General features: G+C 40.3%; 3 protein-coding genes and 1 non-coding gene across 5 annotated transcripts; 1 reads left to right on the forward strand and 3 right to left on the reverse strand.

Annotated features, from left to right (window-relative positions):
* Window positions 1-2,505: 2,505 nt before the first annotated feature.
* On the reverse strand, window positions 2,506-13,679 carry LOC116562263 (potassium/sodium hyperpolarization-activated cyclic nucleotide-gated channel 2-like). Of its 2 annotated transcripts, none has more exons than XM_032294396.1 (2): window positions 13,057-13,679; window positions 2,506-5,694 (listed from the first exon to the last, which is right to left on the reverse strand). In XM_032294396.1, exons 1-2 carry the CDS (start codon window positions 13,510-13,512, stop codon window positions 5,644-5,646), a joined length of 507 nt encoding a protein of 168 aa, XP_032150287.1. In that variant the 5' UTR covers window positions 13,513-13,679; the 3' UTR covers window positions 2,506-5,643. The 2 variants fall into 2 exon arrangements, with proteins under 2 accessions (XP_032150287.1, XP_032150286.1); XM_032294395.1 differs by having other exon boundaries at window positions 13,051-13,679.
* Window positions 13,089-33,253, forward strand: POMP (proteasome maturation protein). Its single transcript, XM_032294397.1, has 6 exons — window positions 13,089-13,268; window positions 16,538-16,635; window positions 18,331-18,391; window positions 22,467-22,568; window positions 26,321-26,414; window positions 32,444-33,253. Exons 1-6 carry the CDS (start codon window positions 13,266-13,268, stop codon window positions 32,509-32,511), a joined length of 426 nt encoding a protein of 141 aa, XP_032150288.1. The 5' UTR covers window positions 13,089-13,265; the 3' UTR covers window positions 32,512-33,253.
* A 17,300-nt stretch (window positions 33,254-50,553) lies between these two features.
* SLC46A3 (solute carrier family 46 member 3) lies at window positions 50,554-70,046 on the reverse strand. The gene is made up of 6 exons (XM_032294398.1): window positions 69,515-70,046; window positions 68,832-69,044; window positions 63,139-64,009; window positions 61,226-61,309; window positions 54,987-55,143; window positions 50,554-52,035 (listed from the first exon to the last, which is right to left on the reverse strand). Exons 2-6 carry the CDS (start codon window positions 69,018-69,020, stop codon window positions 51,951-51,953), a joined length of 1,386 nt encoding a protein of 461 aa, XP_032150289.1. The 5' UTR covers window positions 69,021-69,044; window positions 69,515-70,046; the 3' UTR covers window positions 50,554-51,950.
* LOC116562567 lies at window positions 54,745-54,850 on the reverse strand. The gene has a single exon (XR_004274019.1). It is a non-coding gene; the product is annotated as a U6 spliceosomal RNA (small nuclear RNA).
* Window positions 70,047-71,725: the final 1,679 nt, after the last annotated feature.

The following is a 71,725-nucleotide window of genomic DNA, read 5'->3' on the forward strand; positions in this document are numbered from 1 at the left end:
AACCATAAGCTGAAATGGAAAATGTAGTTGATCTGTGTTCTGAGGAGGAAAGGAAAATGTATGGATGAGCATCTAGCCAGTCTCTGCTACAGAAAATTACCACCTAAAATATTAAAGACCTTACCAAAAAACTAGTAACAGATATTATCCCAAAGAGTCAAACACTAAATATACCTCCACTGAAATCAGGAAAAAGACTGGGATATTCACCATCACCATTATTTATTCAATATTATTTTGGAGGCTGTAGCAGGCACAGTAAGATAAGGAAAGAAAATAATATAAATTTAGGAAAGAAGAGATTAAATTATCTTTTTGCTGATAATATGCTGACATATTTAGAAGCTCTAAGATATGCTTTTTAAAAGAACATATCTGTTTAATTGAGTAACATGGCTGGACACAAGATAAATATACACAAAGACACATAAATATGTGAATATACATACATGTGTGTACATTTTTCCCCATATGGTAGAATTTCTCTTCATTTGCTTCTAAATAACACTTGGAGTTTATACAAGCTCTCAGTGTCATCTGTGACACCTACAGACTATTGCTTATGGCAGAAAAAAATGCACTCACCTTGTGAGCTACTCTCTTACATAACCATGTGCTCCACTTTTACCAGATGAGTTGTTTGCTTACCAATTTCTAGTTGTGCTTGCTCCTAAATATTTTATGACAGTTTTACTGTTATTATAACTAAGCAACTTGAACAAATATTACTGAAGCCAATAAATAATAATGTGATAGGAATGAATCTTTGTTTCCATGGAAGCTAAGTTGTCTGCTTTAGAAAGATTCAATAAAGACAGGCTACAAAAAATGCTGTTGGTTTGGGCATAACAATTATAAAGCATGAGGATAAAATTATAAGATAGTTTATTTGCACTTTTCTACAAGTCTTATTAAGTTCTTGAACCATATTAGAGAAATCCAAACTGAAAACTGCATATGAAGCATTATTGATGTAGTTGTGCAAGAAAGATATCATGGTACTCCAAACCAGTAGACCCATACTTAAGTGAAGGACCTTGTCCTACAGAGCATTATGGATAAATGAATATATATATATACATACACGTTTTATGTTAAAATACTTTAAATGTCTTATTACTATAGTATAACCTAGCCTATCCTGATTAAAACGAGGCTATGTTACAGTAATGAAAAAGTAAAACCAAAAAAACCCTTAAGTCTCAGTGACTTAAAACCACAGACTCTATCTGGATGACATCCAGAGCCACTGTCTTCTATATGATGACATTCCAGCTACTTTACCCTTCTGGTACTTCTACATCAGCATATACATCTATTATCACTATGTCAGGGAAGAATCATGCTCCAACTCCTCAATGCTTCTGTGCAGGAATGAAACACACACATCACTTCTACTCACATTTTCATTGGCGAGGATTAGTCACATGGCTATATATATATATATATATATATTTTTTTTTTTTTTTGAGACAGTCTTGCTCTGTCCCCTAGGCTGGAGTGCGGTGGTGCGATCTTGGCTCACTGCAACCTCCACCTCCTGGGTTCAAGCAATTCTAATGCCTCAGCCTCCCTAGTAGCTGGGATTACAGGCACCTGCCACCATGCCCAGCTACTTTTTTTTTTTTTTGTATTTTTTAGTAGAGACAAGGTTTTGTCATGTTGGCCAGTCTGGTCTCAAAATCCTAACCTCAGGTGATACACCTGCCTCAGCCTCCCAAAATGCTGGGATTACAAATGTGAGCCACCACACCTGGCTGGCTATATCTAATTTTAAGAGACAAGAAAAAGCATTATCTTCTTGCATACTTAAAAGTAGAAAGGAACCACACATCATTGAATGAAGATAAATGTCTATTGCATAGGCATCATTTTCTAGGATTTCTCAATCTTGCAAATTTAACAACAAAATATTGTGATACACTGTATTAATGATCAAGATATTTGCTGCCCTTCCAAGTTGAAAGAGTACTGATCCTATCTCACTGGTATTTATTAGGTGTCAGGCTTGGCATTAGAAGGGCCCTTCCTTGTGGGGACTGTGTGCATCCCGGATGCTTCAATGTCAGATATGGGCACTTCTTGCTTTGCTTTATAAAGCCTGAGGGGAAGTGATGTGTGACATTTCCTGGCAGGAGCTTTAAGAACCAGTAGATGCTATACTTTGACTCCTTTCCTCTCTACTACAAGACTGGAATGTGCCTGATAGCAATGGCTTCATTAGCCTGGGCCCCACAGTGAGGGTGATGTGAAGCAAAGCTGCAGCCAGCTTGGGCTGGGCATGCGGTAGGAACAGGAAATGTTTTGTTGTTATAAGCCACTGAGATCTTCAGGTTGTTTGTTATTGCAGTGTAATTTAGACAAAGCTGACTAATATACATACCATCCTTACTGCATCTGTAAGAATAGTTACAACAATAACCATAAAGGAGTGAGAATGGAAAAACACAGTCACATGCTGCATGTTTCAGTTAACGACGGACTGCACATACGATGATGGCCCCATAGGTTATAATGCAACACTTTATTTTTACTCTTCCTTTTCCACGTTTAGATATATTTAGATAAGCAAACACCACTGTATTACAGTGGCCTACAGGGTTCCATACAGTAACATGCTATGCAGGTTTGTAGCCTAGGAGCAATAGGCTATACCATACAACCTAGGTGTTAGTTAGCAGGCTCTCTCACCTAGGTTTATGTAAGGACACAATGACATTTTTCACAATGACAAAATCACCTAATGCTGCATTTCTCGGAACGTATCCCCATCGGTAAGCAATGTATGACTGTATTCTTCCTGTAAGAGCAATAAAAGTACAGACTGCTTAAGGCTAAATTGGACAAGATAGGTTTAAGATATATGAAGAAAATTACAAAATGTTACTGAAAGATATAAAGCATGTAAATTCTCCAAAAATTAATGTAGAAATTTCATATAATTCTAATCATAATTGCAATGGTTTCTTTTTAATTTGATAAGGGCATTTTAAAGTTCATGTGGGACAGAATTTACCCACAGTGATGCTGCCAGGATTAAATAAGGTAAAGCATGTAACGCACCTAGGACAGTATTTGACGCCTGTAGTATATGCACTGAGACATGTTAGCTAGTGTTACTTAGAAAAATAAATAGATGTTTAGAATGGGGAGTACCAAAATGTATCTTAATATACATGGGGTTTTAATATAGCCATCCAGAGGAAAATAAAATTAGACCCCTATTTAATCCATATCCAAAGTTAAATTTGATATGGATTAAAAATGAAAATGTAAAAAATCAATAAATATTTTAGAATAAAATTTAAGAGAATGAATTTATACGCTACAGGTAGGGAAACATTCTCAACCAAAATAGTAAACCAGGGAGTTGCAAAGGAAAAGATAATGTTTTAAACATGTGTATGTCAAAGATACCACAAAGAAAAGAATAATGTTATTATATAGTAGACTTCAAGAAATATCTGGTATGTATAAAAAAAGATTAATATCTATAGTATAAAATGAGTGACCAAAAATTTACAGGAAAAAGAAAAAAAATTCCATAGAAAAATGAATAAGGAATGTGTGAATAGGCATTTTCAGAAAAGCAAATCTAAACAGTCAACATGAAAAAGTGCATGATCTTAATAGTCATCAGAGAGACGCAAACTAAAGTGCCCTGAGTTATCACTTCTTACCCAGCAGATCCACAAAAGTTAAATTTCTGTTGACAGAAGTGTGAATTTAAACCACTTGGAATACATTTACCATTTGGGGAAGACGTTTGAAAACAACCGTTTAATAAATATAGTGATCAAGGAGGAACTTACTTGGGATTGCAAAGCACCAAATATAACTGCACTGTTTTGAAAGTTCAGCTTTTCATGCAATGGATTCTGACTAAGGCTGCTCACTCTATCTCCTACAGTGTATGTTCCTCTTGGCTCCAAACTCAGAATTTTGCAACTATTTTTGGTCACTGGACAGCGTTTTTTTACTTCATGACCACTGTAACTCTTGACCACATGGAAGCTCCTAATGACACTGCCTGGCACACCCTACCCATGCAAGTTCTGGCACCCCTGGTTGAACTCTGGCTAACTAGATCTTTTTGGATTTGTGACTTGTATGACTGTCTACGCCTGATTCTGATTCTTTGCCTAGTTTCTCAGCTCCTGATTTCTCCACTTATTCATACTCCTTCCCCACTCCCTGTCCTTCTTGGGAATCTCTCAGCACATGGATAACTACCGTAGCAAATAAATTAGCCCAAGTGTTAGTTGTGTCCTGGAGCTAATTTCACCCAGTTCCCACCACTACACTTTTCAAACAGAGAAGCATAGTTTGATGAGCCCACTTACTGTGGAGATGGGGAAAATCACCTCAAAAACAGGTAAGAGTGGAGGCAGGCAGGCTGCTAGCTGAAATGCTATTAAGATGTTCTTAATGAAAGGTGATAGCTCCAGAAAGATGGTGAATGGAGTTTACAGTCTAACGAGGAGAAGCACATGTGAAAACAAGAGGTACAACAGTGTGTTGGTGAGATACAATTACTCATATGCATGCATAAGCAATGAGGCACAGTCTATTTTCCCCAGGTAGGGAAAGCAGGGCAGTGGAGAAGGTCAGGAAAGGTTTTGCAGAGGAAGTGATGCTTGACCTCACACGGTTTGATAGAGCATTCCAAAAAGAGGGGGGAGCAGGAAGAAATGTATAGGGGCATGAAATCAACATTAACAGGGAATTCCAAGTACTTTAATATGTCTGGAGTAAAGAATTTCAGAGTGGGGTTGGCAGATCACAGAAAGCCTGTTTTTCATTCTGAAGAGTCATAAATTAATTCTGTGGGGCAGGCAAAGAGGAACTATTGAAGGGCTTTAAGGAGGAAAGCAATTGATTTGAATTTTAGAAGACAAACAACTTTGGCAGCATGTGGAGGATGGTTTGGAATAGGCAAGGACCTCGGCTTGTGGCTTAGGTGTCAGGTAATTAATTCTGTTATCCACGATACTCCTTTTCAACCAGGCAAGTTCATCAAGGAATTTTAGAAACCATACCTTTCTTTCTCACTCATGTAAAAACACCAAACTAGAATGATAAACAAGGTCTTTTTTTTTTCTAAACTCTATTGTATGAACTTAGTTGGACACTCTCTTTTAATAAATGGAGTGAGGCCGAATAGCTTTTGGCATTCATCCCAGATACTGAAACAGTGAGAAAACAACAAAACATGGAACATGATATCTATCCATAACTCCAATTGTATGGTTGGGGTTATTGGAGAATTGTAAGAGTTATGATTTCCCTGGCAAAGTATCAAAAAAACATACCTTCACAAATTATTCCAAACAGAGATCTGGCATCTGATCATGCTGACATAATGAAAAATGTTGAACAAATTGCCTACGTGTAATTTCTCATTCCTGAAGAACTAAAGGAAGGATGTTTTCTAAGGCTCCACAATGACGGTTTTTATGAAATAATAACACGGTCATAAGAAAGCCAAAAGAAATTTTCCCAGTTCACTTAGAAAATGCAATCAATCTATTTTTTTCTAAAGATAAATGATATATTCTGTCACACAGAAGAATGTCCAAGAGGATATCCACCAACACATTCACACTGGTTATCTCTGGGTGACGCGTTCAAGTGTTCCCTATTTTATTCTTGTTGCCTTTGGTGTTGTCCTTCTATGGTGAACATGCATTGCTTCTGGAAGGAAAAACAAGAAAGTCAAATATACCAACCATACAATCAGAATGTGGCAGGCCATCTTTTTCAGCTCTCTGATTCGGCATCAACTTTCTAAGTCTGACTAAGATTAACATGAACTGCTTTTGAGGTAACCTTCTAGTGTGTTTTGAGTATGTATAAGCTAAATTCCTCTCCTCAACTATTTATCTTCGGGGAATAAATCATTGAATTTTCAAAATATGAATATTTCCACTCTTCATTATTTATGCCAATGGAGGGGAATACTGACACTAGTATCCAAAACATCAGAGAATTGAAACAATCATGTATACATGTATATTACATTAGGCTTTGTGAGACTCTGCACATGATACTTTTGGCAGATATGCTTTCTGAATTACATTTTTATTTGGCTAATATTAAAATTACTCCATGCTCCCACATGTGGGCTGGCAAATGGTGGGAGGAGGCTATGGTAAGAGAAATAGGTGTAGAATTTAAAATTCGTTGTATATAATCTATGAGCTGTACGCTGGGCAGGCAAATATATAAAGACTATGGTGAAAATACAAACCAATTTTAAGCACAGACAGACCTAAAACAGGGCTACAAAAGCCTGAAAAACGGAATGTAACTTGTGCCATGTCTGATGCAATGCAGATGTAAAGTAGTAAAATAAAACTCCTGGATTCTAAATAGTCTACTCTAGTACTTATTCTCTCAAAACCCAGCTTTTTATAATCGGAAGACACTCTTTTAAGAGCAGCTGCATCTGAAATCATAGCCAGCAAAATACTTCAGAAGAAATATGAAACACTCCTCTCTTAGGGTTAAGGAAGAGGGCCTGTCAGATGGACCTGATATCTCTCCATCTAACACATAGCAAGGGGCTTGCAAACAAGATTTGTAAATATGACTTACTGTAAACTATGCACATTGAACCTTTCCCAACACTGTAAGAATTTAGATCATTTAAAGAAGATTTGGATATATTATTCATAACTTAAAGATTCTTTTCAGGCCCTCAAAAACCTAGTAACTTTCTTATTGGTTAAGATTTGTATAATACTACTCACTGCACATGAACTACTCCCCCACCCCAGCCTTGTAGGGAAGCATATTTTTTTTTTTGAGACTGCTCTGTTGAAGCAGTCTGTTGCTCTGCTGCCCAGGCTGGAGTATACTGGCATGATCTTGGCTCACTGCAACCTCTGCCACCCAGGTTCAAGTGATTCTCCTGCCCCAGCCTCCGTAGAAGCTGAGATTACAGGCATGCACCACCATGCCTGGCTAATTTTATATTTTTAGTAGAGATTGGGTTTCACCATGTTGGCCAAGCTGGTCTCAAACTCTTGACCTCAGGTGATCTGCCTGTCTCGGCCTCCCGAAGTGCTGGGATTACAGGCGTGAGCCACTGTGCCCAGCCTGGGAAGCATAATTTCTGAACTTACACAACCACACAACATTCTGATCATCAGCTATCTTGGAGAGAGTAAGTTTTCCACACTTTTTACACCAATTATTTTCCCCTCCCATCTGTTTCTGACAATGGAGTTCTCAGGCTTCTCCTATCCTAAACTCCATCATCACCACCAGTCCCTGGTCCCGGTTCTTCTTCAAATCCTGATTCTGCTTTCAAAGGTCAAAAGAACCCATTCAGATGAGAAGAATCGTCCTCAGACTGGGAGGATAAAAGACCCAAGCAAGCCTGGACAGAACTGGGAGCTAGCAAGAGGAGGTAAAGGCTGGGCACATTCATGCATTAATACTTTTCACGTGATCACACACACATCTGTGGTTCTTGGTATTAGTGGATGCTGGAATTGTGGACTTTGTGGTAGAATGCCGATTGTTCAATCTAGCCTTGGAGGAAAGGAGATAGGTGTAGTTGGAACTAGGCAAGGAGTCAGGGCCTGGGCTTACATTGCTGACCGGCTCCAGGCCTCAGATGCTTCTGGAAACAATTCCAAATACATTCTCTTGGGTCATCAATTTCCTAACCAAGTTAGTCATTCTTGCCTATGAAGCCCAACTGTTCATCTTTTCATTCCCATACTCTTTGTTCAATAAACATTTATTGTTTTCTATTATTTCCATACAGTAATGTTAAGACATAGCCCCTGACTTCAGGAGTTTATGGGAGCGAAGAAACAGACGTGCAAATAGTGCAACCAAGGGTTAAAGGTTATGTTGAAGTAGGTATAAGCTTCTTAAGTTTCATCTGACATCTCCACTCCATGAACTCCCCTGCTCCTGTTATCACCCAGCCCCTGAACACACTACACTCACTTCTGTCTTCCTCTTCACTAACCCCTCCCACTATGCCCCTTGGAACTTGTATTTTTTTCCTTTGCCACAGCTATCTGTTCACTTCTTAGCCCACAGTGAAACCTAGCTTTCCTATAAATAACACCTTCCTTAAAAGTTTGTCCAGCGATGCCTACTTTTCCTGTCACTCTCCCTGGCTCTCTGGGCAAGGACAGTATCAACAAAGCCTCCTGTTGCCCACTACTTTGCTCAACCGTCTACATCACCATTCACTACATCTTCTCTGAAGTGGATGCCAACTGCTTTCCACTACCCTTTCTCAACTTTTGCAGGCATGAGGATTCAACCCAACCCATAGGAACTTTTCAACTCAGCATGCTTTAACATTTCTTCCAACCAACCTCAGCTCTTGCCTGGCAGTATTCATTCACCTGCTTCTCACCTGTTTCACAGAAGGGAGTTTCTGTGTTCAAAAACACGCATTCAACAAATATTTGTGCCAGGGAGTGGGCATTCAACGGTAGACAAATCATAGTCCCCACCCTCAAGGAGCCTGAAGTCCAGAGAAGTAAGCAAGTAAAAGGGCTGTCAATAGAAAGAGATGTTAGAAGACTAGAAAGCAGGTGCTGTGGTTAAGGGGCATCATTGTTCTCTTTTCTTCTCCCTTCCTCTGTTTTTCTGACCCCTTGTACCATACAGTAACCTGGAATCCCTGCCCTGCTACTCTTCATGATGTCTGCTTTGTGATCCCTCTTTGCCTGGCCTAGTGCCACTCAGAATTACTGCATAAAACTGAAACTGTGTTGATCTAGCCTGTTACAAATTGAAGTTACTCATCTTCCCTTATATCCTCATGTTTCTAAGCAGTTCTTTTCATTCTTCTCGCTCATCTGCTAATATATTCTCCGTGGTGATTTGTCAACTTTCTGCTCTTAGAAAGATACTACCAGTCCCTCTCTCCCCATCACTATTAAGAGTGGTGATCAGAATTCAGTTCCTTTCCACAACACTCCTCCTCCACAGTTCAGGACTTTTACTTCACCATGTTTTCCACCTTGTCTCATTTCTTTTATATATTTTCTTTTTCTTTTCTTTTCTTTTTTTTTGAGATGGAGTCTTGCTCTGTTGCCCAAGCTGAAATTCAGTGATTTTGGCTGACTGCAACCTCCACCTCCCAGGTTCAAGCGATTCTCCTGTCTCACTCGCCCCAAGTAGCTAGGATTACAGGCATATGCCACCATGCCCGGCTACTTTTTTGTATGTTTTAGTAGAGATGGGGTTTCACCATGTTGGCCAGCCTGGTCTTGAACTCCTGACCTCAGGTGATCTGCCTGCCTCAGCCTCTCAAAGTGCTGGCATTACAGGTGTGAGCCTCTGCACCCGACCTGTCTCCAGTTTTTAACAGCTGCATCTCTGCCCTTGATTCCCCCTCACATCTGGGCATCTGAGAAGTCATTATTTCAATCATTCCTGCTTGCTGTTTCTCTTCCCTGCTGTCTTCATTCACTTTTGCCCCTTCACCAATCCTTTCTAACATCTGCCTAACCAACTTTGTTCAGTCATGCATGTGAAACAAAAACAAAACCCAACTTTCATTCAAACCAAAATCCTATTTCTATTTTTTGAAATGGACAACTTTGTGAAAGGAATGACCTATAAAATTTAGCTGCCTTCATTTTCCTACTATAAATTCCTCATTCCTAACAATCTGTTTTAGATTGTTAAATTGCTCACCAGAAGATTTTTTGCCAAACCCCACTGATTTTCCCATAATCACATCTGACATCACTGGTCATTCCCTATCTCCACATTGTATCTTCCATAGCTCCGAGACATTTTCAGACCTCTCTTCTCTATGCCTCTTCATGCCTCTTCTAGCTTCTCCAAATTTCTAGAGACACTCACTACACGTTAGATCTTAAAGCCCTTCTGAGTACCTGCCTAAAGTATGGAAGGCACTATGCTGTGGAGACAAGGCAGCTTTTAAGAGGGGTCTAACCAAGCAGGCCAGGTAATAGGGTTTGGGTGCCCAGGGCCAAGCTTAGGCAAATAACAGAAAATAGCAAAGGGTATGTATAATTTCAGATCGTCAGAGGGCACTAAAATTTAAGTCAGAAGACCCAAATTCAAGATGACAAGATGAAGTACAGGAATAGCGCCCAAACAGAAGACAGCCGAGGTAACAAATGCGGAAAGACCTAGAGAGGGAGGAGGGTTTTTGCCAGATGTGAATGAAGCTGAACTTGTCCTCAGTTGACCTATCTAGGTCACCAGACTGACTTAAGAGTAAAATCAAAGAAGACTACAAAAAGTAAAACAAAATAGGGTGCTTGTTCTCATATATGCCTAGTGTTTTCTGTGAAATGTGCATAATGATAGTATCTGCCTCACAGGATTAATTGAAACAATATATGCAAAGAACTAAACCCTGGGCCTGACACGTAACAAATGTTAGCTATCATTATTAATATTCTATCCTCTAAGCTATTTAACATAAGGTTTAAGCAAATAGAATTAAATCATTCCAGTATCAAATCTAATTTACTTATGTATTTAGCATACTCAAAAGTACCCCGTATTAGTTAATACTGTAACAACCCATTTAAAATAGGATGTAAACTTGGGTGTAAGACTCAAAATAAGGCAATTTTCTCCTTGCTGGTCCACTAAAACAACTTACTTCACATTGATCATCAAAAGCCCATTTTCAGGGCTTTATAATCCCTTTTTCGCTACTTTTGAACTACTTTCTAACCTCTCAATACATTCTTGCCCTTTTGATTCTAAGATGGCACAGCCTTTAAAGCAGGCTCCCAGTCTACCGACTGTCTTTTGAATTCTAGTTATTTCTTAGGTTCATCCCTGCTTTTTCCTTCCTTTCAAAGCCTTTCCATTATGTGACATTACTTTAGCATACAATTAGTGGCTTAAATGGTATTCTGGTTCCTACTTTCTCCTAATCTCAGTCTATCCTTCATGCTGCTACCAGAATTTTTTTTTTTTTTAATGCCAAATGTTTGTGAAACGACCTCCATTATCTCCTATTGTCTAGAAGAAAAAGCCCCAAACCTCAGCATACCATACACGGCCCTTCATTTTGGCCCCAACCTGTCCCTCCAACCTCATCTTATTTTGCTCCACCTGCTCACCCAGAGCTCCACCACAGGGAAATCTCCATTACTCAAGATAACAACATGACTTTTTCACAAATCTCTTGTCTTTCCACGTTCCTCTTCCGTGAATGTTGTTTTCTCTTGATCCCAGCTATTTTCTGGTTCAGCTCCTTTCTCTATCAAGCATTTATCACACGGCATTTTATTATTTTATTTTATTAGTATTATTTGAGACAGAGTCTTGCTGTGTCACCCAGGCTGAAGCGCAGTGGCACCAACTCTGCTCACTACAACCTCTACCTCTCAGGTTCAAGCGATTCTCCTGCCTCAGTCTCCTGAGTAGGCGGGACTATAGGCATGCACCACAACGTCTGGCTAAATTTTTTTTTTGGTTATCTTTAGTAGAGATGGGGTTTTGCCATGTTGGCCAGGCTGGTCGTGAACTCCTGACCTCAGATGATCTGCCTGCCTTGGACTCCCAAAGTGCAGGGATTACAGGCATGAGCCACTGTACCCGGCCCACACAGCATTTTAAGTATCTGTTTACATGTCTATTCCCCCAGGAAAATATAAGCATCTCAGGTACAGGTAAATGCCCTTTTCTCATTTCCTAGCTTCAGAATCTAGTACCAAGCAAATGCTCAATACATATTCATTGAACTGTGGGCAATCAGCAAATGTTAAAATTATTTTAAAAAAAAAGATTCGCAGTTTTACAATTTCTCATTAGTTGTAATTGACTAAAAGAAAAAAGATGCAAATGAAACACTCCAACTCAAATCTCAGGATTAAACATGGCTATTTTGAAGGACCAGAAGACAACTAAAGGACGGCAGGGCAGAAAACTTACCATCCGGAACGTCGAAGTTGTATGACCATGGCAGTGGATATACAGCCTTATCGTTTCCCTCTCTCAAATCCTTCGATGGCTTTTTATAGACAAAGCCTCATCCTTAATCTTGCCTACAAAGGCTGCATAAAAAACTTGTAGCTAGCTTCCATGATACATGCCTGTAGTTGCAGCTACTCTGGAGGCTGCAGCAGAATTGCTTGGGCAACATAGCTAAGCCCCATCATTATTCAAAACAAACAAAAACAACAAAAACCACTTGCTTCCATCTACTTACAACCTCATCTCACAGTACTCTGCACTTTCTGGACTTAGGCTGACTTAGGTCTTCTTTCCAATTCCGTTTTTGCACAAGCAGATCTGCCCGTAATGTTGTTTTAAATACCCTACTACCCCAAACTAGTTTGCTCTTATCCTTTGGCTATCAGTCCAAAGATTCCTTAAGATGTCTCCATCCTGTGGTAGCAGACCATAAAGCCGTTTTACTACATTTTATTTAGACAACAATACAGTATAGCGTTATGACCATAGATTCTAGACTCAGGCTGGGTCCTTAGGCATATTTAACCCCTTCATGTCTTGGTTTCTTCACCTGTAAATTGTACTCGTAAGGTTATTGAAAAGATTAAAGGAGATAAAGCATGTAAGCACTTAGAACTGCGTTGATATGCAGTTCAAAGAGCCCAACATACGTCGGTCATGATCATATTTACTCAATCTGTAGTCACTATCCTTCCTTCCCTCCCCTCCAGCCCCCGGAGTACCTCTGCTCCTCTATCCCAGAGGCCACGCCAGCCTGGTCCTTTTTTGTATTCCTAGCCTAACCACAAAGTTGTGAACATAGCAGGCCTTCAATATTATATTTTTTAAAAAATGACAAAAGCCTTGTGTCCCACTTTTGCTTTATTAGCCGAACGATCTCAAGCAAATCACTCAAATCACCTAGGCCTCGTTTATCCTTCTGTGAGATGTAATAGCTACCTCAGAGAGGTCTGTGTTAAATAAGGCGATGTACCTACAAAAGCACATTGCACATCTTAAAATGCCGTACAACCGGTAGATGTTTATTAATAAACCGGAGTCCGTGTCTTCCCTCCCCTCAGGCACGTCTCGTCCCGACCCCGCTCTCCCCGCAGCCCACACCCTTACTGCGCCCTTGGCCCGCGGTCCCTCGGGATTGCAAGCGTGGGAGCCTTGGCCCCGGGCAGCTCCCTCCGGCTTCCCGCGCCCTCCTTCCTTCCTCGCCCGGACGGACGCACTTCCGGCGGATGTGGGGGGGCAGCCCCTGGAAACGGAAGTGAGCGGCGGGGTCGACTGACGGTAACCGGGCACAGAGGCTTTTAGCAGAGCTGCCGAAGATGGTGAGTGAGTACCCGGGCGGCCAGCGTTCCACGCGGGCTCGGGATCGTGGCTCGGCAGAAACAGGCAGTCGCCTCCCAGCCCGTCCCCGGGTGGCGGCGGCGGCGGCGGCGGCGGCGGCGGTGACCTGGGGATGAGGCCGGCCTCGGGAGCCATAATCTGTCGAGTCACGGGGTTTGGGTGGGTCATGGCTGTCGCCGGGTCCCGGCTCCGGCACTGGTCCCACGAGCAGCGGTTCGGCTTCATCCTGCTCCTCTTAGCTCGGTTTGCTCCCTTCCACCCTTTACACCCCAGCAGGCCCAGACGTCCTCCCCTTACTTGGTGCAGACGTGGAAACTACAACCCCGAAAGTGCAGCGTTCTGTGGGGTGGCGCCGCCGACCCTTTCCTTGAGGCGTAGCCTCTGGGAGTCCAGAGTGCCCAGACTCCTCATCTCCTCCAGTCCCCGCCCTTGTAACTGTCTGGTAACCAAGCCACAACTATAGGTCGCATTTGTGTAACGCAACTTTGCTCTACAAACGTTTTTGAGAGCTTGTAGTGTGCTAGGTGTTACAGGGGGATAAAGTCAGACCGTTGCTGTTCCCCGTTTGTCAGTATTGTTAGTACATCTCCTCTCTCCCTCTATCCTCACCCCCCCTCTTCCTCCCGCCCTCTCCTCTCTACCACTTTCTCTTTCTTTTTAACTTAAAAGTTGTGATATTTGAGAAGAATCCTGAGCCACCATTGCTACAGACTCTGATACAGGTACTGTTGGTAGGCCATCCATCCAAATCTAGAAAGCTTCTGTTGGTAAATACTGCTAATCATTGCTAAAAAAAAGTTTTATGGACACTCGCAAATGTTTTTGTAGATTTGCCTTTCTCGACTACTTCCTTTATTAGAAACATTAAGTTCTAATCCTGATATTTTGCAGAAGGAAATTGGAAAAAATGAGGATAACAGAATCTAGAAGTCAGAATTCACTTTTTCCTTGTGCACTGAAACCTTCCGTCACTTTACAATAAAGCCGTCCTGAAGGACGAGAATGTTGATATAGGGAAGTAATAGAAGATACATTTGGAAAGAACTATCACACAGCTCTACCAAAGGTCCCCAACCTTTAGTGATTCAACAGTTTTCTGACTTTATGTTGGTGTGAAATCCATACATAGTCAGTAGATGCCGCACTTGAGTACCCACACAGCCATCCTGTTTCCTTCAGTACAGTATTCAATAAACTACAATAAATCCAATACTTTTTAATAAAGTAGGCTTTGTATTAGATGATTTTGCCCCACTGTAGGCTAGTGTAAGTGTTCTGAGCACGTTTAAGGTAGGCTAGACTAAGACCTGTTATTTAGTAGGTTAGGTGTGTTAAATGTATTTTTGACTTTTGACATTTTCAATTAAAGATGGGTTTATTGGGAAGCAACCCCATCATAAGTCAAGGAGCATTTGTAGTCCTGGTAGGAGTTCAGCTCCTTGGTGCAGATGAGTAAACAAGGCCAGAGAGGCTGGTGCTTTGCTGGCAGTCACAAAGTAGGTTAGTGACAGTCCACGCTGAAGTCCAGATTCTTTTCCTCATCCACCATGACAACTTATATGTAGGGGAGTTGGAACCTGTTATGCAGGTTCTTTAGGTCCGGGCTAAGGACTCTGAACTTTATGCTTCAGACATTGATGAACCAACAAAGATTTTATAGCAGTTTTGTTGGAGGAGTTTCGTGCTTGAGGAAAACCTCGATATGCAGAACTGGAAAATGGGTGAGTCTAAGGCAGCAAGATCCAGTAGAATGCTGTGGAAGTTATCCATGCCTGAGAGGCTGGGCTAGGATGGTATAGTGAAGAAACCCTGGAAAGGATAAAATATCTGACCAAATCAAATATACAAACGAATTAAGAAATCAGTGAAAAAGCTGACTTCTCAGAATATTTTCTCCTGCAATATAAAATTTGATAGGAAACTACCTGTAGCTGTTTTACGTTTTTCTGCAGAATCACAGGGGTATTGGACTTGAGCAACGAGTGATTTAAAGTTAGCATCTTGGGCCATGCGGTGGCTTACACGTGTAATTCCAGCACTTTGGGGGCGCTGAGGCAGGAGGATCACTTGAGCACAAGAGTTTGAGACCAGCCTGGCCAGTGTAATTGAGACTTTATCTCCACAAAAAATTTTTAAAAATTAGCCAGGTGTGGTGTTGCACACCTGTGGTCCCAGCCACTCGAGAGACTGAGGTGGGAGGATTGCCTGAGCCCAGGAGGTTTAGGCTACAGTTAGCTGTGATTGCTCCACTGCATTCTAGCCGGGATGACAGAACAAGACCCTACCTGAAAAAGTAAATAAATAAATAAATAAATAAAGTTAGCATCTCGTTCTTTACTTGTTGAAACACAATGTTTTATTTGCTTGTTTAATATATTTTCATAAGATGAAGCCCTGGGAGATATACATGTATATTCAGTATCTAGCAGAGTACCTGACACGTAATAGATGGCTAATAAATATCTGGTGATTGCGCATTTCACAGTATAAACGTGTAGGGTAATAATACACCAATACCAAAGGCACTGTCTTTTTTGTCGTATACTATCCTGATTAAGTATACATAGTTTTTATAGGTAGTGCCATCTTCATTTAGAAACCAAACACTTTCTGAAATTCCCTTTTTATCCCAGCTCCTGTGACTATTATTTAGCCATCCTGTCTATTCTTATCCCATTTCTTTGTTGTTCTTCCTTGTACTCAAGGAATGGATTCCTGAGGATGCTGTCCTCAACTTTTTTATTCTGTGTTAAACATTCTAACCTAAGGGAAAGCTTTCTCCAGTAAAAACAAATTCAATCATGCCATAACCTTTCAGAGGCTGTCGGTTTTGGAATAAAACCCAAATTTCTTGGCAAGTAAGACGTTTCACTTTTGTATTTCTCCAGGCTTTACTTCTGCCTCACTGAAAACATGTATTTAGCCAGTCGTCTCAAACTACCTGCAGCTTGTTCATTTATCTTTTCATGCCTTTTTCATGTGATTTTTTTCCTGGAATGCCTTTCAAGCTGACAGCATTCAGATATCAGCTCAAGAATCCTTCCCACTCTCAAATTTGGTATTTTCATTGTACCATATATGTCTCTATCATATCATAATGTTTAAGGCTTGCTGTAATTGTCTTGTCTGTGGACTCTTTGAGGGGATATTATTTTCCCGTCTCCTACTTAAACAATATTTTGACATAGCTGTTTGGCGTGTGTGTTTAAATTTTTTTTCTATTTAATAATGTTTTTTATTTGTGTTGTAGAATGCCAGAGGACTTGGATCTGAGCTAAAGGACAGTATTCCAGTTACAGAACTTTCAGCAAGTGGACCTTTTGAAAGTCATGATCTTCTTCGGAAGGGGTATATGGGGGAATTATGACTTTGATTTTGTTATAATGTTTCTGTGAATTATTTTTCACAGTATTCTTTACCTAACCTTCTTTACATATTTTGATAGGCTATAAATGTATATTTAGTTTGGCAGATGGCAAGTAATATATGTTGCATGGGGTGCAGAGGGGAAGGGGCTTAAATGTTTTCTGTAGTGGAAGAGGTGTCTCATCAGAGGAGTGCAATCCCAACGTAGGGCATCCTCCTAGGCAGTGGTGTCCTTTAGCATGATTTGGTAGGATTCTTCTTATTTATTTATTTGCTACTGATAACTTAGCCATTTTCCTCCTTGTCTTAACTATTAAAGTAATTTGCTTTTCTTTGGGAGGCACTAGAACTTAGCAGTTGAGAGATTAAACTCTGGACTCAGTCAGCCTGGGTTTAGACCCTGGCTCTGTTATTTACTAGATGTGTGCCTTTGGACAAATCATATAATTAACGTCCCAGTGTCTTTATCTATAAAATAGGGCCAATAATAGTCTATATCTTACTTTGAGGTATAAACGAGTTAATACCTGAAAAATGTTTTAAATAGTACCTGACATTAGAAGCACTCAAAAAGTATGGGCTGTAGTTTTTTTTTTCTGTTCTAACTTTAACGTGCAGTTATGCCATGTTGACGATTTCTTTTATGTTTCTATGTGTTTAGGTCTCAGTTTCTGGTCCTAGACCATTCTCTTTGCAGATTACTTTTCTGCTTAGTAAAATAAAGATAATACCTTTCCCCTATAAACAAATTATTGTTTTGAATTTTTGAATTTTACATCTAATTTTAAAGTATTCTTATGATAATAGAATGGAATTTTAATGCTGAGTATAAATATAATCTCTCATTATAGACTTTCAATTTTGTAGTAAAAAAATGCAGCATTTGGCCTGTGGAATTGGAGCTATAATTTGATTTGTATAACCAAATTAATTGGCTAGGCAGTAACTAAGGTCTGAAGATGTTTTTTTCCCCTCACATGAAATGTTCCTCCTTCTTCCTGATTGGACTGGGGCAGGACAATTTTCAAAACCCACTTCTTGAATAATGTTTTGTAAAAAGACAATATTTAATAAACAATTATTGCAGGGTTTCTAAGGGTTTTTTTTAGCTTTAAAACCCTAGTTTGGATAATAAAATCATCATCTTTATACAGCTGGAGTGATAAAGACCAGTAGCCTGGTTCTAGTTGTGCCTTACCTAACGTACTTTATACATAATAAGTGTTCAATAAATGCTAAACTTATTGTTCAACGTGTTTATTAAAAAGATATATTAAATAATGAATGTGTTAGACCTGAAGGGAATAGGCTTAGATATTTTATGTAGTGCAAGAAGTACCTCATCAGAGTAATAGCAATAAACATACATTCATTCAATTTCTTCTAGAAAAGATTTTGGCAAGTTTTCCCTAGTGATTGAAGTCTTGACCACCAGCATCTGTAATAGATACATTCTTAAATTATCATGTAGTACTCTTTTTTGTTTTCCTTTTGGTGTATGAGTCCATGAATTTTTAACACATATATCAATTCCTATAACCGTCATCACAATCAAGGTACAGTAACTGTCACCCCAAAAAACACTCTCATGCCCATTATGGATATGATTTGAGCTGTAGGTATTGAGTGATATTTAATCTCATTTAAATGTTTTTTTTTTTTTTAATTTCCTTTCAGTTTTTCTTGTGTGAAAAATGAACTTTTACCTAGTCATCCTCTCGAATTATCAGAAAAAAATGTAAGTATGCTATTGTGTCCTTTTTTTTTTTGTCTTCTCATAGATAAATTTTAGTAATATTGGTTTCATTTTATTAAAACAATTTTGGTACTGAGGATTTGACCATGAGGAATACGATGCCTTATTTTCAATCTTCTTGTAGGGTAGACTTACAAATTATACTGCTCCTCTAAAGCTCCCTTTCCATGCATCCTGCCCTGCCTTTTAAATGCACATCTCCAAAGGGTGATCTACTTCTCCATCTTCTCACAAGAATGTTCTTTTCTGATAGTGCTGCTGCTTTTTTATTTTTCCTGCCATTTTTGCTGTTGACTTCCAAGTTCATATCTCTAGTTTTAACCTCCTTCTCAAGTCCTGCATCTCCAAGTTACTATAGGACCTAGTCACTAGACACAGTAGATACTTTGATGAATATGACATAATCCCCATCTTTAAATAACTTAAAATTTAATAAGGAAGACAAGTAGTGGGTAGGACGAGGCTTCATAAAGTGCTAGAGAAGACCAAGAATGGGACAGCCGTCTATGCTTTGGGCTTTTTTGAAAGGCTTTCTGGAGGAGGAGGGACCTTTGAACAGTTTTAGACGGGTATTTACCAAGTAAATAGGTGGGAAAAGTTTACTCCTAAAGAGAGGATAGCATGTATTCATGTCCAAAAGACAACTTAAAGGATTCTTAAGTAGACATTTAGAGGAAGAAGAAAAAAGTTTCTGACTACTTGAGGAAGATGATGCAGTCACTAGGTAACAGAAAACTGATCTGTGGGGTATTGTTTTTTTTTTTTTTTTTTGCTTTCTAATAAGAGGATAGATCCACCTATAAGAAAGAGTAGAAGAAATAATGTGATTATGAAATTGAAGTTCAAATAACATGAGAAAAATTAAAAAGTTCCTAGTCGATTTAAGTGAATTCAGGCTTTATGTGCAGAAGTTGACAACCCAGAGTGTACTTAAAAGCATGTGAGTATGATTATAAAAGCGTAGTTGATCATGTTGAGAACTAATGGGGGAAATGAAATTTGCTTGTAGATGGATACATATTCCACTTTTGTATAAAGAATCTAACTAAAAAATAAGATCGCTGTGGCAACATTGATCCCTGAAACCATTTCTTGGGTGGACTATTGAGTGAGCTATGAGCGTTTAATAAAGTAAGCAATGATCATCAGTATCTGAATGAACTCAGCAAATTAATTTTAGTTCACTATTGTACTAAATTGTCGAATGGGTCAGTCAAGGGATCAATTATCTGACCAGGGATGAGATTTGAGGATTATATGGTAGATTATGAACCAAGTGAAGGAAGTGTGGGGTAAAGTATATAAGGTTGATAACTGTACCCAGAGAACAGTGATTCAGGAATAGTCAATTTGGAGGGAATATTTTGATAGGGCTTTTGACCCCTATCCACATCTTAGGTCATCAGATGGACACATAGAAAGGCTGTTTTTCAAGGACTTGTGTGTAACCAAGGAAAGAATGTATATTAGGCTTTTGGAAAAAAAACATTGAGAAGGATAGTTCATTCTGGTGAATACTTGAACTTTGTCATGATGACAAAATAGACCAAAACTTTAAGAAAAACATTTATAGAGGTGAGTGTGAAGTTCTGCGTTTGGATTTGAAAAATGAATTCTACACCTTTGGGCAGGGTAAAGTGACTTGCTGTGTAAAACTTGACTGTTTTAATTGACTGCTCAATATAAGCCAGCAGATTAAGTTAGTTACTAAAAAGAAAGGTTAATGCAGTCTTGAGCTTTGTTAGATGGGGCTCAAATCAAGGGAGATTATTTTATTTTCCTATGTATTAGTCTGGCTATTAGATTTGGAATACTGCTTTAGTTCTAAGCGATATATATTAAGAGAAACTGACAAATCTCAGTGAGACTGGCTGGAACTGTGAAGAATCTAAAAACTTCAGAGATCTTTTGAGACTTGACTTAAATCTACTGTGTGTCCTCTTTAATCACTTAGTCAGCTAATGGCAGTCTCTTTCTCTGACATTTATTGTCTACTATAAATCCTTTAGCATGGATTGTGTAGTTGAACTATGTGGATACTCCACATTCCTAAGTAAACTTGGGGCATATTGTTTAATTTTCTTTAAGCCTTAGTTTTCTCATCTGGAGTTAGTAATAGCCCATCCTTGGCACATAGCAAGGATGTGACTAGATAGCTGGATAGCACTCCAGCCATATAGCAAGCCTCTTCTCTTAAAATTATATTATCATGAGGATAGGTCAATATTTAAAGCACACCCTTCCCTTCATATCATATACCCATAATAAAATACTGCAGGTTTTCCCTAAGGACCATCTGTCAAAATTTGCTGTGTCACCTCCAGTAGCTCTGCATGATTGGGAGCTTCAGTGGTGTTAGTGATGGAAGATGACCAACATCATTTGTACCGGTGGTTCTCAACTAGGGGAGGATCATCCCCCTGCCCCCTGCGAGGGAACAGTTGGCAGAGTCTGGGGATATTTTAGGTTGTCACAAGTGGTGCAGTGGAGGGTGGGAGAGATGTAATACTGGCATCTATTGGGTAGAGGCCAGGGATGCTGTTAAACATCCTACAGTTCACAGGACAGCCCACCACAGTGAGGAATTAATCTGGCCCAAGAAATCAGTAGTGCCGAGGGTTGAGAAACCCTGATCTATATGTAATGTCTTCCAAACTGGCTTATAATCTTCTCCAAGGTAGACTGTTGAGTTTTGTTGTATTGTGTATTGCCACAGTGCCTAATTTTGCACGTGGTTGCTAACGTACATGTTGATTGATAATTACAGTTTTAATATCACATTACAAGATGGCTATATTCATCAAAATGTACATAAAGTTACATTTACTTTTGGGTGTGTTGGGCACACCTGTAGTCCCAGCTGCATGGGAGGCTGAGGCAGAGGATTGCTTGAGCCCAGTAATTTGAAGCTGTAGTGCTCTATGATTGTGCCTTTGAATAACCACTGCACTCCAGCCACACAGCAAGCCTCTTCTCTTAAAATAAAATTATATTATCATGAGGATAGGTCAATATTTAAAGCACACCCTTCCCTTCAGATCATATACCTGTAATAAAATACTGCAGGTTTTCCCTAAGGACCATCTGTCAAAATTTGCTGTGTCAAGCTAAAGTAATTAAAAACCATTTTGATAGATACCTTACTTTAAAACTTCATAATCATATCCCAAGTTAGTGCTAACCAATAGATTTTTGATCAAAATAACCCTTTTTATTACTATTAGAAGACAATTTATCAAGAGAGTAGTATATAATGAAAAATGACAAGAAATGACTTTACCTCATTATAATCACCTTAGCGCAGACGAATCTTGGTTGTTTGAGTATCACATTCACTATCCTTAGGAGTCACTTTTGGAAACAGTGTTTTAGCATCCATGAGTTAAGTTGATTCATTTTGCCTAAAATACATTAAGTTATGATCAAAGTTCCTTGCATATAATATAGGTGCTTAGTAAAAGTATGATTCCAGGAAAAAAAATTGCTGATTTGTGACTAATACAAATTGAATAAAATTTTTGAGAGCTTGTTTTTCCCCTGAGGTAAGTACCAAAAGTAAGTGGAGCTTATATATTACAGTTTAATTAACAGGGTGATTTTGTGGTCGGATTATTTCTTTTGCTGAATCCTTTGAAATATATACCTTCATACTTAGAAAGTAACTATTTAATGTCAGTGTATGTGACATTTTCTGGATCTCAGATTATACCTTTTCTTTGCTAGTTTTGTGGTACTTTTAACCAAAAGCATTAAAATACAATTATGCCTTATAAATCTACTTTTGAAATAGGAGACATATTCCTTAATTTACTACTTTTGTAAATTTGGAATTTAGGTAGTAATTTTACACTGGTCAAAGTACACCTGCATACCAAATAAAATATAGACATATGTAATCTAAAATTTATCAGAAAAAATTAGAAAAGTACTTAGTTTTAATATCAGGTATGGATATTAAAATTCTTCATCTAATTGTTGTGTAACATATATGCCACTGCTAACTGTTTTGAAAGCAGAGTATTCAGTATAATGTTTAAAATTACATTTTCTTCTGTAGTTCCAGCTCAACCAAGATAAAATGAATTTTTCCACTCTGAGAAACATTCAGGGTCTGTTTGCTCCACTAAAATTACAGATGGAATTCAAGGCAGTGCAGCAGGTGAGTTGATGGATCTCTTACATATGTGTTGATATCATTTGTGAGGACTCTTCTGTCTAACACCTATTTATACCTTATTTCCCTTACATCCTGTTCTACTTCCCTCCCCCTTTTTAGGATATTACCTTGATTTCTACTTCATAGAGGGAAAAAAGAAGTCGTTAAATAGAATACTTCAGATTACAGGCTCAGTGTCTGAAAACTTACCCGCATTTGCTTTCATGTTTTTCTGTTTTTTTTTTTTTTTTTTTTTTTTTTTATGAATTACATTGAATTTGAGATCCCTCAAAGAATATCCAAGTAGCGGTGTCAAGTATACAATCTGTATATAGTCAGATATACCTGTTGCTAAGGAATAAGCACTTGAAAAATGCCCTTTCAATTATGTAGGAACTGCCCTCTTACCTATGCTTTGGATTCTATCCTGTTACACTGCTTCAGGAAAATCCCTTTATCAGTGATCCCTTCTAAAGCTGATAATTTCAACCTCTCTCTCTACTTGCTCTGTCTCAGCAGTAGCATTTACACATATCTGAACCTCCGCTGTCTTTTAAAACAAAAAAATTGTATCAATTTAAAATTCCTTTATAGTAACTTGTCTCTCATTGAGTGTGCTTTTGCGAAGGGAGCTTCCTGAAAAGTTGTCTACACTTGCTTTCTGTACTCCTTTCCCTCATATTTATTTAACCCACTATTTCTGTCTCCCATGACACCAATGAAACTGCTCCTGAACAAAGTGGACGTTTTTACCTTCATTTTACTTGATCTCCCTGTAGTGTTTGACACTAATGGCTTCTTCACTCTTCCTTTGGCTTTTATTTAATTTACTTTGTATTTATTTTTTTGAGACAGGGTATCTCATTCTGTTATCTAGGTTGGAGTGCAGTGGTATCATAGCTCACTGCAGCCTCAAACTCCTGGGCTCAAGCAGTCTTTTTGCCTCAGCCTCCTGAGTAGCAGGGACTACAGTCACATGCTACCTCTCCGGGCTAGTTTAAAAAATTTTATCATTATTATTATTTGTAGAAACAGGCTCTTGTTATGTTGTCTAGGCTGGTCTTAAACCCTGGGCCTCAAGCTATTCTCCCACCTCCTTGGCTTTTAGAACACCACACTTTCCTGATGTCCTCCTTTCTGAATCCTTATTCTCAGGTGTCTCTGTGTAGGTTCTATTTGTTTTGTCTGTTTCCTAAAATGTCAGTTTTGTTAGTGCCCCGTCTCTAGTTCTTTCCTCACCCTGTTTCCTACTTGTGACTTTAGTTACCAATTATATGTTAATGATTCCAACTGGGCATGGTGGCTCACACCTGTAGTCTCAGCACTTTGGGAGGTCAAGGCAGGTGGATCACTCGAACTCAGGAGTTCAAGACCAGTCTGGGTAACATCGCTACAAAAATATAGAATTTGCCAGCGGTGGTGGTACACACCTATAGTCTCAACTATTCAGGAGGCTGAGGTGGGAGTATCATTTGAGCCCTGGAGTCGGAGGTTGCAGTGAGCTGAGATCGTGCCATTGCACTCTAGCCTGGGTGACAGAGACCCCGTCTCAAAAATTAAAATATGTTGACTCCCAAGTTACAGTTCTCATGAGCTATAAACCTATAGGCTTTTCCAATTGGAAGTCCCACAGGCACCTCCAGTTTTACATGTACAAGTACAGAACAACTCATAATTATTCCCCACATATTCATTATCCCATATAAATAGGTTTCTGCCTAAGGCAGAAATTGGAGACTTAGCCTTGGTTATGTCACCTAGCACCCATCATAACCCCTTCTCCTGCTCCCCCAAATCATTCATTCAGTTTATTACTTGATCTCCCCACCATTGCTACCACTTTGGGTCTTGCCCTGCCAGGCTTCATCTGCATTACTGCAGTACTGATCCCTGCCACCCCTCCAATCCTTGTTAACATTCTAGTCAGAATAATCTCTGTAAAACAGATTTGATTATGTCACTCCCCTCACTTTACCCTCAAAATAAAAATAAAACCCAACTCCTTAGTGTGGCTCTGTCCATGCATTGGCTCCTTGCTTCCCACCAGTCCATATCCTCTTAAACTACTTGCAGGCTCCTAATTCATTAGATTCTTTCACTGTTTGGCATTTGCACGTTTTTCCTATTGGTGTGGATTCCTTTCGCTGACCTAACTGAATTGTGTCTTTTTCAATAAATTTGGGCCAGACGGGGTGGCTCACGCCTCTTATCCCAGCACTTTGGGAGGCCGAGGTAGGTGGATTATCTGATGAGATCAGGAGTTCGAGACCAGCCTGGCTAACATGGTGAAACCCTGTCTCTACTAATAATACAGATGAGCTGGGTGTGGTGTCACATGGCTGTAATCCCAGCTACTCAGGAGGCAGAGGCAGGAGAATCACTTGAACCCCGGAGGCGGAGGTTGCCACGAGCCAAGATCGCACCATTGCACTCCAGCCTGGGCAACGAGAATGAAACTCTGTCTCCAAAAAAATTAAAAAATTAATTCTAATGCCATCAGTTGTATTTGGCTAAATCATTCTGGAAGCTACTTTTTTTCTCCCAAAGATAAAGCTCTTAAAAAGCATGGTTTTAAGTCAGAGTAACCTAGGGCTGAATCTTGGCTCATCCATTTACTAGTCTTAAGAACTTAAGTTGGAGAACTTTCTGAACTTCAGATGTTTTATTTAATGTGAAATGGGGAGAACAGTAAGAGTAGCATAGGGTTATTCTGAAGATTAAATGAATCCCATGTTTGACACAAAATTATTACCTTCCCTATTTATTTTCCTGTTACTCAGATTTCAACTACAGAGTGCTCAAATTTTGAATTTAATTTTTTAATACTATTTAATCTAAATATCTTTCTCCAGAATTCTCTCTCTCTTTTTTTTCTTATCTCTATACTTTTGCGGTTTGGGTTTGTCAAGATGTTTAACAGCTGCCTGCTCCTCCCTGCTTTTGATGCATTCTTAGGACTATACCTCTGATCTAACTACCAGACCCCTTGCTGTCTGGTTTAATTTACGGGTTCCTATTTTTGTTTCTTCCTCTTCCTCCTCTTTTCTCCTACTTCCTATTTTTTTTTTTTTTTTTTTTTAAGATTTGACAATCTACAGAAATTTTTTCACACTGTGAAGATTTTAAATATCTCTATAGGACATTCATAATTGAAAATAGTATATTTAGTCTGGATACCTTTTGTGGGGTGGGACTTGAACATAATCCTGCCCCCTTAGATTCTAAAGGTGTGATTATTTTTAAAATGCTACTTTCATTTAGTCAAAGACCACCTATTTTGTTAGTATCTAAAATTATTTGCATTAGCTGGGCTTGATGACATGGACCTGTAATCCCAGTTTTAGCGGGAGGACTAGAGCCCAGGAGTTTGAGACCAGCCTAGGCAACCTACTGAGCTGGACTTTCTTCAGGAATTTGATCATCCCACATTTACCAGGAAGGAGGTGTGATGTTAAGCTCTGGGATTTTGCATTTCATCACATAGTATGTGCTGTAGTTTTCCTGAGCAGAAGCAAAGCCTCAAAATACATGCACACCTCTTGGGATTATTAAGTGTAAATTAAAACTGTAATTTCAGTGTCCTTACAACTTAGTTTGTGTCTAAAATATGAACTAGTGTTTTTTCCCCTGATTAAATTGATCGTTTACTTGGTTTTGTGAATTTTCAAACAAAGAGTAAAGAACATGAAATTATATATTCTGTCATTTTCCCCTGAGTTTTTTCTAATCTCGTCCCTTCATACTTTTCCCCAAAGGTTCAGCGTCTTCCATTTCTTCCGAGCTCAAATCTTTCACTGGATATTTTGAGAGGTAATGATGAGACTATTGGATTTGAGGATATTCTCAATGGTAAGTGTCATTCAGCACCTTTTTATGGAGGCATTGTAATTTAAAAGGCAAACAGCTGCAAAGAGAATAGGCAAAATTCTTGTCCTCATGGAACTTATAGCCAATTGGATTCACTTGTGTTTATTCATTACATTAAGATACATTTTTTTTTTTTTTTTTTTTTTGAGACGGAGTCTTGCTCTGTCGCCAGGCTAGAGTGCAGTGGCACAATCTCGGCTTACTGCAACCTCCGCCTCCTGAGTTCAAGTGATTCTTCCGTCTCAGCCTCCCGAGTAGCTGGGACCACAGGCGCGTGCCACCATGCCCAGCTAATTTTGTATTTTTAGTAGAGACGCGGTTTCACTGTGCTGGCCAGGATGGTCTTAATCTCTTGACCTTGTGATCTGCCCACCTCGGCCTCCCAGAGTGCTGGGATTACAGGCGTGGATAAAATTTAATGGTAGTTCTCTAACTGTTTTTAAAAGTGAGGATTGGCCCGGTGTAGTGGCTCACATGTAATCCCAGCACTTTGGGAGCCTGAGGTGGGCAGATCACCTCAGGTCAGGCGCTCAAGACCAGCCTGGCCAACACAGTAAAACCCCGTCTCTACTAAAAATATAAAAATTAGCTGGGTGTGGTGGTGGGCACCTGTAATCCCAGCTATTTGGGAGGCTTAGGCAGGAGGATCCCTTGAACCTGGGAGGTCGAGGTTGCAGCAATCATGTCATTGCTCTCTAGCCTGAGTGACAGAACAAGAATCCGTCTCAAAAAAAAAAAAAGTGAAGATTATGAAATTCTAAGAGTATATTGTCATTTTGGTCTAGTAATGGTGGTTATTCATGTCATGTCCTGAGCTTCAAGTGTAATGTTTCAGTCTGATATTCCTAGGTGACTTAAACAATGATAATTATTTCAGAATTCACAGTTTTGGGATGTGACTGGTGTTTTTGTTTGTTTAGTTTGATTTTGGGTTTTTTATGACAAGCATTGTAAACAACTGGAAGATAAATTTTTATTTAAGAAGTAGCCCCCCCAAAAGTAATTTTTGTACTTCTACAGGTGATAAATAGGAAAGAGGAATCTGTCTTTTTTCTTTTTTTTTTTTCTTGAGATGGAATCTTGCTCTGTCACCCAGGCTGGAGTGCAGCGGTGAGATCTAGGCTCACTGCAACCTTCGCTTCCTGGGTTCAAGCAATTCTCCTGCCTCAGCCTCCCGAGTAGCTGGGATTACAGGTGCCCACCACCACACACAGCTAATTTTTGTGTTTTTAGAAGAGATGGGGTTTCACCATATTGGCTAGGCTGGTCTCCAACTTCTAACCTCATGATCTGCCCGCCTCGGCTTCCTGAAGTGCTGGGATTACAGGCGTGAGCCACTGTGCCCAGCTGAATCTGTTTTTAATAAAATTCCCTGAATAATTGTATTTATTTTTGAGATAAATGAATTTAAGTGAGAACAATACATGCAGCATCCTCTATTTTTTCTGGTCCTGAGGAAGATAAACAAATACAATCCTGTCCAATGCTGCCTCTGCTCATTATGCCCCAGCAGTGCAGGAGAAACAAAAATACCCAACAGGATTAAGTTTTATTAGTTTTGCTTGGCTGCTGATGTCCGGTAAGGAAATGCGGTGGACATAACAGAAGTCTAGTGAGCCTCCTTTGAGAATCTTCCCTGAGGGAACTTTTTGGATGCAGGAAAAGCTGGGATTCTTAAGCTTTTACATTGAACTTAGACCTTGTTTAAAACTACTGAGGTGATAGTTCAGGTCTTTATGTTTTTAACTTTTAGTTATAAAAACATTCATTTAAAAATCTGCTTCTGTAATTCTGTGTAAAGAAAGGGAGAGGGGACTTAGGAGCATTGATCTAGTCAGTCACATGTCATGTATCAGGAACTGGGCCCAGCTCTGAATATACAGCCTTGAACAAAACAGATATGTCTGCTTTCAAATAGGGGGGACAAACATTAAACACATAAACACAAATATACAGTTTGGTAATTCTAGGAATAAAAAGGATGTTTTTGGGTTGGGAGGGCACGTACCTCTGGGAAAAGGACACATAAGTTGATTCCTGAAAGAAACATGAAATCATTGACCCTAAGTAGAGGGAAGAATGTTTCAGACAGAAGAGATCAGTATGTTCAGGGTCTATAACCTGAGAACAGCTGAAGAACTCTGAGCAGTTTGAGATCTTACTCTACTTTCAAGCTCACTTGTTAGCCTGCCATGAATTCATGGATGCTGGCAGAAGACAAGAGACTCCTAAAGAACAGTTTCTTACTCATAACAATAGCATAGCCAGAGTATTAGCATTTCTTTTGGTTCTGTTAGCACCACTTCCCGTGAGGCAGCTAAGAAGAGGGTAAGGTGATGCATTGTACATTCAGTGTTCATTAGAGGAGGGGAACTCCAAGTTCAGGCCACCTCAGCCTTATAACTGGCAGTAAGTCTGCCTTTCTTGTGCTTTTTTGTCTTCTGAGGCTGAAACAGTTTGGAAAGATAGCCTAGAACAAAGGCAGTTTAGTGTCTCTGCTCCCAGCTTGCAGAATGGAGAGAACTGTCTCCCAATACACATAGGAGCACTTTAAGAAGGCCCATATAGCTGGTGTGTTTTGAGCAAAGTAGGGAGTAGAATTAAGGTTGAGGTCAAAAAGCTAAGCAAGGAATAGATGAACCAGGGCCTACAGACCACAAAAAGAAGTTTGGAATTTCTTCAAAATGCAACAGAAGGCAGATGTAATGTGATGGAATTACATGTTTAAAAAGGCCACTAATTGGCCAGATGTCGTGGCTCACATCTATACTCCCAGCACTTTGGGAGGCAGAGGTGGGAGGATCACTTTAGCCTAGGAGTTTAAGACCAGCCTGGGCAAGATGAGACCCTGTCTCTGCAAACATTGTTTTAAAATTTAATTGGGCATAGTGATGTCCCAGCTGCTCGGGAGGCTGAGGCAGGAGGTTCACTTAAGCCCAGGAATTTGAGGCTGCAGTGAACAGTGATTATACCAGTGCACTCCAGCCTGGGCAACAGAGACTGTGTCTCAAAAAATAAAAAGCCACTTGCTATCTTGTGGGTATCTCTTAAAATTCATTTCTTGTGTCTCTCTAAGGTAGCTATTAGGAAAAAATCACCTGTTTAGGTATATATATATATATATATATATATTTTTTTTTTTTTTTCTGAGACAGACTCTTGCTCTGTCACCTAGGCTGTAGTGCAGTGGCACGATCTTGGCTCACTGCAACCTCTGCCTCCCAGATTCAAGCAATTCTCCTGCCTCAGCCTCCCAAGTAGATGGGATTACAGGTGCCCACCACCATGCCCAGCTAAGTTTGTATTTTAGTAGAGACGGGGTTTCATTGTGTTGGCCAGGCTGGTCTCAAACTCCTGATCTCAGGTGATCCACCCACCTCTGCCTCCATAGTGCTGGGATTACAGGCGTGATGTAATCACGTGCCTGGCCAAGTAGATGATTTTTGTCACAAGACCACTGCGTTTGGGGTAGTTTTATTCTTGTGGGAACTGTGATTTTATAATATATTGATAACTTATGGCTTCACCTTGGGGACCTGAATTAGCTGTTCTTTTCTGCTTTGAATAGTTTACCCTCGTTTTTCAGATCCCAACCTAAATGTTACTTCAGAGAGTCTTCTGTTGACTACTGTTAGTCTATTCTTGCATTGCTATAAAGAAACACCTGAAGTTGGGTAATTTATAAAGAAAATTTATTTTGGCTTATGGTTCCTCAGACTGTACAGGAAGCATGGTGCTGGTATCTGCTTCTGGTGAGGGCCTCAGGAAGCTTACAGTCCTGGCAGAAGATGAAGGGGGAGCCAGTCAGAGGGAGCAAGAGAGTGAGGGGGGAGCTGCCACACAGTTTTAACCAACCAGAACTTGTGTGAACTCAGAGCAAGAACTCACTTATCCAGGGGGGTGGTGCTAAACCATTCACGAGGTATTCAACCCCATAATCCAGTTACCTCCCCGCAGGACCCACCTTCAACACTGGGAATCACATTTCAACATGAGATTTGGAAGGGACAAACATCCAAACCATATCAACTACCTAATCTAAAGTAGTCCCCGCTCTGTCACCCTACCTTATATTAATTATTTGCATAACACTTATCTGATATTTTTCTTATTATTTGTCCAACTTAAATATACATGTCATGAGAGCTGGAGATTTTTTCTTGTTAACTATTGTGTTTCCAGTACCTGATAGGGTGCTTGATCATAGTGTTTAAAGGTCTTGTTGACCGCATTCTCACCACCTTTGACACAAAACAGTGTTAAGTCTATAATGAGAGAGTAGCTTGTTAATCTAAATGCTGTTTAAAGACTGACAGTATTGGAGATGACATTTTTGCCTGCCTGCTTATCAGCAAAGTACTTAGCCAAGTTAATTCTGTACATTTTACAAGACTAGGAAAGATGTATATGGACACTAGTAAAATCAAATAGACTTTTTCTTAATGCTGGAAGGGGACTTTCATGTTCTCTTCTCCCCTAACTGGAAGATGAGTAAATGGAAGCTCACAGAGGCTCAGTCCTCACTCAGTCTCATGGCGAGCCTGTGGTACAACAGATGCAGGACTCACAGTCTGCCACCAGTGCCTTACTTATATGATATGCTGTCTTTTGGTGCAAGTGATTTATTTAATTTATTTATTATTATTTTTTGGATACAGATTTTGCTCATCGTCCAGGCTGGAGTGCAGTGGCATGATTTCGGCTCACTGCAACCTCTGCCTCCCACGTTAAAGCAATTCTCCTTCGGCCTCCTGAATAGCTGGGATTACAGGCATGTGCCACCATGCCCAGCTGTGATTTATTTAATAAATGCATTTTATTAAAAGAAAAAAGCTTTAAAAAGCAGGATGTGGAAGAAACCTTAGGTACATAAATGAGTGTATTCTCCCATCCAAGTACTAACCAGGCCCGACCCTGTTTAGCTTCCGAGATCAGACGAGATCGGGCGCGTTCAGGGTGGTATGGCCATAGACATAAATGAATATATTCTTTGTGCAAAAATTTGCAATATTACCATTGAAACTCAAGATTTTCTGTAATGACCCTCAATCCCATTTTTCTCCTCATTCCCTAGTTACCTGCTGTTTTAGTTTAGTCTGTCCTTCTAGACTTTGTTCTACATGTCTTTCTACAAATACTAACATATGTAGTCAAAAAATATTTGGCATTGCCTCTTTTTTTTTTAAAGTTTAGGTTTTGAATGCCTTTTGTATACATAGCATTGTATTAATCTTCAATCTTTTAGGAGGTCCAGTGAGGAAATATCCACATTGGTTTTACTGAACTGTTCCTCTTGGTAGCCATCATTATGTGCAGGGTTATTCATTCCTACAAAGTGGTTTTACAATTTAGTTCATTAGGTTTTTATTCTGTTTCTCGTCCTATGTTGATGAATAGAGGACAAAGAAAAAGGCTCTGCCTTTAGGAAGCTTACTGTTGATATTAACTTTAAAAGTTCTTTTAGGTATATAATCACAGTTAAAATAAGGCTTTTATATGACTCATCTGTAAACACAAAAGTGACGATTTTTAAAAGTTTCTTTCTTTAGAATTCTGACTTATGCTTGTTGTATACAACAGGTCAGAATATGATACAGATAAGACGTTTTTGTGAATTAGGAGATTGTTTCCAGTCATGTGGGAAGCCACTAGAAAACTTAACTTTGGAAAAAGAAAACTTTTTCAATCTGTTTTTTCTTTTTAAACCCACTATTTTGAGATATTATTGACATACAATAGAGTATACATATTTTTAAGTGTACAGTTCTATGAGTTTTAATAAATATACAGAAAGGTCCCCTAAATAAAGGAGTAGAATGGTTTCATCACCTCAAAATTTCCCTTGTTCCCTTTGCAGTCAGCCACCTGCCCCAGCCCCAGGCAATAATCACTGGTTTGTTTTCTGTAGCTTTAGGTTAGTTTTAACTGTTCTGGATTTTCGTGTAAGCGGAGTCATTGAATTTATCTCTTTTTTGAGAGTCTTTAAAGTGTTTGATTTTGTTTGCTTTCAGATCCATCACAAAGCGAAGTCATGGGAGAGCCACACTTCATGGTGGAATATAAACTCGGTTTACTGTAGTAGTGTGCTGTTCATGGAAGCTGACGGCTGCATCTTGTTTAGAGTCATCTTTTTATTGTAATTTGATGTACATGACATTAAAAGTACTGACATCTGCGAAGTTCTGCTCAAGTAGTATCAGTGATTATTTAAAAGTTTGGGAGTCTTTGGTTTACAGCCATGTGACAATTAAAAGCACTAAAGGGAGATCATGTTAAAGCTCTTAATTTGTATTAAAACAATACTCTGTGTCTTCAAAAGAAATTGTTGCTTATGAAAATTATAAAATGACCTACAGGTTTCAATTCAACCTGTTTTCTGTAAACTTTTGAAAAAGCATTATAAGCATTTGAGTCTGTAAACTTTATCGTAGCATCTTTCAGAATAAACATTTTTAATTGATTTCAGTAGCAACACTTCAAATTGAGTACACTATGAGATATATCAGTATCGTCCATTAACACTCATAAGAATAATATTTACTGTATCAGTGCTATCTTAGGATTATAGTTATACTTTGATTCTTTGACGTTGAAAAGTAGAAGTTCCAAAGTTTTGATTTTGGTCTGGTCTTTAAGTGAAAAAGCAACCAGTAAATGTAAGTTAAACTTTTACTTCATAGACTTAATATGTAATTAATATATTACCAGGCAACACTGTTAAAGAAAAGTAAAATGCATTTTTTTCTTGTTCTTAATTTGTATATTATAAGATGCCATAAAGTATTCTTTATGAACTTGGTATATAAAAATTTATATTTTTAGAATATTAGTGAATGGGTCCTCTTTTACAAATAAAAGTATATTTTGATTATTTAGGAACATCTTTTATTAGATTAATTACTGATTTGAAACATTTGGCAATGTCTAGAGACATTTTTGGAGTCACAACTTTGGGAGTGGGCTGCTACTGGCATCTAGTGGGTAGAAGCCAGGAATACAGCTAAAGATCCTACAATGCATGGACCGTCGGCATCAATTTATGGTCATGTAACTGGTTGAGGACACTAAAGGGATATGAATTTGAAACTCACAATTTGTATTTGTACAGTAGCATTCTATGTCTTTAAAAAATGAATGAACATTCTAAAACTATCTACATACACAGTTGGCACCAAGAATCATTTGGTTTAAAATGTCAGTAGTTGCTAAAGTTGACAGATTAAAAAATTTTCTTTTGAGACAAGGTCTCACTGTCTCCCAGACTGGAGTACAGTAGCGAGATCATGGTTCACTGCAGCTGAGACCTCCCAGGCTCAAGCAATTTTCCCACTTCAGCCTCCCAAGTAGCTGGAAATACAGGTGTGCACCTCCACACCTGGCTAATTTTTTATTTTTTTGTAGAGACAAAGTCTTGCTATATATTGCACAGGCTGGTCTTGAACTCCTGGCTTCAAGAGATCCTTCTGCCTCGGCCTCCCCAAAGTGCTGGGACTACATGAGGCACTGTGCCCGGCCACTTACACATTTTAAAAATAGATCTCTTCCTCTTGACTAAGATTAAGTTTAGAATCGTCTTTACCAACACAGTGTTCTCCAGCCCACTTTACACTTAAATATAAGAAAATGTAGAAATAATATTTACTAATTGATTGCCTATAGATATGTTCTCGTTAATTAAGGAAGTCAGAGATTTCTGTACCTTAAATCTAGGAATAATAGATACCCTTCCTGGCCAGTAGAGGGTACTATGAAATAAATGAATGTAGTTCAGATGGAAAATCTGATGCTTTAATATGGAACTTGGTAATCATGAGTAACACTTTCTGGTGGTCTCTTTGCCTCCTCTCGCCTCTTTTAACCTTCTTTGTATTTACAGCAGTGGCCTTCAGCCCTGGATGCATATAGGAATCAGCTGGGAATCTTTTGAAGAAACTGTAGTGTCAGGATCTTAATCATAAATTTCAGTAGGACTAGTCTGAGGTGGATCCCAGGAAGTGTATATTTTTAAAGCTGTCCACGGTTGAGAACCTTTTATATGCTTTATTTCCTTTCTTTGCTTGCTTTGCCTTTGTGTTGGTGACACTCATTAGCACGGGAATTGCCAATTGCAATTCCCAGGTTGTGACTTGTGCTTCTGACCAACTGGTTGTAAATTGGTGTACCCACTGTCCCTCTCCTTGGGTTCCATAATTTGCTAAGGCAGGTCATAGAACTCGGGAATACTTTACTTATATTGACCCATTTATTATAAAAGATAGTGCAAGGGCCACAGATGAACAGCCAGATGGAAGTGATGCATAGGGCAAAGTAAGGGGGAAGGGGCTAGAAGCTTCCATGCCCTCTCCTAGCACACAGCCCTCCGGACACCTCCACGTGTTCACCAACCTGAGAGTTCAGGGGTTTTGATGGAAGCCTCATCTTGTAGGTATGATCACTTAATGAACTTATTCTCCAATCCCTCCCCTTCCTAGAGGATAAGGGTGGGTGAGTGAGGCTGCAGATTCCAAGTTTCTAGTCATGATATCATAGTCCTTGGTTAAAATTTATTAATACTAAAATGATAATAAAAGCATACCTAAGGGGGGTGCAGCCTAATTTTATATTAAGCCCTGTAATATATATGAGGACAAGGGAGTTGGTGGGTATTACCATCTGGAAGTGTTGGGGATTTGGTGTGTAATTGAATACTGTTTGGCACACCACAGGATGGCTCTTTCATTAAACACAAATTTTCACTCTACAAAATGCAAATAACTTACTACTTTTTTGTAATTTTGTCCTTTAGGTGTTATCCCTTTTTCTGGGGGAAAGGGAATACAGCGTAGTGCTTTTCTACATTTTGTTAATCCTTTGTTTATTTTACTTTTTTGAGATGAAGTCTTGCTATGTTTCCCAGGCTGGAGTGCAGTGGATATCTAGAGCTTACCAAAGCCTTGAGCTCCTGGGCTCAAGTGATCCTCTTGCCTTACCTTCCTGAGTAGTTGGGGCTATAGGCATACGTCACCATGCCCTCGATCTGAACAAGTACTTTTGAAAGATGGAACAATTATGTGAAATACAATCTTCCACTGGATTCTACAATTGGATAAATGTGTTTATTCAAACACATGAAATATAAGTTAAAATCAATTCATCTCTTCAACAGTGTGGCCAAAGTCAAAGTTAACCAAATTTTGACTTGTTATTCCAATAAAAATTAAAAATGCTGTGACACTTCATTGGGCTTACGTACCTCATGACTTCAAAATTGAAGTTCAAGTTCTTTGATATACAAGAAATACTTCATTAAGAACATATATTTAATGTGTTATAGATCCTAAAATATTCCTAAAGAATGAGAATATGCCATTAGGTTTTTTGTTTGTTTTGTTTTGTTTTGAGATGGAGTCTCTCACCAAGCTGGAGTGCGGTGGCACGATCTCTGCTCCTCATTGTAATCTCTGCCTCCCGGGTTCAAGTGATTCCCCTGCCTCAGCCTCCCAAGTAGCTGTGACCACAGGCTCACGCCACCACGCCCGGCTAATTTTTGTATTTTAGTAGAGACGGGGTTTCACCATGTTGGCCAGAATGGTGTAGATCTCCTGACCTTGTCATCCGCCTGCCTCGGCCTTCCCAAAGTGCTGGGAACACAGGTGTGAGCCACCGCGCCTGGCCTGTTGTTTTTTGAGAGGGAGTCTCGCTGTATTGCCTAAGCTGGAGTACAGTGGTGCGATCTTGGCTCACTGCAACCTCTGCCTCCCAGGTTCAAGCGGTTTTCCTGCCTCAGCCTCCCAAGTAGCTGGGGTTTGTTTTTTCTTTTTCCAGGTTGAAAAAGTGTAATGGAGATTAAAACTTTTTTTTTTCTTCTGAGACAGAGTCTCACTCTATTGCCCAGGCTGTAGTGGAGGCTCACTACAACCTCCACCTCCTGGGTTCAAGTGATTCTCCTGCCTGAGCCTCCTGAGTAGCTGGGCTTACAGGTGCCTGCCACCATGCCCAGCTAAGTTTTGTATTTTTAGTAGAGACAGGGTTTCACCATGTTGGCCAGGCTGGTCTCAAACTCCTGACCTCGTGATCCGCCCACCTTGGCCTTACAAAGCGCTGGGATTACAGGTGCGAGCCGCTGCGTCAGTGGAGGATCACACAGAATTCTGCTTTGACTTTGGCCACACTTTTGGAGAGATGAATTGATTTTAACTCAAGACTTTCACCACTTTTAAAATGTTTTCTGTTTTGTATTTTTAAAATTTCAAACTTAGAGAAAATCTGGAAGAACAATACCAAGAGCACCCATATAACCTTCATGTCTCTAATGTAATGTCTTATTTCCTCATTAGCAAATTCAGGAGAAACATTTTTGGCAAGACATCCACAGTGGTGGCGATGTGCGCTTCTTACCACAGCTCATCCACAGTGGTGGCGATGTGCGCTTCTTACCACTTCTTACAGTGTCAGGGTGTTCCACTTGCTGTGATGCCAAGTTTGATCACCTGGTTAATGTGTGATGGCTATCAGAGATCTTTATTGTAAAATACAGTTTTCTATTTGTAATCAATAAGTAGTCTGTTGAAGCAATAATTTGAGACCCTGTGTATATCCTGTTCCCCAAGAACTTTTCACTGAGGCTTTAGTATCCATGGAAAATTTTCACCGAATCATTTATAACATGGTTGTGGGGGTCAAAAGAGGGTACAAAATTGTGACATTCTTTTTCTACTTGTTTTGGCTGACAAGTTGTAAAGCAGAGATTCCTCACATTTCTCTCCTTCTCCTCAAGCGTCCTTATGTACTCATGGGCTCTTATTTAATGCTTTAGAGTCCGTTTCTACACAGTACCCTTTTGATGGCCTAAACCTAACCATTCTATTGAACAGAACTTCAATTTGAAAATGACTGATGTCAAAATGTTAAATGTAATTTTAGCATTTTTCATTACTGCTATTTCAGAGTATTGAATATAGTTTGAGATATTTTGTCGTCATCATAGACATTATGGCCAAAGAAATACCATGTTGGCCATAAGGGGAACACCTGCTGACCTTAAGACTACCAGTGTTCTGCCAGATCACTGCACGAGCAAGCTGAGAGTGAGATCGGGGTGGTTCTTGCTCCATTCTGTGCAGTAGCTTTGAAGTAGGCACTAGGGCATGAAAATTTAGGAGAAGATGGAGAAAACTGACAAGGCACAAGAGGTGGTATACATTTGTTCTTAAACTTTTTACCATGGAAAAATTTAAATATCCAGAAGTAGATAGAAAAGTACAACATAATCCCAAGTCCTCATCATCTGTCTTCAATAATAATCTTGTTTCATCTGTATTTTCTACCCATTGTTCCACTCAATATTGCCTTAAAAGAAATTCTAGATATCTCTATGTATAAATATTTCAGTGTATAACACTAGCATAACCATAAAGCTATTATATCTAAATTAATAATTCCTGACAAATACCCTCGGTTCAAATTTCTAATGATCCAATAAGTGTCATATATAAATTGTGCCAGTTGTCTAAATATATGGGTTCCACCTCCATCTCATTTTTCTTTTTCTTGCTAGTTGTTGAAAAAACCAAGTTAGCTGCTCTATAGTTTACCACAGTCTAGATGTTACTGTCTGCCTGTTTGTGATATGGTTTAGCATGTTATTGCCTTTCCTTAGTATTGCCTATAAATTGCTAGTTGAATCTACAAGCTTGATAAGGTTTAGGTTCATTATTTTTGAAATAGTCACTTCATAGGTGGTGTGTTCTTCCATAAAAAGACACCTAAGGCCTAACCATCTCCCATTTTGTGATAGTGGTGGCCATTGATACATAATACATAGATTCCTTTATTTTTTAGGCTTGCAAACTGATGATTCTACCTGTCATTTTTTCTTTATTTTTTTTTAGCCAAAATACTGTCTTATAGAGAACCTTCCTATTACCTACTATTTGGTTATCCAGCTGTAGAGTTAGTATAGGAAAGGCAGGGGGAATAAACTTTATTCTGTTACTTCTAGCAATTTAAAAAATAACAAAAATTATAATTATGCAATAATACTTATATAATAAAAATTATACAGTAGTAACACATGGGTTATTCTGTAGCAGTAACCAATTTGTTTGGTGTTAGTATCATGAAGGTGCATATTGTTTAATCATGATTTTGTTTTGTATACTTGTTTTTCACCAAGATATAAAAGGCACAAACCAAATTATTGTTTTAGGGACTGGCTTAAGACAATCTCTCTTGCCTTAATACGACAAAAACCGCATACCTCCAGGGTTTAGTTTTGGGGAAAAGATAGCCAAGGTCAGCAACCAGATTTCACTCCCTCTATTTCACCTCCTCCTTTGTAGAACTCATTTGTCTTCTGTTGGCTATCTGGCATTCACCCTTACTTCCCAATAGCAAGATTAACACCTAATCCTTTAGAGGAATCACCTTTCTTCCTTGTGCGTGGTTGTGGGGGGAAGAGCACATGCCCCTTCTCGAATTCTAAGAGGGCAAGGTTTCTTCCCTCTCTGCTTCATGGGCCTCCAGAGGACAGGCATTGGACCAAGGCCAGCCCGTTAAACTTCTCTCCTGGTACTGGGACCCCTGAGCAAGGGCATGGAGAGGACAGTAAGGTGCTACGTCACCAGGAACAGCTGCACGCCTTCATGCTGTGTCATCATTGCTGTAGCTGCTGCTGCTTCTCTGTGGATGCTGTTTTGCTTCCTGGTTGCTTTCTTAGCCTGCTTCTCAGCTTTCTACTGAATCCGTGAGTCTCTGTTATCATCCCGGTCAAGCCCCTTGTGCTTAAGATAAAAGTACATTCTGTTGCCTGCAATCGGAGTCTGTGAATAAGTGATTGACATCAGACAGTTTGCATTATAGGGCAGCAGCCCCCAACATTTTTGGCACCAGGGACCAGTTTCATGGAAGACAATTTTTCCATTGACCTGGGGAGTGAGGGGAGTGGGTTTGTGATGAAACTGTTCCTCCTCAGATCATCAGACATTAGATCCTCATAAGGAGCGTGCAACCTAGACCCCTTGCATGTGCATTCACAATAGGGTTCACACTCCTTTGAGAATCTCATGCTGCCACTGGCCTAACCGGAGACAGAGTTCAAGCATAATGCTCACCCGCTACTCACCTCCTGCCATGCCACCCATTCCTAACAGGCCACAGACCAGTAGCAGTCTGCAGCCCGGGGGTTGGGGACCCCTGTTACAGGGAACAAGTCCCCAGAGAAATGTGGGAATTGGAAACTAGTTACCTGACTGAGGGGTTAGGTAGTGAATCTAGGTAGGAAATCTAGCTGCCTCTGGCAGGCAATTGTAAAATAGCTATTCCATCTGGTCACATAAAATCACAGACCCGTTTTATAGCAAGGTTCTGAACAGTCAGAATGTCAAAAAGTCAGGATTCTGGAATGGCTGCTTCTAACATTGAGAAGTTTAAAGCAAGTGAATGGCAAGCTCAACCCCCCATACCAACCTATAGCAGCCTGAACCATCTCATTTCTTGCAGGTATAATGCTCAGCAAAAATCAAGATCGCAGTCTCCAGAATAAGCACAGCTGTTGAAGCCACTTCCCCCCAGATCTATGGTGTGAAAACTGGACCAGCAGTAACCTGAGAATGGAATTAAGTGGGAATATGACTCAGGAAGCAGGTTCTTCACCTCAGGGGAGTCAGTTTACCAGAGAAAACCCATTCCCCTCTTGCTAAATCCTTCTGTTTCCAAACCCATAGCTAGTGTTAAGAGTCCAGCATACCCCTTGGAGGCCAAATCCAAAGAAAGCTAACATGATAGAATCTGTGAACTTTGCCAATTTCTATCTATAAGAAATTCAGGGCCAGGCACACCTGTAACCTTAACACTTTGAGAGGCCAAGGCTGGAGGATCACTTGAGGCCAGGAGTTTGAGACTAGCCTGGGCAACATGTTGAGACCCTATCTCTACAAAAAAATTTTATTTTTATTTTTAAAAATATTAATTTGGGGGGTACAGGTGGTTTTTGGTTTCATGGATGAGTTCTTCAGTGGTGAATTCTGAGATTTTACTGTACTCAGCACCCAAGAAGTATACACTGTACCAAATATGTTGTCTTTTATCCCTCATCCCCCTCCCAACCTCCCCCAAGTCCCCATAGTCCATTAATTACCATATGATTTTGCACCCTCATAGCTTTGCTCCCACTTATAAATGAGAATATACAGCATTTGTTTTTCATTCCTCAGTTACTTCACTTAGAATGGACGTCTGGTTCCATCTAAATTGCTGCAAAAGACATTATTTTGTTCCTTTATACGGCTGAGTAGCATTTCATGGTGCATATATACTGTATTTTCTTCTGCTCATTGATTGATTGCATATGCTGGCAATTGTGAATTGGGCTTTTATAAACATGACCGTGCATGTGCCTTTTTCATATACTGACTTCTTTTCCTTTGGGTAGATACCCAGTAGTGGGATTGCTGAATCCAATGGTAGTTCTGCTTTTAGTTATTTAAAGAATCTCCATACTGTTTTCCATAGGGGTTGTCCTAATTTACATTCCCACCAGAAGTGTAAAAACGTTCCCTTTTCACCTCATTTATGCCAACATCTACTGTTTTTTGACTTTTTATTTATGGCCATTCTTGCAGGAGTCAGGTGGTATCTCATTGTGGTTTTAATTTGCATTTCCCTGATGACTAGTGATGAGCATTTTTTCATGTTTGTTGGCTGTTTGTACATCTTCTTTTGAGAAATGTCTATTCATGTCCTTTGCCCACTTTTTGATGGGATTATTTCTTTTTTTTTTCTTGCTGATTTGAGTTCCTTATAGATTCTGAATATTAGTCCTATTAGTCCTTTGTTGGATACATAGTTTGTAAATATTTTCTCCCACTCTGTGGGTTACCTGTGAACTCTGCTGATTATTTCTTTTGCTGTGCAGAAGTTTTTAGCTTAATTACGTTCCATTTATTTATGTTTGTTTTTGTTGCATTTGCTTTTGGGGTCTTAGTCATGAATTCATTGCCTAAGGCAATGTCCAGAAGAGATTTTCCAACGTTATCGTTTAGAATTTTTATGGTTTCAGGTCTTAGCTTTAGGTCTTTGATCCATCTTGAGTTGATTTTTGTATAAGGTGAGAGACAGGGATCGGGTTTCATTCTACCTGTGGCTTGCCAGTTATCCCAGCACCAACTATTGAATAAGGAGTCCCTTCCCCAATTTATATTTGTGTACGCTTTGTTGAAGATCAGTTGGCTGTAGGCATTTGGCTTTATTTCTCGGTTCTCTATTCTATTGCATTGGTCAAAGTGCCTATTTTTATACTAGTACCATGATGTTTAGCTAACGATAGCCTTGTAGTATTGATAGCAGCAGTGGCCCATCTGAAGCAGCTGCCCACCTGGGCTGTGGACTGGAGCATCCCTGAGCTCTCAGAGACTCAGGAAGCCCCCCTCCCACTGCAGGCTTGGAAGTGCCTCCTCCTGCTGCCTTGCTTCTCCCTGCTCCCAGCACCTACCCCAATTTCTGAGCAAAGTTGAGGCTGAGCCCGGGCACTGTCACAACTCGGCCAGGTGTGCATGCTCAGAGTGGCACTGACATGACAGCCTTGTGTCACCTAGCCCCCTTCAAGACTTTGGGTGACAATGAACATGGGAGGGAAGCCAAGGTGGTGTTGAGGGTGGCTTGGCATGGGCCTGAAGGTGGCCCTCTGCATGAATAGCCTGGACACCATGGATGACCTGATTTATGGCAGCAGGAGGCAGACAGGCTCCTGGGCAGAAAAGGGAGTGTACCCGGTGAAGCCCCACCTTCAATCCAGGGATGGCCTGAAGCGTGGGGGCTGGGCTGTCAGTTCTGGGTGGAGTCTGCACCCTGGATGGAGTAAGCACTCAATGGTGCTTTTTCTGGACCTGCCCACGGCTTCCCATGGGCCAATCAGCACACATTTCTTCCCTTCTGAAGCCCAGAAAAGCCCTGGGTTCAGCCAGACCTGCAGAGATGTAGGGACCACTTGCCTGCAGATAGGAGCTACCCACTCTGGATCTCCTCTCTGCTGAGAGCTGCACAGACATTGGGACAACCTGCCTGCAGATAGTAGCTACCCACTCGGGTCTTCTCTCCATTGAGAGCTGCACTCATCCAGACGACCTGCCTGCGAAAAGGAGCTAGCCCCTTCAGGTCTCCTGAGAGCTGTACTGTCACTCAACAAAGCATGTTTTTGCCTTGCTCACCCGCCAGTTGTCCATGTACCTCATACTTTCTGAACACGGGACAAGAACTTGGAACCTACCAAATGGCGGAATTGAAAGATCTGTAACACAAACAGGGCTGAAACACACCCCCTAACCCGCTTGCCATGTTGTGAGAAGGAGAGAAAAGAGCTGTGGCCCTTTGGGGAGCCCAGACCTAAGAGGTCCCCAGGCCAGGGCTGTGACACATTCTCTGGGACTATGTGGTTCCTGGCATCTCTGAGTGTCCAGATGCCACCACATTTCTTAGATCCTGCAGTGAAAGCCACTTGCGATACACCAAGTCCAGCCACAGCCTTACAGAACCAGTGCTTGTGTGGATGCCAGGAGCTGTCCGCCCCACCACAGCAGCTAGCGTGCCTGCCTGTGCACAGTGGCCAGACCCCGTGCTTGCTCACTCATGCACCCCTCACCACTCTGTGCCTGGCTCACCCTTGGCAGGAGTGGGATCCACGCTGATAGTGTAAGCCAAGCACAGCCTGCCAGGCCAAGTGGGCAGAATGAGCCTGTGGGCCCAAACAAAACTCAGGCAAAGGCGCCACAACCACAAAGGCTTCCTGCTGGAAAAGCGACACCCTAAGGATCCTCTAACAGTATAATTTGAAGTCCGGTAACTTTATGCTTCCAGATTTGTTCTTTTTGCCTCATATTGCTTTGGCTATGTGGGCTCTTTGTTGGTTCTGTATGAATTTTAGGATTTTTTTTCTAGTTCTGTGAAAAACGATAGTATTTTAATGAGAATTGCATTTAATTTGTAGATTGCTTTGGGCAGTATGGTCATTTTCACAATATTGATTCTTCCCTTCCAGGAGCATGGGTTGTGTTTCCATTTGTTTGTGTCATTTGTGATTTCTTTCAGCAGTGTTTTGTGGTTTTCCTTGTAGATTATACTTGGTTAAGTATAGTCTTAGGTTTTTCTTTCTTTTCTTTTTTTTTTTTTTTTTTTTAGCTTTTTTAAAAGGGACTGAGTTCTTGATTTGATCCTCAGTGTGGTCATTATTGGTGAATAGCAGTGCTACAGATTTGTGTGTGTTGATTTTGTAACCTGAGACTTTACTGAGTTTATCAGATGTAGGAGCCTTTTGAATGAGTCTTCAGGGTTTTCTAGGTATACAGTCATATCATCAGTGAATAGTGACAGTTTGACTTCCTCTTTTCTGATTTGGATGCCCTTTCTTTCTTTCTCTTGCCTGATTGCTCTGGCTGGAACTTCTAGAACTATGTTGAGGAGAAATGGTGAAACTGGGCATCCTTGTCTTATTCCAGTTCTCAGGGAGAATGTTTTCAACTTTTCCCCATTCAGAATGATGTTGGCTAGTTGGCTATGGGATTGTAATATATGACTTTATTACTTAGAGATAAGTCCCTTCTATGCCTATTTTGTTAAGGATTTTTAATCCTAAAGGGATGCTGGATTTTATCAGATGTTTTTTCTGCATCTATTGAGATGATCATGTGATTTTTATTTTTAATTCTGTTTATGTGATGTATCACATTTATTGACTGTGTATGTTAAACCATCCTTACATCCCTGGGATGAAACTCACTTGATCATGGTGTATTATCTTTTTGATATGCTGTTGGATTCACTTAGCTAGTATTTTGTTGAGGATTTTTGTATCTATGTTCATCAGGGATATTGGTTTGTAGTTTCTTTCTTTCTTTTTTTTTTTTTTTGTTATGTCCTTCCCTGCCATTGATATTATGGTGATACTGGCTTCATAGAATGATCTAGGGAGAATTCCCTCTTTTTCACCTTTTAGAATAGTTTCAGTAGGATTGGTACCAATTTGAATGTCCAGTAAAAATCAGCTATGAATCCATCTGGTCCTATACTTTTTTTGTTGGCAATTTTTAAATAAATGATTCCATTTTGCTGATTGTTGTTGGTCTGTTCAGGGTTTCTGTTTCTTTCTGATTTAATCTAAGACAGTTGTATGTTTCCGGGAATTTATCCATTTCCTCTAGATTTTCTAGTTTGTACATGTAAAGGTGTTCATAGTAGCCTTGAATGATCATATGTATTTCAGTGGTATCAGTTGTAATATTTCCATTTTCATTTCTAATTCAGCTTATTTGGACCTCTCTCTTCTTAATCTCACTAATGGTCTATAATTTTATGTATCTTTTCAAAGAATCAGCTTTTTGTTTCACCTATCTTTTGTAATTTTTGTTTGTTTCAATTTCATTTAGTTTTGCCCTGACCTTTGTTATTTCTTGTCTTCTGTTGGCTTTGGGTTTAGTTTGTTCTTGTTTCCCTAGTTCCTTGAGGTGTGACATTAGAATGTCAGTTTATGTTCTTTCAGGCTTTTTGATGTAGGTATTTAATGCTATGAATTTTCCTCTTAGCACTGGTTTTGCTGTATCCCAGAGGTTTTGATAATTTGTGTCAGTATTATCATTTATTTCAAAGAACTTTAAAATTTTCATCTTGATTTCATTGTTAACCAAAAAATCATTCAAGAGCAGATTATTTAATTTCCATGTATCTATATAGTTTTGGGGGTTCCTTTTGGAGTTGATTTCCAGTTTTATTCCACTCTGATCTGAGAAGATACTTGATACAATTTCAATTTTCTTAAATTTATTGAGATTTGTTTTGTGACCTATCATATGGTCTATCTTGGAGAATGTTTCATGTACTTATGAGAAGAATGTATATTCTATAGTTGTTGAGAAGAATGTTCTGTAAATATCTGTTAAGTCCATTTGTTCTAGGGTATAGTTTAAATCCATTCTTTGTTGACTTTGTCTGGATGATCTGTCCAGCACTTTTAGCAGAGTATTGAAGTCCCTCACTGTTATTATGTTACTGTCTATCTCATTTTTTAGGTCTAGTAGCAATTGTTTGATAAATCTGGGAGTTCCAGTGTTAGGTGCATATAAATCTAGGATTGTAATATCTTCTTGTTGGACTGATCCTTCTATCACTATATATGCCCTTATTTGTCCTTTTTTACTGTTGCTTTAAGTCTGTTTTGTCTGATATAAGAGTAGCTACTCCTGCTCACTTTTGCTTTCCATTTGTGTGGAATATCTTTTTTCACACCTTTACCTTAAGTTTATGAGTCCTTATGTGTTAGGTGACGCTGTTGAAGACAGCAGATATTTGTTTTGTTTTGTTTTTGTTCAATCCATTCTGCCATTCGGTATCTTTTAAGTGGAATATTTGGGCCACTATATTCAACATTAATATTGAGATGTGAGATACTATTCTATTTATCATATTCATTGTTACCAAGATACTTTGTTTTTTTCATTTTGTTACTGCTTTATAGACCCTGTGAGTTTTATGCTTTCAGGAGGTTCCATTTTGGTCCATATAAAGCTTTTGTTTCAAGATTTAGAACTCCTTTTAGCATTCCTTGTAGTGCTGGTTTGCTAGTGCAAATTCCCTCAGCATTTGCTTGTCAGGAAAAGTCTATTTCTCCTTCATTTCTGAAGCTTAGTTTTGTTGGATATAGAAATTACAAAAGAGAAATTCAGGAATGTGTGACAGAATATATATTTTTTGACTCAACACCACTCAATGAAGGAACAGGTTTTGAGTGTGCTTTAGAATATTGTGTGACATCCTTACATAAGATAATTCTACACTCAACTATCTCAAGGAGCTGGATGTGGTTTAATACTTTGCAAAACTGGATTCAACACAGGCACACACTAAGTGAAATGGAGACACTAGAAGTCTTTGGCCAGAGTAGAGCATCGGTTTTCAATCTTTTGTGTGCAGCAGAATCATGGGAGGGCTTTTAAAAACACAGATTGCTGAACCCCACTCCTAGAGTCTGCGATTCAGAAGGGTTGAGTTGAAGCCAGAGCATTTGCATTTCTAACAAGTTCGTCGGTGATGGTAATGCTACTATGCTAAGGACCACACTTTGTTTTTGTTTTCCACCATGCCTGGCCAGTCTACTACATTTCTTTTTTTTTAATTGTCTTTGGGCTCTGGGGTACATGTGCACGTCCTGCATCCTGCCAGAACGCTGGGATTACAGGTGGGAACCACCGCACCCACTCCTTTTTATTTTCTTTTTCTTTTCTTTTTTTTTTTTTTGAGACGGAGTTTCGCTCTTGTTACCCAGGCTGGAGTGCAATGGCGCGATCTCGGCTCACCGCAACCTCTGCCTCCTGGGTTCAGGCAATTCTCCTGCCTCAGCCTCCTGAGTAGCTGGGATTACAGGCACGCGCCACCATGCCCAGCTAATTTTTTGTATTTTTAGTAGAGACGGGGTTTCACCATGTTGACCAGGATGGTCTCGATCTCTTGACCTCGTGATCCACCCGCCTCGGCCTCCCAAAGTGCTGGGATTACAGGCGTGAGCCACCGCGCCTGGCCTATTTTCTTAACTGTGTATTTCAAAAGCAAAAAATTTTAATTTAGATGAAATTCAATTAAACTATGTGTATGTGTTTTACACCTTTGGGGTCTTATCTAAAATCTTTGCCTAACCCAAAATTATGAAGATTTTCTTGTCATTTTCTTCTAAGAGTTTTGTATTAACTTTCATATCTTAATGTTGAGTCTTAATTCATGAACATGTATTTCTTTCCATTTATTAGGTCTTCTTTAATTTCAGCAGTGTTTTGTAGTTTTCAGAGTATAGGTCTTGCACGTATTTTGTGTATAGGTCTTACACCTATTTTGTTAAATTTATTCCTGGGTATTTTATGTTTTTTGATGCTTTTGTTAAGTAGTTTGTTTTAACTTTAATTTTTTCAGTTGTTTGTTGCTAATATACAGAAATACAATGATTCTTACATATCGACTTTATGTTTCACAACCTTGCTAAATTCATTTATTAGTTCTAGTCGTTTTTCTTAATGAAGCTTCTTTTTTTTTTTGAGACAGAGTCTCACTCTGTTGCCAGGCGCCAGGCTGGAGTGCAGTGACATAATCTCGGCCCACTGCAACCTGTGCCTTCCGGGTTCAAGCAATTCTCCTGCCTCAGCCTCCCGAATAGCTGGTACTACATGTGCACACCACCAAGCCCAGCTAATTTTTGTATTTTTAGTAGAGACGGGGTTTCACCATGTTGGCCAGGATGGTCGCAATCTCTTGACCTCATGTTCCACCCGCTTCGGCCTCCCAAAGTGCTGGGATTACAGGCGTGAGCCACTGCGCCTGCCTTAATGAAGGTTCTTTAGAATTTTCTTTGTCATATTATATGCAGATAAACAGTTTTACTTTTTCCTTACCAATCTATATCCCTTTTATCACCTTCTCTTGCTTTATGTCTAGGTCTTCTAGTTTGGTGTTGAATACGAGTTGTGAGACTGGATACACTTGCCTTATTCCCAGTCTTAGTAGGAAAGCAGCCAGGCCTTTTACCAAACAGTATTATTAGCTGTAAGCTTTTACAAAAATAAAATAGATACTCTTTACCAGCTTGATTCCTAGTTTCTTGAGAATTTTTATCATAAATGGATGTTAAATTTTAATAAATGTTTTTTCTGCATCCATTGAGATGATCATCATGTGGGGATTTTTCCTTTTTAGTCTATTAATATAGTGATTAAGTGATTTTAAAATGTTGAGCCAGCCTTGCATCCACGGGATAAACCTCACTTGGCCAGTATGTATAATCTTTTTTATATATTGCTTGATTCATTAATATTTTGTTTTGAATTTTTTATGTTCATGAGGGATATAAATTCATAATCTACTTTTCTTGTAGCTTCTTCGTCTGGTTTTAAATGAAGGTAATGCTGACCTCATAAAATGAGTTGCAAATGTTCCTTGCTTTTATTTTCTAGAAAAACTGTATTGATATGTTTATTCCATAAATGTTTAGCGATGAAACCATTTGGACCAGGCCGCATCTTGATCACACACAGCTATGCCCATTTATGTATGGTCTTTGGTTGCTTTGTGCTACAATGGCAAGGTTAAGTAGTGTGACAGACTGTATAATCCACAAAGCCCAGACTGTTTACTCTCAGGCCCTTTACAGAAAACGTTTCCTAACCCCTGACCTAGAGTAGTGATTCTCAACCCTGGCCACATACAGGAATCACCTGGAGAATGTTTAAAAAAAAAAGTACTGTCTGGATCTCATACCCAGAAATTCTCATTTAATGCGTTTGGGCTGAGACAAGGCCATTGGAAGTTTTAAAACTTCCCCAGGTGATTTGACTTGGCAGGGTTGAGAACCACTGGATGAAAATCCGACCTGGTGTTTGTATTCATTTTACTTCCCACCCCAACACTGATTATTCTAATGGCATTTAGGGTTGAAAATCACTCATCTAAGGCAGTAGTTTTCCGGACTGGATGTGTATCAGTCACCTGGGGAGGTTTTAGAAATAGATTCTAAGACCCCACTGCAGACCTACTGAAGCAGAATCTCTAGTACATGAGGCCAGAGATTTTTATCAATTAATATATTTTTATTTTTTAATTCCCCAGATAGTTCCCACATGGAGGGATTTCTTTAAAAGAATGCTGAACCCAGGGCGCCCTATTCTTATTGTGAAGATTTTTGGGCATTGAATGAGTAATTAGATTATTTAGTGAGTATGGAAGTGGAGAAAAGGGATTTAGATGGTTTTGAGGCTGTGCAATGCAGGCTGTGGACAATCCCATTGACTAGTCCTCTTCTAATGATGAGAACCTTCATTTCTAGTAGATAAGGTAATCTAACCCCCTTTGTACACTGCTGGATTATAAGGAACATATTTCTTCTTGTCTGACTTCACTTTATCTTGGCTCCATAAAGAACAGTCCCTCCATTAACATTCTTTCTTCAGATAATCAGGTTACATGATGGGAGAGCAGATCTTTTTTTTTTTTTCATTTCTGTCTTGAGTCCATATTTCCCCATCCCATCATCTTGTATGCTTCTCTAGTCTCTTCAACACAACATTTACTAATTGTCTCTTAGGCTAGACACTTTGGAGATGGCAAGTTCATTTGTGCTACATTTTTGCCCTGTGCCACCTCAATCTAATCTGCTGCTATACTTGCTACATCTCAAATAGAGTTTTTGCTCAACTGAGAAACCATCTGTTAACCCTTCAGCTGTATTACACAGTAGCTCTTCAGTTCAGATGAGATGTGTAAAACCATGGAATGTTGAGCTGGAAGAGACTTTATAGACCATCTTGTCTAAGCTCAAAAAAGATAACTATAGGCAGTTTAGTTGGGTACAGTTTTTTGCTAATGTGTTTTCGATGGGTACATGATGCTGCACGTGTACAATTCTTGCTTTGGGGCTTATAATCTGTTACTGCAAACCCTAGCTATGAAGAACCTCAGTAGGGTCAAGTCCAAGAACCTCAGTAGTGTCATGCTGACAGGCACTGAGTAACCACGGTCAAGCCAAATGTCTGTGAGACTTACCTTTCTCTTCTGTAAAATGAGGAGAAGAAAGATCTACTTTATAAACTGTAAGATGCTTTTTCTTTTGGTTCGGGAAGAACCTTGGACAGGAAGGAAAACAAAAATGTATCAATCAATCTGAGAATCACTTAGTTATTACATGGGCCCCAAGCCCAGATGTTATTAGCTAAATTTAAAAGGAATGATCTTGGAAATAAGAAATCCAAATAAGAATTTCTAGTTATTAAATTATGAGTGCTACTCACTGGCCAAGCAATCATTGATTTCCTTAAAGCCCTAAGCAATGCTATAAAACAGAAGACTGTATCTGCTTTCAAGAGATTACAATGAAGTTAATCATTTAGTTGCACTTTAGGGCATTTGTGTTATTATTTATGGTAACTTAGGAAATGGGAAGTATTAAAGGACCTATGAAAATACCGTAAATCAATTTTATAGTGTATAAGCTGGCATATTTTTCAATTTGTTTGCAAGGTTGGCTAAATGATTGGCATAACAGTGGTTACTCTCATAAGGCTTTGAATATATAGCTTTAAATGATTTTTACAAGTAAAAATAAAATGTTGTAGTCATTTAGTTTAGCTCAACGAACATTTATTGAGGATATAATGAGTAATCAAAGCTTGCCAGGTAGCAGAAACAAACAATTGCAAGTGGATGGGAAATGCTGGGACTGAAGTACACACAGAGAGCCACAGAAGCCCTGCAGGGACTTGCGGGTAAGGAGGGATGCCAAGAAGCCTGCTATGCGGAAGAAGCAATGTTCTGGCTGAGACCTGAAAGTTTCAATGTAATGTGGGAGGAAGAGCAAATGGAACAGCGTGTGAAAAGACACGGAGGCATGAGACCACATGGTGTTTTTAGAGACCAAGGTGGACCTCAGGATGAGTGTATGGCAGTAAGAAATGAGATGGGAAGGGGTCAAATCATGGGTGGCTTGCTTGTTTGATCATTTTCCTAGCAGTGACAGCCACTGAAGGATTCACATTTAAAGAGTACAAGATCGGTGTTTTTAAAATGCCCTCATCAGTATTTCTAATTGAACAAGGATGGACAACAGCTGCATAAGAAAGACTAGAGGTAGAATTCTCAGCCGGGGATCATGGAATGCAAATATCCCTTTACTGACACAAGGGACAAGTGTTGGCCCCAAACATTAATTACTTGATACCACTATTAGCTGTTCATTCAGTTTTTTAACTTCGTTAGAGCAATTTTATTTATAATCCATTTTTCCCCAAGTACCCATTACATATAGAAATATTATCGCTCCTGTCACTGATGAAACATATTAAGAAAAGTAAAAAATACACATTCTTTAAAGTGCCTCCCTTTTAAGGATTTTGTATCAATGAAACACTGATTGTGGATTTCATGTATAGTCTTCAGAAGTCACATTATATAAGCTCTGACTATCAATAGCAGCTTAATAGGCTCTAGAAAACAAAGCATTACCAAGTATAGGTAAAATTATACATATTTGAAACTTACATCATTAGTTTCCTACCAATGAGTGATTCATCATAATTTTCATTATGCCTTCAAAATCCCTGAGAGAGGCCAGAAACCCATTCTGCTGATAAAGAAACTGAGGTAAAGAGTTTTCTCTTTGGCCTCAGTGTGAGAGCCTGGAATATGTCAGAGAGATTATTGCTTTTGACTTATCAAGTTTCTTGATCCCTCCTTACACCCTTAAGTTTTAATGTTCCTCTTCTAAGTTCAAAAGTGAGGAATACTTGAGATTTGTTTTGTGTATTGCAAGTATATTGCATGATATGTACAAAGTGTTCAAAGTGCATGGTACCATAAGAAGCTAAAGCCAGGAGCTGTCTCTCTGACTGTTCAGTTTAGAAGAAAGGATATGTAAAATTGGTTATCAATGAAGCATTGATTGTGGAATTCATTTACAGTCTTCAGAAATCATAGTATATAATATGTGCATTAATATATTTTTTTTGTTTGTTTAAATCACAGTCATCTGTCTGAAGCATCTTCACTGGATTCTTCTTGTATAAGAAGTTCATAGCTTCCCTCATTCCAGCTGGTACACTTGACAACACTGTAAAAGCAAACCAGAGATTTTAAAATTGAGATTAAGACAATATCTAAATGAGTAATCTGTTTTCCAACTTTTTTCCCAGTTACATCGCTTTTAATGAATTATGGCAAATTATCAGGAGGAGTATCCTGGCATTTTGAATCCAGCTGACTCATGCATGGTGCTCTGAAAATAATTTTAAAACTACATGATTTTTTTCTCTTCTAGACCCCTAAGATATCCCATCTGTCCCATTGTTAACTCTGCGTAGTCCACATAAAATAGTTATCACTAAAGTCATTACTGAAGTTCCTGTTGAATAGCTATAACTGAAGCTCGGAAGCACGGACATTTGGAGGTAACAAAGCATGTAATTCTGATTTTTAAAATATTAAGCAGTATAGGGATAAAAAGAATCTCAGGAGCCCATCTACATTCACCTCATTATTAAAAGGACAATTGCCTTTTATCTATCTGTTAATAGAATTTATAAATATATGAAGAATAAAATTAGAATTATCCATTATTCTATACACCATGTATGCAATTATTTTCATTCATTTAAATTTTATTTTCCTAATTAAAAAAAAAAAATCTTTTTTTTTTCTTTGGCCAGGCACGTTGGCTCACGCCTGTCATCCCAGCACATTGGGAGGCTCAGGCAGGCAGATGACCTGAGGTCAGGAGTTCCAGACCAGCCTGGCCAACATGGTGAAACCCCATCTCTACTAAAAATAAAAAATTATCACACCTGTAATCCCAGCACTTTGGGAGGCTGAGGCGGGTGGATCACGAGGTCAAGAGATCAAGACCATCCTGGTCAACATGGTGAAACCCCGTCTCTACTAAAACTACAAAAAATCAGCTGGGCATGGTGGCGCGTGCCTGTAGTCCCAGCTCTTCAGGAGGCTGAGGCAGGAGAATTGCCTGAACCCAGGAGGCGGAGGTTGCGGTGAGCCGAGATCGCGCCATTGCACTCCAGCCTGGGTAACAAGAGCGAAACTCCATCTCAAAAAAAAAAAAATATATATATATATATATTAGCCAGGTGGTGGTGCACGCCTATAGTCCCAGCTACTTGGGAGGCTGAGGCAGGAGAATGGCTTGAACCTGGGAAGTGGAGGTTGCAGTGAGCCAAGATCGCACCACTGCACTCAGCCTGGGCGATAGAGTGAGACTCTGTTGGAAAAAAAAAATCTTTTTTTTGTAAATATGAGGGTCTCGCTATGTTGCCCAGATTTGTCTTGAACTCCTGGCCTCAAGCAATCCTCCTGCCTCAGCCTCCCAAAGTGTTGGGATTACAGGCATGAGCCACCGTGCCTGGCTACAGCTCTTATTAATTAAGTCATTTTTTATGCTGTACCATCATTTACTTAAACATTTTCCTACTGTTGGACAGTTTGGTCATTTAAAATTTTTTGTTGTAATTAATGTTTTTATATATCAATTTTTGATAACAGTGATGATTTCTTTAGAGTATGTTTCTAAAAGGAATTGGTGGATCAATCACTACGAACTTTAAAGAAAAAGCTTTTGATACATTCATGAATCGCTTTATGATATAGCCCAAGAAGCACTATTATCAACAATGTATAAGATCAATTGTCTCATCTGTGCTCACCCGCACAGTATGTATTTGTAATGTAGTTAATTCAACAGCTAAATAGTCTCTTTTTAAAAAAGATAACTCGTATAAATAACTTTTCATCAAAATTAGAGGAACTGCAAATACTGTTGTTCTCTGACACAGATGTAGGTATCAGAATTCAATAAGACAGTAAGTACCAAGCTCCTACTATAAGACTGAGCCAGCCCTTTAAGGAGTTTGTCATGTTGGCAGGATGCTTAACACCTGTGTTTATAGGTACCTTCCTCCCTAACTCAGAGCCTCACCCCAAAGTGCTTAGGAGAAAGCAGAGAAGGCCTGGCTTCTTGTGCCCCCTTTGCCTTGATTCCCGTCATTGTGTCACACTGGCAGCCACCATGCTATGCTATCACCACATGAAATAGAGCTCAGTGGAAACAGATTAATGCATCAGATAAATTTGCTTGGACATCTCAGCAATCACTCATCTAGTTGGCTCACATTTTTTGTCAAATAGAAAGAAAAAAGGCATACATATTGCTTTTATCTTTATGCTTCTATCTCTTCATTATATGTACTATTCATAAATGGGATTTTGTGCTTCTTTAATTTGAATATTTATTTAAACATTTAAACATTAAAGTTTAAACATGTCATTAAAACAAGACAAAGCCATTAAACAAGTCCGCTCTGGAAAGAGAACCCTATAGTCAGCATATCCTATCTGCTTTTGTCATTTATACAAGAATCCGTGTGAAAATCAATCTCCTTTTGACCATCAGGGGATACTGCACTCTGGGAAATCATAGTTTGAAGGTATACATCTCTAATCTTAGATACTGATTTAATCAGTGGTCTGAAGGCGGGGAGTTATAACGAACACAATCTTTCTTTTAATTCTTCATTCATGTCACTCTTGTTCTTCCTAAGTCTCCCAAGATTATTGACATATGCTTTTACATCTATTTATTTTATTTGTTTATTTTAATGAGATGGGGGTCTTGCAATGTGGTCCAGGCTGGTCTTAGACACCTGGGCTCAAAATGAGCTTCCCACCTCAGTCTCCTGACTAGCTGGGACTTTAGGCATACACCACCATGACTGGCTCTCTTTTTTTTTTTTTTAAATTAAAAAATTTATTTTATTAAAATATGAAGTGCTTCATGAATTTTCTTGTCATCCTTGCACGGGGAGCATGCTAATCTTCACTGTATTGTTCCCATTCTGTATATGTGCTGCTGAAGTGAGCGCTTCATGTCTGAAAGTTCTTGAGAAAAGCACATTCTGAGGCAAAATTTCAACAGATCTATGTGATTTTACTGGTGAGGTTAGGGAATTCACTGAATCCCTATGCCCTTTGATAAAATGATTAGAAATCATGACATACCACAGACTGATTGCTGGAAGTAGTAACAGACCAGCAGACAGCAGGAAAGGGAAGCCAGGGTACCAAGCAACAGTGGCTGAGTAAATTCCATTGAAAGTAGAAACCGCAGTGACTCCTCCAAGTGTTTCTAAGAAAGCAATACAAGCAAACAGGGTACCTGTTTGGGGTAGGGATATAGAGGGAGAAAAAAAAAGGCAGAATCACAAAACAACAAACGCAAACTAATGGAGACTATCGTTATTCATGGAAAACAGTAAACATTGGTGAATGAAATGAAAGTGATTCCCCCAAAATCCCTGAGAAGTCAGCAGCCCATTCTACAGCTGAGGAAACGAAGGGAAAGATTCTCCTTGGATCCGACGTGAGAGAGGTTGAAAACTCCAAATAGCCAAGTTCCAGTGTCCGCAGGACAAAGCTGAAAAGACACTGCAGCTGACTCATTTGAAAACTGCCTGTCTCCCCTCTCTGCCACAGCTCCAGGCAAAGCCACACCTACCCCTGCTCTTCAAGATGCTGTCTCCCACCCTCTATCCCTGTGCTAATCTGTGTGTGACACCTGAAAGCGCAGGATGGCTCTGAACAAGCACTGCTTCCTGCAAGAGCCTTTTGAAAGGTAAAGAAAACCTTATATGCTCCTCAGTCTGGCAAGAGTGACAGCTGCAGGCAGAGAGGAGATTCTTACCATACATTCTGCAATTGGAATTTTATCCCTCTCTTCGAAGTGACCAAAAAATTCCATCACCCCTAGATTTTGCATGTTTGACACATGAAATCAACCATCCTGTGCACTAGTGAAGGTTTATGCCACAGTTTAATATTAAGTGACTCTTTAAAACATACATTTCCACCTTACTGCTTGCAACTGCCTCTGCCTTAAGGTGCCTTACAAGATGAAGAGTGGGAATTCTGCTACGGTCACTTGCTATACACCAAATTTGGTCAAGGGTAGGTAGGCCACTCAGCATCGTTCATAAAGTCTAAAATGACTGCATGGTCAGTAAAAGCTCACAATCAGAGAGAAACAGACATTATTCTACTGATGTTTAGTTGTGTCTGGAAGCCAAGACAATGTCAACTGAAGAGTTAAACCTCCAAAAGACGGGCTGGCCATCTTCATGTGCTTTTCTTCCTCTTTGTCAAATTTTGCATCACCAGATTGAATAAAATTTCGTGACCATTTTCAGTCAGATTGACCTGGCTTTCTCGGTGTCAGAAAGCTTCTGCAGCCTTCGTCACCAAGCCACTGAGCTTGTTCCCTACTTTGCCAAGTTTATTTTTCCATGATAAACTGTAACGCATTTTTCTTATTGACAATACAAATCGTGTAAATAATTGTGTTTGCCTGGACTGATAGGAAGGAAAGGCCAAGTTTGAGGGTTACCTCTCAAAATTAGATATGGTTTTTGTTTACATTCTAATTTTCCCCATGGTTTTGATCTTTTAGACTGTGTATTGATTTTTATATTTAAACTTTTTTTTTTTTTTTTTTTGAGACGGAGTTTCGCTCTTGTTACCCAGGCTGGAGTGCAATGGCGCGATCTCGGCTCACCGCAACCTCCGCCTCCTGGGTTCAGGCAATTCTCCTGCCTCAGCCTCCTGAGTAGCTGGGATTACAGGCACGCACCACCATGCCCAGCTAATGTTTTGTATTTTTAGTAGAGACGGGGTTTCACCATGTTGACCAGGATGGTCTCGATCTCTTGACCTCGTGATCCACCCGCCTCGGCCTCCCAAAGTGCTGGGATTACAGGCGTGAGCCACCGCGCCCGGCCATTTAAACTTTTTCATTTTGTTGTACATATTCTCATATCTTGCTTCAAATTATTCATTGAATGATAGGGCATACATTCATAAAACATACACCTATCTCTGCGAAATACTGTGTGCTCACTTACGTGTCTTCTTTTGACTAAAATGAAAGCTTTGTCGCTCTGCCTTGCACATCTGCCTTGCTCACAGCTCTATCCCCAGGGCTCAGCTGTCCTTGTGCATGGCAGACATTTAATAAATATTTGTCAAATGAATGAATAAAAGCTTAACTCAGGATCCCATTTACCAGTCACCAAGTAGCATGCAGACTTACTGCCTCCATGATTTATGATAATACATTAAGTCAGTTTAATTGGAAGGACGTTCTTCTACTTGTCTGACTACATTATTTTATTTTATTTCTGATCTCTTGCCACAGCCAGGAATAGTGCTATGGGAAACAGGCTGCACAGTACCGGTTCTATTATGTAAGGGTTTTCATCTATTCTTGACGGGAAATAGGTCAGACAGTGCACCATTTGTTCTGATGGAACCATACTATTATGAAGTAGCTTTAGCTCGTTGCTCAGCTTCTCTGAGCATTTCAACTTGTTTAATAAGTTGCCAGATATAAAATAGGATTGAAGGATAAGAACAACTGAATTTATCTTTTAAGTCCTGTTTCTTCTTTTTAAATCCCATAGACCTCAAAAATCAAGTCTGTTTTATTGTATCCCAATTTATAATGCCCAAGTAAAATAGTCGAAGGCAGCTTCATCTCTGAGTTCACAGTGGTGCAGAGCACAGAGATTTCAAAATAATTACCAGAATTCCATTTTCTCACCTTTCTTATTTAAGATAATAGAAATAATGACAGGCATCTGAAAACTTTGGCAGTATTTCCCCACTCCTTTGAATATTTAAAGTGTATAATATTTTCACAAAAATTGCCAATTTAAATAATGGTGAAGGATGGGAATACATTTAGTTACAGAAATGTTGACACCAAAAAGATGATTTAGCTTGCATTTAACAACAAAGTAATTTAAATATCCTGGAATAATGAAGTCATAATTCACAGTTACTGTAATTCTGATAAAGAACTGCTAAAAGGTACACTAAACATTTAAAAATATTACTGTATTTAACAGTATGATATGATCTTTTTATTTTTATTTTTTGTAGAGATAGAGTCTCCCTCTGTCTCCCAAGCTGCTCTTGAACTCCTGGCCTCAGTGATCCTCCCACCATGGCTTCCCAAAGTGCTGGGATTATAGGTGTGAGCCACCACAGCTGGCAGAGCTGACTTTGTAAAAGCCTTTATAAACTAAACCAAATGTAAACAAAAATAAACTATACATCTTGACAATTCTATTTTTGGTCTAAGTCAAAGCAGGTAAATTTTTTCCCAACAGCTTTATTGAGCTATAATTAATATCCCACAATTTAAAGTCTACAATTCAGTGGTTCTTAGTATATTACAGAGTTTTGCAACCATCTCCACTACCTGTGGAACATTTTCATCACCCCAAAAAGAAACTCTATACAAATAAGTACTCATTCCCCTTCCCCAGCCCCAGTCAAGGCCTAATTTAATTTCTGTCTCTATGGATTTGCCTATTCTGAATATTTCATGTAAACAGAATCATATTTATATGACAATATATGACTTTTTGTGACTAGCTTCTTAAACTTGGCATAATCATTTCATAGTTCATCCATGTTATAGCATGTAACAACGATATTTCTTTTTATTGCGGAAGAACAGTTCGCTGGATGGATAAACCACATTTTGTTTACCCATTTGTCAGTTCATGAACATTTGCGTAGGCGTCACTTTTTTGCTGCTGTGAATAAGGCTGGCATGAACAAGATTTTGTGCGGACATATGCTTTCACTTCTCATGGTGTGTAAGTAGGGGAGGGATTGCTGAATCATAAGGTAACTAACTTTCTGAGGAACTGCCAAACTGCTTTGCATGGCAGCTGCACCATTTTACGTTCCCACTAGCAGTGTATGAGGGCTCCAATTTCTCCACATCCTCATCAACACTTGCTATGGCCTATTTTATTTTGGCCAGTGGGTCTCACTCAGTGGTTTTGCTTTGCATTTTGCTGATGGCTAATGATATTGAGGATTTTCATGTGCTTATTGGTCATTTGTACAGCTTCTGTTCAAATCCTTTGCCCATTTTTAAATTGAGTTGCCTTTTTGTTGTTGAATTTTAAGAGTTCTTAAATATGCTGGCTATGAGTTCCTGATCAGACAAATATAATTTGCAAATATCTTCTCCCATTCTGTGGGTTGTCGGTTGATGTTTCACTTTCTTTCTTTCTTCCCTTTTTTTAAAATTTTTAGTAGAGACGGGGTTTCACCCTGTTGCCCAGGCTGGTCTCGAACTCCTGACCTCAGGTGATCTCCCCCACCTTGGCCTCCCAAAGTGCTGGGATTATAGGTGTGAGCCTCCGCGCCTGGCCTCACTTTCTTGGTGTTATCCTTTGAAGCACAAAATTTTTCAAAGGACAAACTTTGAATGAAGTTTTTGGATGAAGTCTAATCTGTCAATTTTTTCTTGGTGGTTATGCTTTTGGTGTCATAGCTAAGAAACTATTGCCTAATCCAAAGAAGCAGATAGATTTGTACATAGTTTACATACATTTTTCTATTCTGTAGCAGTTTTCAAGGTAATCATCATCACATCATTTATACACAGCTGTGTGAATACATAACTACATCTTATGAGTGAAAAATAAGAGACTGGGCGCAGTGCCTCACGACTGTAATCCCAGCACTTTGGGAGGCTGAGGTGGGGGAGATCACCTGAGGTCAGGAGTTCAAGACCAGCATGGCCAACATGGTGAAACCCCATCTCTACTAAAAATTCAAAAATTAGCCGAGTGTGGTGGCAGGCACCTGTAATCCCAGCTACTCACGAGGCTGAGGCAGGAGAATTGCTTGGACCCAGGAGGCAGAGGTTGCAGTGAGCCTAGATCATACCACTGCACCCCAGCCTGGGCAACAAGAGCAAAACTCTGTCTCAAAAAAAAAAAAAAAAGAAAAAGATAAGAAACATATTTGAAAATTTACTGAATTATGTAGTTTTCTCCAGTGTTGACTAAACTGATATAAATACAATAGCATAATTATGAATTATTCATAAGTAATCAAATAAGTACACTCACAGCACCGGGCTAAGAACTGACATTAAAGGATGTGCCAATGTCTAATAAGATTCAGATGATACAAAAGGGAAGGAGGACAACCCCATATGCCTCATATCTAACTAGTAACTAGTTCTCACTGGAAATCCAATTTTTGTCTTTGCTGCATCCTGGTTATTCTCTGCCCACCCTGCCCGCCCCTTCAACTGTTTGACTTTGTGTGCCCTGCTCTGTGCGTGAGAGGCTGACCCCAGATTGTATGACTTGGACTTTCTTGCTGGCCCGAGTTCCTGCTGCACTTGGTTAAAAGGATGAAGGAGGAGAGGGGCTATAGTGTTTCTTCTCTGCATCCTATCTGGGGCATCTCTCTGGCTGCCTTGACGATGCCCACTCTCTATAATGGCCTTCATGAAAGACTCTTGATGGAACCAGCTGAGTGGGACCCGCCTTTCTGCCAGGACTCTGGGTCAGGCCCAGCTGTGACATTTGTAGAGGCCAGTGTAAGAACATCATTAGAGGCTTATATATTATAATCTAAGGATTTAAGCATTTAAAAGTTGTCAGTTATTTGAAATCTGGCTAACAAGCTATTAACTAAAATATATTCTGCCTTCCTACTGTGAAAAATATCTCTTTTTAATGAATGATCTAGAAGCTAGCACACGCGTAGGATTCTCAGATGTTTTCAGAGTTCCATATAGGACAGGGTGGCCCAGGGTGAGCTGACCCTCAGCCTTGGTGCCCAGCTGGAGCCCACCCCCATTCTGCTCTATCCCTTGCACCACCCTCTCAGAAAGGGTCATTTGCATGTGGGTGTAGAGGAGCACCCTGCGATTCCACGGTCCGGCCAGACCCTCTTTAAGGAGTCGTCCCTTGGCTTCTTCCTTGGTCTACAGGTGAGCACACTGGGCACAGTCCACCCTCAGGAGAAGGTGGCTGAGGAAGAGGATCATCCAGACCCTCACTGGACATGAGCCCAGAGCTGTCTGGGCTGGGAACTGCAGGGACCCAGGTGGGCAGAGTGCAGTCTAGAAGGAAGGAGACATGGTAAGCTCCCAGCAGGCATCTCCCACTTGGCCCTGAGGTCTCCTTTCTTCCTGGGGTGGGGCAGAGCCAGAGCCAAGCGAGCTGTCTAAAGTACCAGGCCCTAGGCAGGGGCTCCCTTGCAAGAGTGTAAGCCTTTTCCTAAAGCTTACCACTTTACTCAAAAGGAGATCCAGGCATTAAAAGGGCTGTAGATTATTCTGAAGCATTAAACATTGATTGTACACAGACTTGAGTTGGTACAGATGGTAGATTCATGATAGTTCTTAAATAAATTAAACTTACCTTGTTCAGAAGAATGAACCACTTTTGACAACATGGACCGCAGAACAGAGAACGGCACGATAATGAATAGGAACGGCACCCTGGCTGCGGGAGAACGGATTCAAAATCACTGGCTCATTCTGAAAGCTAACGGCCAGTTTAAAATGGGAAACACTTTCACTCTGTCTAAATATTTCCTTTTCTACAAGCATCCTAACTCATTGCACCTAAAAACTGAATTAATGAATTGTAGAATTCTGTCTGATGAATTAAAGTAGACTATGGACAGGTCAGTTTAAGGTTACTTTACTCTAAAATTCTTACTCCAGTACAAAGAACAAGAGTCCATGTAATTTTTAGGTCTAGATCCATTTATATAATCTGCCAATTAAGACTGATCTGCTTATTTTTCTTAACTATGTATTAACCTAATTTGTTTTTGTTTGTGCTTTTTCAGACTTGGCACTCGTAGTGTTAGCATGCCTTTGTTATATTGATGCATTTATTGGTAAACTGGTTATCATCTTGCCTGTTCATCTTTATGGTGGAGTAAGTTTATAAGCATAAATTACCCCTGGTCTTCAATTAGGACCCTTAATAGTCAGTAGTGCTTTTAATTACATCATAAAACAGTTATATATGGCATCAGCAGATAAGTTATCAAAGTGTTTTCACATAGATTAACTTACTTAGCCTTGGCAGCTCTCAGGGAGACGGGGAGAAAAACTGGCCATTATTGAATGGTAGGCATTGTGCTAAGTGAGTGCTTGACACCTACCTAACATTCATTGTAACCCTCTAAATTAGGTAGTACAATTAGGTAGTAAATTAGGTAAATGTACAATCGCCCATTTTACAGATGAGAAAATGAGGGCTTAGAGTAGTTCAGTAACATGCCCAAGATCATCTAGTACTCTAGAGGGAAGTTAGGCCCAGTTCTGTTTGGTCACACTGCTTCCCTGAGAGATAGCAAGGGGTTAACACTTTTATTAGAGTAAAGGGTAAACTGGACCTTTCCCAGAGTCTCATTTTATAGTTACATAGCCTTTTCCAATGCAGTATCTCATTCGAACCCTGCAAAAACAGTTATGAGGTAGATTGCTAAGGAAGCAGTCTAATTTGCCAACCAGCAATTCATCAAAAACCAGTTCATGAAATGGTCGATTTGCTGAAAGATCAATTTGCAAAACCTGTCTTTAAAAAATTCCTTCTTGAATATATTAAATTGATATAGTTTTTTCTTATAAATACTTTCAGTATACTTTATAGCATTGTCCTAAATATTTTTACGGAAAGTTGTCTTCTTAACAGCATTTTAAGAAATGTTCACTTTAATGAAAGCTATACTGAAGAACTCATTCATAAGAAGAACGTTTTTCAAAACAATTTTGTGGCAAATATGCAAATCTGGGAAATTGTGGTTATTCAGTGAATTAAATTTATTTATTTACATATTTATTTTGAGACAGAGTTTCACTCTTCTTTCCCAGGCTGGAGTGCAATGTGTGATCTCGGCTCACTGCAGCCTCCACCTCCCAGGTTCAAGCGATTCTCCTGCCTCAGCCTCCCCAGTAGCTGGGATTACAGGCATGCACCACCACGCCCAGCTAATTTTGTATTTTTTTTTTAGTAGAGATGGGGTTTTGCCATTTTGGTCAGGCTGGTCTCGAACTCCTGACCTCAGGTGATTCACTTGCCTCAGCCTCCCAAAGTGCTGGGATTACAGGCATGAGCCACCGTCCATGGCCTAGTGAATTAAATTTTTAAAGCAATTTAGTTTTCAGCTTATTGACTCCTGGCAAACTAGCTATTTCCCTTTAATTGAACTAGAATGGCTTAAATAGAGGGCTTTATATTAAAGTTTTCTCCCAACAGACAAATTAATTTCATATGAATATCAAATACATAGTTCTAAAGCTACACTTGGAACTCACCTAAAAACATCATCAGTGTTGTCCTGGCAAATGCAGTCATAGCCATTCCTGTCATAGTGGTAAGAATCCCAATGAAGGCCATATGAATATCCTCCATACAATAAGAAAAAAGCCATATTCCTAGGAAACTAGTGAAAAAAGAGGCACTACCCAAAGCTGATCCATAGCCTATAAAAACTTCATTCCAGCAGAGTGGTGAATCCAATTCATAAAGGATAAAAATTGGGGCAATGCCAATTACCACAAAATAATAAGTGATTATTGTAAAAAGTAACAAACAGAGCAAAACTCGTCTCTTACCAGAAGGATTTTTAAAAAGCATGTAAGTTCGGTAAAATAGGTCTTTGAAGCCTTCACTACATGACATAGTAACATTCTGAGATGAAGACTCTTCAGCGGGATCACCGAGAAAAAATAAAATATAGGCCAAATTAACAGCAAGAGACACCGCAATAATTAGAAAGGACCACAAAAAACCTAGTTCTCTAATAAAATAGCCAGATGACAGTCCTGTTAGACCAGTAACAATTCCAAGCAGAAAGTCAACGATAGCTATTCGAATTGTTTTCTGTTTGTGTTCTTTACACTGATCAACTATATAGGCAAAGCAAGCTCCCCAAAATGTGGTATAATTGCCACAAAATGCACCAATGAAGGTAGATGCAATCAAAAGCTGGAATGGGAGGGCAAAATAGCAAAGCAAACAGAGCCAAACGCTGGTTGCAAGAGCACCAATGGAAGACAAAATCATAGGGAATTTTCGTCCATGGTGATCACTAATAGACAAAAGTATGAATGTAGACACTAGACCAGGAATTAATCCACTTATGTCCATCTGCAGATTAAAACGTGACACTTTTTTCTGAACTTCCTGCAAAGAAATAAAAGAAGACAATGTAGTTTACACAATGTGCGTAAAAATATCATGGTGCACGCTTTTTTCCCTGTGGCCAGTAGGGTATGGGTGGGGAATCTCTGGTGCATGGGCAGGACTAATGGAGCTTACTTACATTTTCGTCCAGTACACAACACAAGTACAGACTGAATATCCCTTATCTGAAATGTTTGAGACCAGAAGTGTTTTGGATTTTGGATTTTTTCAGATTTGAGGATATTGGCATGTATATAATGAGATACCTTGTGGACGGGACTCACATTTAAACACAAAATTCATATATGTTTCATATATACCTCATACATATAGCCCAAAGGGAATTTTATATAATATTTTAAATAATTTTGTGCATAAAACGGTTTCCATTGAGAACTTATGTGTGGAAATTTACACTTGCGGCTTCAAAACGGTGATCAAAAAGTTCCAGATTTTGGCCGCCCGTGGTGGCTCATGCCTGTAATCCTCACACTTTGGGAGGCCAAGGCAGGAGGATCACTTGAGGTCAGGAGTTTGAGACCAGCTTGGCACCAACATGGTGAAACTCTGTCTCTACCAAAAAATACAAAAAAAATTAGCCTTTATTTAGGAAGCGCTTGGCTGTTGCCTTTTTTTTAACCTCTGTCTCCACAAATAGATTAGTGAGAAACATATTCCTTTATTTACTAAATAAAAGAATTAAAAATAAGATAAAATTGAAAGAGGAGCCTTACACTATGCAGATGGTAGCGTGCCATGGCTGAGTGTGGTGGCTCATGCTTGTAATCCCAGCTCTGTGGGAAGCTGAGGAGCATCTCTTGAGCCCAGAAATTTGAGACCAGCCTGGGCAACGTAGCGAAACCCTCTCTCTAAAATAAATTTAAAAAAAATAGGCCGGGTGCGGTGGCTCACACCTATAATCCCAGCACTTTGGGAGGCCAAGGTGGATGGATCACTTGAGGTTAGGAGTTCGACCAGCCTGGGCAACATGGTGAAACCCCGTCTCTACTAAAAATACAAAAATTAGCCCGGCAAGGTGGCGCATGCCTGTAGTCCCAGCTACTCCGGAGGCTGAGGCAGGAAAATTACTTGAATCCAGAAAGCAGAGGTTGCAGTGAGCTAAGATTGCGCCATTGCACTCCAGCCTGGGTGACAGAGTGAGACTCCATCTCAAATAAATAAAAATATAAAGTAAATAAAGATGGTAGTGTGTCATGACCTGAGGAGTAGGATAAACTCAACTTCCAAGGGCCAAAATGACAATGACAGACGACATACACACACAGATTGAAAGACGTGTCAATCATTACACTAGTTATTTGATGGAAGGAACTTTGCATGATCTTAAAACATTTTTTGCTTGCCATTTCTCTGCATTTTCCAAAGTTAATATAAAGAGTATGCTGGCTGCGCGTGGTGGCTCATGCCTGTAATCCCAGCATTTAGGAGGCCGAGGCAGGCAGATCACAAGGTCAGGAGATTGAGACCATCTTGGCCAACATGGTGAAACCCTGTGTCTACTAAAATTACAAAAATTAGCCAGGCGTGGTGGCGGGTGTCTGTAATCCCAGCTACTTGGGAGGCTGAGGCAGGAGAATTGCTTGACCCCGGGAGGGAGAGGTTGCAGTGAGCCGAGACTGAGCCACTGCACTCCAGTGACAGAGTGAGACTCCACCCCCCCACAAAAAAAAAAACAAAATAAAAACCAGCATTTGCCATTTGTATACTGGGAAATACTAAGCTGATTTTAAAAACAGATTTAAACCTTTTTTAGTCATTGCATGAATCACTGAAGGTGATGGTGGTACCTCCTGGGAAGCAAAAATCTTCCTTTGTCCAAAGGGGCAAACAGAGAGTGGGCTACGACTCCAGCGTGGGTGGCAGGGTGAGGGTAGGGGTGGTTTCTGGTTCCTGGAGGTCTAAGAGCACCAATTTTAAGGGAAGGGACCTAGAGTAGTAGGTTCTCTTCCATATTAATCCAATTAAGAAACAATGAATGAAAAAAATCAATTTGAAAATTTGGCAAAAATCTTTGACATGAGACCACTGCTCTGGGCAGTAAGGGTTGAGCTGGGCCAGGCTGGAGGTGGGCCAACACCTGCCACCTGTACAGTTGCAGAAGCCACCAAGCTGGCTGGACCAAGGCCTGTCTCCCCTCACTCCAAAAGGGCAAGAGCAGCAGACTTCCCCAGACATTCTAGTCTTCTCCTCCCAGGTCCCTCCCACTGCAACCAGGGGGCCTACTCCTAGGGGTCGGCTGAAAGACAGCACAGAATCCAATACAGAAATTGATGAGCTTAATAAGGAGAGGTTTGTTAAAGCCTACAAAACTGCAGCTAGACAGGAAGAATAAGTTCGTGTTCTACAGCACCATAGGGTGACTACAGTTAACAGTAATACATTATATAGTTTCGAATGGCAAGAAGGAGGATATTGAATGTTTCCAACACAAAGAAATGAGAGATGTTTGAGATGACAGATATGCTAATTAGCCTGATCTGATCACTGTACATTGTATGTATCAAAACGCCACTGTATATGCCATGAATATGTACAATGATTATTTGTCAATTAAAAAAATAAAATAAGGCTGGGCTCGGTGGCTCACGCCTGTAATCTCAACACTTTGAGAGGCCCAGGCAGAAGGCTCACTTAAGACCAGGAGTTCAAGGCCAGCCTGGGAAACATAGCAAGACCCTGTCTCTACAAAAAAATTTTAAAAATTAGCTGAGTTTAGTGACAGGTGCCTGTAGTCCCAGCTACTCAGGAGGCTGAGGTGGGAGGATTCCTTGAGCCCAGGAGTTCAAAGTTGCAGCGAGCTATGACTGTACCACTGCACTCCAGCCTGGGCAGTAGAATGAGACCCTGTCTCAAAAAATACCATACATACATAAATACACAATAAATAAAATAAAATAAACTCTTCAGGTGATTCCAATATGCAGTCAAGGTTAAAAAACACTGTGTTAGAGGTTCCAGGATGGGATTCAAGTATGTATATTAACAAATATCTCCAGGGCCAAAATATGAAGAGCACCCCTGCTCTAGGACCCCAACTTTGAAACTAAGAGGATTTATTGGCCAGGGACGGTGGCTCACGCCTGGAATCCCAGTATTTTGGGAGGCCAAGGCAGGCAGATCACGAGGTCAGGAGTTCAAGAGCAGCTGACCAACATGGTGAAACCCTGTCTCTATTAAAAATACAAAAATTACCCAGGTGTGGTGGCGAATGCCTGTAATCCCAGCTACTCAGAAGGCTGAGTCAGGAGAATCGCTTGAACCCAGGAGGCGGAAGTTGTAGTGAGCTGAGATCACGCCACTGCAATCCAGCCTGGGCAACACAGCAAGACACCATCTCAAAAAAAAAAAAAAAAAGAAAAAGAAAGAGAATTTGTTAAACTCTACTCTTTTTATGTGTGTTTTTCTCAACCTAGAGAGACTCTGGGCTTCTCTGGTTCAGGACCATTTTGCTTATCCTTACCACCGCAGGATAATGTGTGATAAACTTGTTTAATGCATGAATAAACACACAATAAAAAGAAATTCTGAGCCTAGCGAAGCTTCTGACTCCCCGGAATAACATAGGAGCCGTTCTTAAAGGGAGATAAGACCGTTAGGTGAGACCCAGGGCCCTTCTTTTTTGACTTTACCCTAGGCCAGAACCTTAATGTCTTCCAGGCTGCTCAGAAATAATCACTTCCAAGAAAACGTTTCCCATGGGAATGAGGAAATGAATAAGATCAGAGGTTGTGCCAAAGTGCCTGGCTTCACCCCAGCAAGGTCCCACCTGACACGTGGACGGATACCTCAGGAAGTGCTAGAACCTTGCCTCTGGGGCGGTTTGAGTTTCCTCCTTCTCAGGCTCTTTTCCCAGTCACAGAGACTCGCAGAGCCAGCAGGAGGTGACTCAATTCCCTTGAACTCATTTCATCTGTCACTGGGAAGCAGCGCCACTCCTTTACCATCACAAAATGTCCCCAAGAGGAAGAATTCAGAGTTTACAGGTGTGATTTGTTTTTGAGGCACTGTAGGAAAAAAACATTTCCAAATCTGGATACTATCTCTTGGCATTTTGAAACGGTAGACTTTTATCAAAAACTGCCAAAGGGACCAGGAGAATGGTGAAGTGCCTCCTGTTTTACACACAAAAATTGGGGGAGGATGCTGGAGAGAGAGGAAGAAAGGCTCCTTAATATCTGGCTAAACATTTCTGGTGAGGGCATCGGTGGGAACTTCCCACTCCAGATGTCCCCACAGAGCTGCTCCTCATCACATGAGAACCAAGGCTGACTTGACAATACCAAATAATAAATGCTTCTCCGCCCCACCTGTGACAGACACTGGCCCACAGTCTTCAGTGATGGGCCACCTTCTAGAGTCCCTGAAAGCTGGGACATGCAGAAACAGTAAAAGGACTGGGGAGAAAGAGAGCAAGGGAGAGGGCAGAAACATCATGTTTCAGCCACCCCTGTCCACCAAATTGCTCATTCCAGCCCACCCTGCTCCAATTTTCAGACTTTTTTTTTTTTTAGGACAAAGGAAGGAGACAGCCACAGAGATGACATTGTGGTGAAATTTTCCGAGAGAAAGGAGAAAAGCTAGTGTCACAGAGGAGAGTGTTTTAAGAAGAAGAGGCGGATTTGAAAGGTATCAGGAAACTTCAAATGGGATGAGATCCAAGTAAAGGCCATTACGTTTGGGATTTAGGACTTTGATGGCTGCCATAGAGAGAGCAATGGATGATGAGTGCAGGGTCCTCTGACTCAAAAGCTTGGTACACATTCCCTTTTTATTAAATTCTATGGAGATTGTCATTTCTTACCTCTTGGAATACAAAAATTGGACTGCTTTTGTTTTTTTCACACTCAGAAATATTGCTATCAGATGAAAAAGTGTAGTTGCCAGTTTCTTCCCATATTCTCCGATAAACATATTGCGTTGTCAGTGGACTGGTCAAAGTCATAGCAAATGCACTAAGTAAAATGGCAGGTTCTACAAATAAAATCTTCATATTGCCTGCGGAGGTAGCTGTATTCTATAGAAGGAGAAAGTGGAGAAAAATCATCAGTCTCATCCCAGAGCCTAGATATTCAAAGATGGGGAAGTTTGAGCAATTTTGTGGAGTAAATGTTTCAACAAGCAAACTAGAGAATGGAAAAGGCAGTGCGCACTTTCTCAGAGAATAACTTTTACTTTGGAGTTGAGTGCCCTGTAGCACCTGAGGCTGCCATGCTTTCCATTTTTATGATTAGGACATTGCAGGACTCAAGCCGCCTTTGAGTCTGAAATAATAAACTGTCACCCATCTTGATTAGCCAATGATCACAGTACAGTTCCCACACTGTATATTGCCAGCGGGTTTTTCATAAGTTCAACAATGAGGTTCCTTTTGGGAAGCGACCGTTGCACAACTGTTATTGTTATTTTGCTGCCTGTTAACAACAGACAGGGAGGGGACCTTTTAAAAAGCAGCTTCCAATCGGAAGGGCCTTATTTTTAACTCACCCCACGATTACAGTCTTCCTGCCAGGCTGGGCGCAGGTCGGGCCGTGCCCGGGGCCGTCGCCTCGGATGCCCTGCACTCGCGCGCGCCCGGGTTAAAGAGCAGCCTCTGCGCTGGGGCAGCAGAGGACGCGCCGGGGACAGTACCTCGGCGGGGGCGGGGAGCCCGGGCTACGCGGCCGGCGCTGGGGTGGGGAGGGGACTTTCCCGTCGAATTCGACCAAATTACGCTTGTCCGGGAGTCTCAGGCGTATTTTAAAGCAGACCACGACAAGCACACTTCCGCGTCCAGAGTGACACCTGCACGGTTCCCGGCGCAGCCTTCGGCTCCCCCGCGGCCCTGCGGACTCGGCCTCGGCGCGGGGCGGTGGGGCGTGGGGCAGCTGCTGCTCCCGCACGGTGGGCAGTCGGCCGATCGGTTCCTCTGCCGGTCGGTCCGCGGCCCGGTCAGCGCTCGGCGGTGACGCTGCAGCCGCCAGCTGAGCATCGCTGCCGCCGAGGAGGCGGGGTCGGCTGCCGCCTGCGCGGTCACGGTCCCTCCCGGCTCTCCTGCGATTGGGCCCTGAGGCCGGTGCCCTGCGGCGATTGGTCTGCCCCGACGTCACTCGCCCCACGAGAGTGGCTAGTGGATCGTGCACCCTCCCTCGGAGGCCGGGAGTGGATCCTGCGCGAGCGAGCAGCCACTCTGCACCGCTGCTGCGTGCTGGGCCGCGCCGCAGGCTCAACAGCTCTGGAGTTGCAAAGCATTTCTGAACCCGAATATCGTTTCCCATACAAACACGTGAAAGATCTGTTGCAAAAGTAACGTGTTTGCGCTATAGCTCCTAGCAGGATCCCGGTCCGCCGGGCCGGTGCCCGCAGAAGAGGGGAGTGGGCGCCCGCAGAGGGTATAGGAAAGAGGGTGCTCAATGCAGAGTTAGCGGAGGGTTGGATTAAGCAACTCGTTAAATTTTCATGAACCTCCATATCTTTATCTGCCAAGTGTGGATATTAACAGTCTTACAAGGTTATATAATTAAACCCTCAGTGTGTATACACAGCATAGCCCCTGGGCATAGGGGGAGCCGTCAGTGCTCTTCAACACACTCACCAGGAACACGCTTGTAGCAACTGAATTGAGCTATTACTTCTTGAAGCCAGGAGGAATGCGTGCGTGAGGACCGCGGTGGCATCTCAGTAAGAAGGTGTTAGAATTTATTATGGGCTTATGTTATGTGATTTTGGGAAGAGTTCAAGAAAGCAAGGCCTTACTCTGGATTGGTTGCTGTCAGGAAGTGGCGGTAATTCCATGATTGGGTATCTTAATAAGTCTTATTTAGAAGGAGTCAAGTCTAGACAGAGACTTAAGCCATGAATAATAAAGAACCAGCAGTCACACGAATTTGTCATTTTTGTAGTTAATGCCTAAATGTTGTTTGTGTTGACAAAATTATGATGTGGTCTTGTTTTTGTCTTGATCGTGGTTACAGAATGCCCTTGTCTGACTTCGGTATTCTATGAAATTGTTTTCATTGGACAGAACACCATGGTACGGAAAAGCTCTTAGCAACACCAAGGCCCAGCAGATAGCTCCAGGTCAGCACCTGGATGTCAGAGCTGCTTTCTCTTCCTCAGCACTCCTTAAATGACAGTTATGTCACTGAAGGTAGAGTTAAACGTCTTAGGTTTGAGTCCTGATTGCTACTTAGTAGCTGGTAACCTTGGACTTGCCACTTAATCTTACTTCTCAGCTTCTTCAAATCAGCATTTATGAAGCACTTGTTAACAGTTTCAAACAATGGAGCATAGATATTGAAAAGAAGGTATACAAACACAAATAAATGAATAAGATGCGGTTTGCAAGGAAGACATAATATTTTAAATTGCAGTACTTTGTGCTAAGTACTAGATAATTCTAATGTCATTAGAAGATGTCTTTTTTTTTTTTTTTTTTCAGATGGAGTCTTGCTCTGCCACCCAGGCTGGAGTGCAGTGGTGGGATCTTCGTTCACTGAACCCTCTGCCTCCCAGGTTCAAGCAATTCTCCTGCCTCGGCCACCTGAGGAGCCGGGATTACAGGTGCCCGCCACCACACCCAGCTAATTTTTGTATTTTTAGTAGAGATGGGGTTTCACCATGTTGGCCAGGATGATCTTGAACTCCTGAACTCAGGTGATCTGCCTGCTTCATTCTCTCAAAGTGCTGGGATTATAGGCATGTGCCACCACACCTGAC

This window comes from Sapajus apella, unplaced genomic scaffold, assembly GCF_009761245.1.
Source record: "Sapajus apella isolate SASKATOON/1434 unplaced genomic scaffold, GSC_monkey_1.0 scaffold32, whole genome shotgun sequence".
Classification (NCBI taxonomy): Eukaryota; Metazoa; Chordata; class Mammalia; order Primates; family Cebidae; genus Sapajus; species Sapajus apella.

Bases quoted from the DNA above. Each gene is read 5' to 3' on its own strand.
- SLC46A3 (XM_032294398.1), bottom strand. From the start codon at position 69,020: ATGAAGATTTTATTTGTAGAACCTGCCATTTTACTTAGTGCATTTGCT. The intron at 55,144-61,225 runs GTAAGTTTAATT...TACCCCAAACAG, and splicing joins GGTTCATTCTTCTGAACAAG to GTACCCTGTTTGCTTGTATT. The intron at 52,036-54,986 runs GTATGTCATGAT...TTGCTTTTACAG, and splicing joins CTTCCAGCAATCAGTCTGTG to TGTTGTCAAGTGTACCAGCT.
- POMP (XM_032294397.1), top strand. The intron at 22,569-26,320 runs GTGAGTTGATGG...TTTTCCCCAAAG, and splicing joins AATTCAAGGCAGTGCAGCAG to GTTCAGCGTCTTCCATTTCT. The intron at 26,415-32,443 runs GTAAGTGTCATT...GTTTGCTTTCAG, and splicing joins ATTTGAGGATATTCTCAATG to ATCCATCACAAAGCGAAGTC.
- LOC116562263 (XM_032294395.1), bottom strand. From the start codon at position 13,512: ATGAAGCCGAACCGCTGCTCGTGGGACCAGTGCCGGAGCCGGGACCCG. The intron at 5,695-13,050 runs GTGTGGGCTGCG...TTTTCCTTCCAG, and splicing joins GGGCCAAGGGCGCAGTAAGG to AAGCAATGCATGTTCACCAT.